The 69,248-nt window shown below is 47.2% G+C and overlaps 1 protein-coding gene across 5 annotated transcripts; it reads right to left on the reverse strand.

The window, feature by feature from the left end:
- Positions 1 to 32,986: 32,986 nt before the first annotated feature.
- Positions 32,987 to 43,595, reverse strand: LOC123079802 (E3 ubiquitin-protein ligase BRE1-like 1). 5 transcript variants are annotated; one of them, XM_044502610.1, is made up of 19 exons: positions 43,341 to 43,595; positions 40,529 to 40,690; positions 40,360 to 40,447; positions 39,921 to 40,124; positions 39,644 to 39,811; positions 38,644 to 38,837; positions 38,478 to 38,561; positions 37,891 to 38,010; positions 37,612 to 37,798; positions 37,357 to 37,517; positions 37,193 to 37,264; positions 36,959 to 37,035; positions 36,551 to 36,745; positions 36,309 to 36,381; positions 36,147 to 36,233; positions 34,005 to 34,142; positions 33,724 to 33,926; positions 33,473 to 33,638; positions 32,987 to 33,394 (listed from the first exon to the last, which is right to left on the reverse strand). In XM_044502610.1, exons 1-19 carry the CDS (start codon positions 43,341 to 43,343, stop codon positions 33,263 to 33,265), a joined length of 2,514 nt encoding a protein of 837 aa, XP_044358545.1. In that variant the 5' UTR covers positions 43,344 to 43,595; the 3' UTR covers positions 32,987 to 33,262. The 5 variants fall into 5 exon arrangements, 4 of the variants coding, with proteins under 4 accessions (XP_044358545.1, XP_044358544.1, XP_044358548.1 ...); XM_044502609.1 differs by lacking the exon at positions 43,341 to 43,595 and adding an exon at positions 42,222 to 43,255; XR_006438112.1 differs by lacking the exons at positions 32,987 to 33,394; positions 33,473 to 33,638; positions 43,341 to 43,595 and adding exons at positions 34,354 to 35,229; positions 42,222 to 43,271 and having other exon boundaries at positions 33,807 to 33,926.
- Between the last annotated feature and the right edge of the window lie 25,653 nt (positions 43,596 to 69,248).

A 69,248-nucleotide genomic window follows, 5' to 3' on the forward strand; every position in this document is an offset into this window, starting at 1 on the left:
TTGCTATCACTACTTCCAATACAACCGTCCGAACCCGAGTCACGCACGGCGGCCGCTTGCGGCCTCGCAAGGTTTCTAGATCAGCCTAGCACCAATATCTACAGTATGGATCGCAGACAGACGTGAAAAAATCAAATGTCTATGGGGCTAATGGATGCCCACGTCTCGTCCACGGGAAGAGCCCCTGTGCAATTACTGTACCTGCATGGATTTCAGGGAAAAGAGTTAAAAAAAGAAGAGAGCCGCGATGTAGAGGGCATGGGCGTGGACTGAGGGTCAACCGGCCCGGTTCATATCCACCACGGGCACCCGCGCTTCGCTGACCCGCCATGGCCGATGCATGAAGAGCCGCCCCGGTCTGCAATGCTACCTCTAAGCCGCCTGCATCACCCCTCGCCTCCCGGCTGAGTCGTCGTCGCGCTTCACCTCCCCCGGGTCGCCGTTGGGCTTAGACGAGCCGCCTGCATCGCTTCTGAGACGACACCGGGGCGCATCTTGGTTTTTTTCATCGTGCGTGCGTTACCTCAAAACGCTGCAGAATCGGCCACGACCCGGATTACTCTGAGCTGCTGCTGAGGTCACCTCCGCCCTTACGCGACGTCGCCTGCAGATTGAGCCGGCGCGTCTCTGCGAAAACTGACGCCCACAAGTTCGCCTCCACCCTCGCGGTAGCGCCAAGCCGCCTCGCGTTGGCATCCTTCAGTCGTCTGGGCCTCGCACAACCTCCGCCGGGAGCCGCCCTCCGGGTTACGGCTGAACCGCACCCGTCTCGTCGCCTCCGCAGGCGCGAGCCAACCGCCCGCAGTATCTTCTACCGCCACCGCGACTTCATCCTGCAGTTTTCCGCCTCCGCCGCCGTGGCCTACCGTATCAAGCCGTCCGGCCTCGTGGCCGTCTCCGTCGAAGCTTCAAGCCGGCCCCGCGGCCACGCGCCTCTGCGTCCGCGCCTCGATCCTGGCTGCCGGTTTATGTGCCTCTTTGACCAAGACTGTGATCCGCTAAGGGCTTTTACGAGAACTGTCACCGCTACGGGGCAAGCCGGTTTTTACCGGCCCGGTTATCATGAATCGCTACTGCCAAAGTCAAATCCCAGGCTGTTCACATCGGCACCACGGCGCCAGTGAACCGGCTTCCCCCTGCGCAAGATCCCGCACCATGAGCCGCCCTTACTTCGCCACGGACTCGCCTCCGCTGAGTCGCCGGCCTTTGACCCGCCGTGGCTAGGGCTTCATCTTGACGTGGTGAGCCGCCCCGGCCGTACGCTGCCTGAGAGCCGCCCCTCTGCTTGGTTTCATCCAAGCCGTTATGAGATGGACCTCGTCGAGCCGCCGCAGCCGCCTGCAAGCCGCCGTCGGGCCCCGAGCTGTTGTGGTCCTTGTCGCTGAAACCGCCATGCTATCTCATGCTGTCTACGAGCTGCTGCGTTCACACCTCTTCCGTTGCGCCTTTGTGTTGCCTCTGCCTTGCTGCCTTGGCCCGTCGCTCCTCTACGCTCTACCTGGTCTTCGCCTCCAGCAGGGGCGTGAGTTGCCAAGTGAGCCGCCTGCTCTGCTCCGCACACGCGCTATCATGACTCGCTCATCCCTACTGAGTTGTCGTCATACTACTTCTAATATTGGTGCACGCGTGAGAAGAATCAAGCGAAGGAGAGTTGCCGGTTCCCTTATTCTTTTCACTGGCTTTGTTGTGGCCATTGCTGCTTCCATATTGATCAAGACAAGTCATGTCAACTACTGGGAGTACTATTCAATCCACGTGAATTCAAGGATGCTGTACCCCTTGGTTACTAGAGCTACTACTGTTGCTACAGAGAGATCAATCTGCGTAAAATGCATGAGGTACCCACACGTGGAGACCAATTACGCGCTAAAGGCCGCATCCGTATTCATCCGATAAAAATACCAGGTGGTATTTATCCTGCTTATTTTTTAAAGCACGTATTAATTCATTCGAGCACAACTACTCTGCTCTACGGTGTTTTTTATATGCAGGGTAACCATTTACTACAAAAGTGGCCTTATACCGTGGATGCGGACCACACCGGCTTAAAACATCATGGCCGTTTCTTGCGACCGCGCCGGTTTACAACGAGGAGGACAATTTGCCCGTTTGCACCGGCTTACAACGCCACGGTAGACTCACCCGTCTGCACCGGTTTACCACGCCGCGGCCGGTTCACCCGTGAGCGACGTCAACTTCACCTAGCAATTGTTAATTTCATGGCGGATTATTTCCGGCCTGGCACATCAGGTGATATCTATCTAAAAAATATTTTATTGGTACATATTATTTTTTATCAAAGAGCAGTTTATCTTTGTCTTGGTCTGCAATAGTGTTGATGCAGGACAATTGTTCACTACATCAAAACGATGTGCTTAACTCGCTCATCCGCACCGGCTTACAACACCACGGCCGGATCATCTGTCTGTGCCGCCTCTGATGCAATGGTCGTCTTTACCACCCGTCTCTCGCGGGTTGGTCTATATAACCACACTGGGCCGCACCTGTATGCATGAGTTGTTTATTGAATATGAGCGAGTCACTGCTTGGGAAGCCCGGTTTTCTTCCGACAAATTGGAGGCAAATTATCATGTGTTATCAGCCGTCGTCTGCACTGGACGGCTCAATGGGCAGGCGCACAAGTCGCCGCCACTACAGTTTGGTTAACTTCAAAAACATCCAGTTGGAAGGAACCATTGGCCGAGTTGCTGACACGGCTCATAGGGGATCAACCCGCCGCAGTCACCTTAACATTCTGTGGATTCACATCGCGCTATCAACACCAATGTGTACACCTTCTGCTATGGTCAAATATGGAGAATCTCAAGACAACTCCTCGAGTCGTCTTAAGACTCGGGGGCTAAAATGGTATGACTCAGCAAGTCTTGCCAATATCCGGTTTAAAATCCGATTCAAGAGAAATCTGTCTCTCTCAAAGTTTTGAAGATCTCCATATCCGGTTTAACATCCAGCTCAAGGTAAATTTATATCTTGTAAAGCTTTGAAGCTCTCAATATCCGGTTTACAAATTTCCGGTTCAAAAAGAGGTTGTCTCTCGCAAAAGTTCGAGTTCTCACGAAAAATTAAAGGGACCAAAAAGAGTCTGTTGCAAAGCACAACCCAAACATAGGTACCCTGCTTTAATGACCATTGGGAGCTGATCGTATTCGAATTTAGCTTAACCCTTTTTGGTGTGACCCTGATCGTATTCGAATTAGAGTCGTTAAATATTCTCATGATCACTAGGGGGCTTCCTGTTCAAACATAGGTTGTATTCGAACCAAAGAGAACATAGCTGTCGATACCCTTTTGATCGGCACACTGCTGAGCTCATTGGGGAGTTTCTTGGTCATATTTGAACCATAGCTCAACCCCCTTTGGGAACCGACGTGGATCGTATTTGAATCAGCGTCGTTAAACAACTCTCAAGGTCATTTGGGGGCTTCCTGTTCAAACATAGGTCGTATTCGAAACAAAGAGAACATAGCTGTCGGTACCCTCTTGATCGGCAACGCCAAAGCCACTGGGGGCTATATGATCGTATTCAAATCTTAGCTTAACCCCTTTGGGACGGTTTTTTGATCGTATTCGAATCAGAAGCCTCAAATTTTTTGAAATCTCTTTTTGCAAACAATTTTTGGATTTTATTTGAAGCTCTTTTGATCATATCTAAAGTGTATATGAGTGGTTGCTATTTAACCCGGTATGACTTTGGATGATAAGTCGCCATCTTATGACAATCATCATCTATGTGGAAGCATTGACTTCTAAGGATTGGGTTATCACCCTTACTGCACAGGTCATATAAACCGGCAGTGAAAATTCAATATCACAGTAAACCGCCAAGGGATCTTGTGATCTAATTATGTGCAGGATAAGATTACATTTGGATGGTTACCCGCCCTGGTTTTTGACGTTAAGTCGCCAGGGCATATGTTGTTTAAACTCTGCAGGATTTACAGAGCTATGACTTACATAAATGATTAAGTTCAAGCCCATCATCAAAGATGGAAATTGGTGTCTCAAAAGGGTTGTCAATTCTTGATTTTCTCAAAGGCTATAAGCCGCCGGGTTGTACAAATTCCGGCTTACAATGGAGGCGTATTAAATCGCCATCGGCCAAGAGCCGCTGGGTATTTAAACTCCAGATTTACTTATCAACAGATGAGGTATTCAAAATCGCTTTGGCGCAATGGCTATTATTTTATCAATGGATATGATTTATTCTACAATGGAAGGAATAGTCCCGAGTCGCTGCAGGCTTACGACCCGGCACTTGGGGGCTACATTATTCAATTTGATATTACATCAAATATGCAAGTCCCATGTCACTGCCAGCATGTACCATGGCACTTGGGGGCTAATGCAAAGTCATTTTTTGCTCAACTTATTGAAGACCCGACTCATCACATTCTAAATGAGCCGGCCCTTGGGGGCTGCCAATTGGTCCTATCAAAAATTCAAGACAATTCTAGGATGACCCGGCTACACTATAGCCGACTCATGGGGGCTACACAACTGGATTTTATTTAAAGCCATGGTGATAAGTTCCGGATTATTCATGTTGATTAAACCGGCTCTTGGGGGCTACAGGTAATATGGATATAAGGGAGAAATATCTTCAAATTCTCAGTTTTGAGTAAATCAGATTGATCTAGTGTCTGCAAAAATCATAAACCGGCGTCGGCGACAATTATGACTTGGCATCATCTATTTATAACCCGGCAATTTTGGTACTCATAAACCGGCAAGTTTTATATCTTTAAGCCGGCTGAATATAAGTTGAATATTTCAAGGCCAATATTTTTGTCAAGTCAGAGCATTGAAAGCCGACTCAAGTGGATTATCTCTTACAATATTTCTCAACAAGAGACAAATGTCAGTAAATTGACTCTGAAGCTGGCCTGTTGACCCGGATTTTTCAAAGGAAGTATCTGGATTTTTTGCATTGACAAAATTTGAACATATCTGCTAAAGAGATTTGCTATGAGATTATGGATATATATCAAGAAGGAAGATGACAAGGACTTAAGGATGATCAAAGTGCCGGCTTACAAAGAATATTTAACCCGGAACACAACCTGTCAAATTTGTTCTTGTGTTTATATTGCAGATTAGTTTAACATGGATAAATCCAAATTAAACTGGGGGCTAATGTCGGGGATATACCCCGCGGTATGACCCGGCCGGACTTGGAGCTTCACCGTGACCCGCCGGAGGACTGGAGACTCACGGGTCTGGCGGCTCACTGTCAGACGACTCACGAGCCTGACGACTCACGGATGACCCCGACGGCGGTCAGATAGAAGACTAGGCCCAAGGCCCAGAAGGCCGGCTCACGTTTATGATGGGCCGGCTTAAGAAGAAAGGGATGACGAATATTTCCTTTACAAGGAAGCAAGACCCGGACTTGTAATTAACTTGTAAGAGAAGATAGATCAGTCCTAGTCCTACTAGGACTCCACATGTAACCCGCCCCTCTAACTTATATAAGGAGGGGCAGGGCACCCCAAAGAGGGACAAGCAAAAGAAATAATCTCTAGGGCTAAACACCGAGAGCCGGACCGGCGACTCTCCCGTGATCAGCATGTAGGGTTGTTACCGAATGATGTTTCCTGGGGCCCGAAGCTGTCTAAATCCCTTGTCTTGTGTTGCGTCTCTCGATCCCAACCAACCCCTCTCAAGCTACTACATAGATGCGCTGGCCTCACGACTAAGTCCTCACGCTAAGGACATCTGTCGTGACAATTCCACGACACTTTGTGTGCTACCAAACGTCACAACGTAACTGGGTGATTATAAAGGTGCTCTACAGGTGTCTCCGAAGGTACTTGTTGGGTTGGCGTATTTCGAGATTAGGATTTGTCACTCCGATTGTCGGAGAGGTATCTCTGGGCCCACTCAGTAATGCACATCACTATAAGCCTTGCAAGCATTGTAACTAATGAGTTAGTTGCGAGATGATGTATTACGGAACGAGTAAAGAGACTTGCCGATAACGAGATTGAACTAGGTATTGAGATACCGATGATCGAATCTTGGGCAAGTAACATACCAATGACAAAGGGAACAACGTATGTTGTTATGCGGTTTGACCGATAAAGATCTTCGTAGAATATGTAGGAGCCAATATGAGCATCCAGGTTCCGCTATTGGTTATTGACCAGAGACGTGTCTCGGTCATGTCTACATTGTACTCGAACCCGTAGGGTCCGCACGCTTAAAGTTTCGGTGACGATTGTATTATGAGTTTTTGTGTTTTGATGTACCGAAGGTTGTTCGGAGTCCCGGATGTGGTCACGGACATGACGAGGAGTCTCGAAATAGTCGAGACGTAAAGATCGATATATTGGACGACTATGTTCGGACACCGGAATGGTTTCGGGGAGTTTTGGACATATACCGGAACCCCCCGGGGAGTTTAATGGGCGAAGATGGGCCTTAGTGGAGAAGAGGAGGGGTGGCTAGGGCTGGCCGCGCGCCCCCTCCCCCTCTAGTCCGAATTGGACAAGGAGGGGAGCGGCGCCCCCTTTCCTTCCCCCTCTCTCCTTCCCTTCCTTCCCCCCTCCTACTCCAACTAGGAAAAGAGGGAGTCCTACTGCCGATGGGAGTAGGACTCCTCCCTGGCACGCCCTCCCCTGGCCGGCGCCTCCTCCCCCTGGTCCTTTATATACGGGGGCAGGGGGCACCTCTAGACACAACAATTGATCTCTTAATCTCTTAGCCGTGTGCGGTGCCCCCTCCACCATATTCCACCTCGATCATATCGTAGCGGTGCTTAGGCGAAGCCCTGCGTCGGTAGCATCATCATCACCGTCACCACGCCGTCGTGCTGACGGAACTCTCCCGTGAAGCTCTGCTGGATCGGAGTTCGCGGGACGTCATCGAGCTGAACGTGTGCTGAACTCGGAGGTGCCTTACGTTCGGTACTGGATCGGTCGGATCGTGAAGACGTACGACTACATCAACCGCGTTGTGCTAACGCTTCCGCTTTCGGTCTATGAGGGTACGTGGACAACACTCTTGTTGGGGATCGTAGCAGAAATTAAAATTTTCTACGCTTCACCAAGATCAATCTATGGAGTTTACTAGCAACGAGAGGGGAGGAGTTGTCACGCCCAAGATGTGACCCTATCCTAAAGGAACACGAAGGTCCCACCAAGGATAGAAGCGCATCTTGAAGACGCTTTGCAAGGTGGATATCATTACATCAACATTTACATAATATTAGGGGATACATACAAGGCATACAAATGCCGCAAGAATACATCAATACATCATTCATAAGATCACCATCCGGCTACGGATGAAACATAAACAGAAACTCAAATGACATCCACCCTGCTAGCCCAGGCTGCCGACCTGGAACCTATCCCCTGATCGAAGAAGAAGCAGAAGAAGAACTCCAAAACCAGACATCGCTCTCGCGTCTTGATCATCGTAAAACCTGTACCTGCAACTGGTGGTGTAGTAAAATCTGTGAGCCACGAGGACTCAGCAATCCCATTACCATGGGTATCAAGACTAGCAAAGCTTAAAGGGTAAGGAAGGGGTAAAGTGGTGAGGTTGCAGCAGCGACTAAGCACGTATGGTGGCTAACTTACGCAAATAAGAGCGAGAAGAGAAGCAATGGAACGGTCGTCAACTAGTAATGATCAAGAAGTGATCCTGAACTCCTACTTACGTCAAACATAACCCAGAAACCGTGTTCACTTCCCGGACTCCGCCGAGAAGAGACCATCATGGCTACACACGCGGTTGATGTATTTTAATTAAGTCAAGTGTCAAGTTCTCTACAACCGGATATTAACAAAATCCCATCTGCCACATAACCGCGGGCAGGCTTTTGAAAGATAAAACCCTGCAGGGGTGTCCCAACTTAGCCCATTATAAGCTCTCACGGTCAACGAAGGATATTCCTTCTCCCGGGAAGACCCGATCAGTCTCGGAATCCCGGTTACAAGACATTTCGACAATGGTAAAATAAGACCAGCAAAGCCGCCCGATGTGCCGACAATCACGATAGGAGCTGCACATATCTCGTTCTCAGGGCAACACCGGATAAGTCAAGCTACGAGTAAAACCAGACCTCGAGTTTCCCCGAGGTGGCCCCGCAGGCTGCTCGGTTCGGACCAACACTTAGAGAAGCACTGGCCCGGGGGGGTGAAATAAGATGACCCTCGAGAGAGCGACTCCCTAGGGAAAAGAAATAGGCTAGGCAAATGGTAAAACCAAGGTTGGGCCTTGCTGGAAGAGTTTTATTCAAAGCGAACTGTCAAGGGGGTCCCATAAATCACCCAACCGCGTGAGGGACGCAAAATCAAGGAACATAACACCGGTATGACAGAAACTAGGGCGGCAAGAGTGGAACAAAACACCAGGCATAAGGCCGAGCCTTCCACCCTTTACCAAGTATATAGATGCATTAATATAAGAGATATTGTGATATCCCAACATAAACATAATCCAACATGGAGCAATCTTCATCTTCACCTGCAACTAGCAATGCTATAAGAGGGGCTGAGCAAAGCGGTAACATAGCCAAACAACGGTTTGCTAGGAAGGGTGACAAAGGTTAGAGGTTCATGGCAATTTGGGAAGCTTGAAGAGCAAGTGAATAGGTAGCGCAGCATAGCGATAGAACGAAGCACCTAGCATAGCAATGATAGTAATGAGACCCAAGGTGATGGCCATCTTGCCTGAAATCCCGCTAGGAAGAAGAACGAATCCATGAAGAAGATGAAGCCACGAAGACGAACGAATCCTCACGATCGCAACGACACGGGAACTATCGAGAAGAAGCACACAACAAGGTAAACACACCACACATGAATAAGGCATGATGCTCAACCAAGAATGATGCATGACAAGGCTCTATGAAGCTACTCATGGCAAGAGATGATGCATACAAGAACAACACATCAAGGCAAATTTAAATGAGGCCGGAAAGAACATATAACAAATCCGGTAAGTCCTCATATGCAAATTTCAAAATTGGTCCAGAACTGAATAACCCTTATGTTCAAGTTGTTAAACAGAAAGTTAAGATGCACCACGATGATCTACACGAAATTCTAGTCAAGTTACATATAAAGTTCATTAGATTCGGAGCTACGGCCTAGAAGATATGAGCAAAACAAGGTAAACATGGCATTGATGCAAAATGCATACAAACATCAAGCAAACACCTCAAAACAAGGATGCAACATGATAATATGAGACTACATGCAAAACTACGCAAGTTTCATATAGAGCATGCTCAAAACGGAGCAACGGTGCAACACACACTCCAAACAAGACATAGCAACAAACTGTCCAAAACAGCAACTATGCATCTAGCAAGCATCAAAACAATATGCTACAGCAACTCAACATGAAAACAAAAGGCATGGACATGATGTACAGGTAAAGCACAACAAAACATGAACACTGAGCTATCTCCAGAAATCACTAGAAAATGCTCAAAAGGACATGACAAGATTGCAAATAATAACAGGTTCACAGACTTAGCAGAAACTACTGGACATGACAGAAACAGCATCAGGTAGCAATGTTCAGAGCACGATATCATCATGCTACAGGAACTTAACATGGTAAAACAAGGCATGACATGAATCTAATCAAAGCATATGACAAAAGTCCCTTACTGACCATAAGCCAAAAAGGACCATAAGATATGATGGCAACCATGTAAACATAGCAAGTTTCGTTATCAGGTTTCAGACTTAGCAGAAAACAGAGCATGACAGAAACTATAATATGAAGGCATGTTGGTGAGCTTGATGCACTCATCCCAAATCAATGCATGACACAACCAGCATACCTACAGCAAGATGGCATGTTTATGAAGCTATCCATGGCAAGAGAAAATACATAGCATGTATGAAACAACTACAACAAGCTTGGCAAAATTGAATATCATGTTAACAATCTGCCAGAAATATTTTATAGCAAAAGTAGAGCAAGATTGAGTCAAGCTATGGCACTCCATAATTGCAAACAAGGGTAGGAATGGATCAATTACAACAATATCTACAAAACATCCTTACTGAACATCTCCAAAATATGCATGGATCTCTCTGTAGCATCAAGTTTACATGGCAACAAAATAACAGCAGACAAAGACTTAGAAATCACCAAGTCCCTGAAATCAGAAACATTACGGAGGCTACTTTGCATGCTTGTGCTAGTCACCACAGAGATCACAAAAATACATGGCATACACCACTGGAAAGATGGCATGGCATACAACAAAACACATGTAGAGCTCATGCCCATAAGATGCACAGATTAAAAGATACAAAAATAACAAATCACCAATTTCTGATAAGAACCAGCAGATAACAGCAACTAGCACTCTTGCAACGATGATTAGGGCATCAAGATGGACTCAAATGAACATGGTGCAATGGAACAAAATGTAGAGCATCACGAGACGAACAATTTGACATATTGCACGCACGAAACGGAGCAGTATGCATGGAGTTACAGCAGGTCAAAGGACGCCACATATAGAGAGTTTTTGGGGACTTGGTAGAAATCAACCTCGAGAGGGGGCGAAGTCAACACGGGCGGCAGTGACTCCGGTGGGTCGGGCAGTCCGGCGAGGCATGGGGGAAGGCGGAGGAGGCCGGGGACGGGCTCTGCAGAGGGAGAGAGATCTGAGAGAGAGAGAGAAGCAAGAGGGAGAGGGACCTCGGGGAGGCGCGGCTCATCGGGACTGCGGCGGCACCGGCGCGGCGCTCGCCGGCGGTGGCGAGGCGGCGGGGCGTAGGCACTGGAGGCGGCGGCGAGGCACTGGAGGCGGCGGCGAGGCGTCGGGCGCAGGAGGCGAGCGCTGGCGGCGGCGGATCTGGGCGCCTCGAGCCCCGATGGGCCTGGCGGGCCAGCCCCGGGCCCGGGCGGGCCGCGGCGGCGGGGAGTGGGCAGGGGGCGCGCTGGGGACGCGTGGCCGCCCCTGGTTGGCTCCAGGCGGCTGGGTGGCGGCGCTGGCCAGTGGGAGCGCGCCACATGGCAGCGGGGAGGTGGCCGGCGCCGGATTTCGAGGAGAGGAGGTGGGAGGCGGCTGGCTGACTGATTGGGGGCGCGGGTTTCGAGGAGGAGGGAGGAGAAGGCCAAAAATGGCATGGGGAGGTGTATATATATGGAAGGGGCTAGGGTTCGGGGGTTTAGCTCCGTTTCGGAGCCGTTCGATCTCGATCGGACGGCACCGGACGCGAGGAGGGGTAGACTGAGTCTAGGTGGCTGGACTTGGACTGTGGGAGAGGAGAGGGAGAGACCCGGCGACGGTTTCGGAGACCGAAACGTCTGACGAAGGTACCGCCAACGATACCGCTATGAGTTCAACGGTTGGGCTATCAAACGGACTCTAAATGCGACGAAATTTGACGGGCGGTCTGTCGGTGCTAAACCAAGGCCACTCGGCAAATACCGCCCCATTCCGGGAACGTTCAACACCCGCACATGAAAAGAGACAAAAGGGGGCGCCGGGTGACATAGGAGTGCCGGATTGCAAAACGGACAACGGGGAAAATGCTCGGATGCATGAGACGAACACGTATGCAAATGCGATGCACATGATGACATGATATGAAATGCAGATGATGACATGGCAAAATGCAACATGCAAGCAGATGACAAGGCAAGGACGGCGAATAACTGGCAGACACCTGGCGCATCGGATCCGGGGCGTTACAGGAGTGCATCTACATACCCTTGTAGATCGCGAGCGGAAGCGTTCAAGAGAACGAGGTTGATGGAGTCATACTCGTCGTGATCCAAATCACCGATGATCCAAGCGCCGAACGGACGGCACCTCCGCGTTCAACACACGTACGGAGCGGTGACGTCTCCCACGCCTTGATCCAGCAAGGAGGAGGGAGAGGTTGAGGAAGAAGGCTCCAACAGCAGCACAACGGCGTGGTGGTGGTGGAGTGACAGTTCTCCGGCAGGGCTTCGCCAAGCACACGCGGAAGAAGAGAGGTGTTGGGGAGGGGAGGGGTTGCGCCTTGGATGTGGTGCTGCAGCCCTCCCCTCACCCCTCTATTTATAGGGAGAAGGGGGAAGGGGGGCGGCCCCTCTAGTTGAGATCTAGAGGGGGCGGCGGCCAAGGGGGGAGGGAGCTTGCCCCCCAAGCAAGGGGGGCGCCCCCCCTTTAGGGTTCCCCCCAAATCCTAGGCGCATGGGCCCTAGGGGGGTTGGCGCCCAACCCACTAAGGGCTGGTTCCCTTCCACCTACAGCCCATAAGGCCCTCCGGGGCAGGTGGACCCTCCCGGTGGACCCCCGGAACCCCTCCGGTGGTCCCGGTACAATACCGGTATACCCCCGAATATTTCCGGTGACCGTATGGTGACTTCCCATATATAAATCTTTACCTCCGGACCATTCCGGAACTCCTCGTGACGTCCGGGATCTCATCCGGGACTCCGAACAACATTCGGTAATCACATACAAACCTTCCTTATAACCCTAGCGTCATCGAACCTTAAGTGTGTAGACCCTACGGGTTCGGGAATCATGCAGACATGACCAAGACACCTCTGTAGCCAATAACCAACAACGGGATCTGGATACCCATGTTGGCTCCCACATGTTCCACGATGATCTCATCGGATGAACCACGATGTCGAGGATTCAAGCAATCCTGTATACAATTCCCTTTGTCAATCGGTACTTTACTTGCCCGAGATTCGATCATCAGTATCCCAATACCTCGTTTAATCTCGTTACCGGCAAGTCACTTTACTCGTTCCATAATTCATGATCCCGTGACTAAATACTTAGTCACATTGAGCTCATTATGATGATGCAATACCGAGTGGGCCCAGAGATACCTCTCCGTCATACGGAGTGACAAATCCCAGTCTCGATCCGAGCCAACCCAACAGACACTTTCGGAGATACCTGTAGTGCACCTTTATAGCCACCCAGTTACGTTGTGACGTTTGGTACACCCAAAGCATTCCTACGGTATCCGGGAGTTGCACGATCTCATGGTCTAAGGAAATGATACTTGACATTAGAAAAGCTTTAGCAAACGAACTACACGATCTAGTGCTATGCTTAGGATTGGGTCTTGACCATCACATCATTCTCCTAATGATGTGATCCCGTTATCAACGACATCCAATGTCCATGGTCAGGAAACCGTAACCATCTGTTGATCAACGAGCTAGTCAACTAGAGGCTTACTAGGGACATGGTGTTGTCTATGTATCCACACATGTATCTGAGTTTCCTATCAATACAATTCTAGCATGGATAATAAACGATTATCATGAACAAGAAAATATAATAATAACCTATTTATTATTGCCTCTAGGGCATATTTCCAACATTTTGCACCTATCTGGTGTTGGAAATATGCCCTAGAGGTAATAATAAATTGGTTATTATCATACTTCCTTGTTCATGACAAATGTTCACTATTCATGCTAGAATTGTATTGGCCAGAAACTTAAATACATGTGTGGATACATAATCAACACTAGGTCCCTAGTGAGCCTCTACTAGTCTAGCTCGTTGATCAAAGATGGTTAAGGTTTCCTAACCATAGACATGAGTTGTCATTTGATAATGGGATCACATCATTAGGAGAATGGCGTGATGGACAGACCCAACTGTTCAATCTCGTTATCGACAAGTCTCTTTACTCGTTCCGTAACTCACATCATCCCGTGATCAACTCCTTGGTCACATTGTGCACATTATGATGATGTCCTACCGAGTGGGCCCAGAGATACCTCTCCGTTTACACGGAGTGACAAATCCCAGTCTTGATTCGTGCCAACCCAACAGACACTTTCGGAGATACCTGTAGTGCACCTTTATAGTCACCCAGTTACGTTGTGACGTTTGGTACACCCAAAGCATTCCTACGGTATCCGGGAGTTGCACGATCTCATGGTCTAAGGAAATGATACTTGACATTAGAAAAGCTTTAGAAAACAAACTACACGATCTAGTGCTATGCTTAGGATTGGGTCTTGTCCATCACATCATTCTCCTAAAGTAATTGCTCTTTTAAAGAAAGCAATATATAATATAAAATATACTGGATGGATTTCACCTGATGCGTCAGGTCAGTAATCATCACCGCGGAGTTGACGATCACCATGGTGAAGCTGAAATCAATTACGGCTGAGTCGGCCGCGGTGTTGTAAGCCGGTGCGGACGAGCAAGTTGTCCTCCTCGTTGGAAGCCAGCGCAGACGCGTGAACCGGCCGCGAGAGCGGACGGGCGAGTCGTCCGTGGCGTTGTAAGGCGGCGCAGACAGACAAGTCGGCCGACGTGTTGATGCAAAACGGACTGCAATACACATGTCCGTGAAGCTGTGCGGCACAGCCAAACGTGCATCCGCGGTATAATGGCATAAACAATTGTCCTGTGTAAAAATGTTACAGGGCAGAGTAATTGTTCTTTGACAAAAAACAATAAGTGTTTCATAAGATAAGTTCAGATAGATATCACCTGATGTTTGTGAATGACAGATGATCTATATGTCGCGTCAGAGGCGGCTCAATATAATTTCGGCGGTTCAAGCAAATCGGTGACTCCCGGCGGCTCAACACAGCAGCGAAACGGAGGCGTCACCATGGCGGCGGCTGAGAAACTGCAGCGGCAACGCGTTTAACACAGCGGAGGCGGCAACTTGAACAGCTTGAAATGGACGCGAGTCGACCCGAGGGCAGGCGGCTCATCGTGTGACGGTTTAACACGGAGAGGCTCTCCGGTGGCAGAGGTAGCTTTACGACGGCAACGGTCTGCTACTTGATTTGCAGCTTTTAGCTTGACTTGAATTCGAACTGGCTCGCAGGTGGCTCCCAGCAGGCGAGGCGGGTCACAGCAGGGCCCAATCCAGGTGGCTTGGGGCAGAAGTGGTCAGCCGATGATGACCCGGCTTGCAAAGCGGCGGCTCTGGGCCAGCCCGATGGAGATCAGTCAACTAAACCGGCTCGATATCAACTGACCCGAAAACGGCCGCCACACAGATGGTGCTGTGCCTGATTTACTTTGATGGTAAAATAGTAGTGGAAGGGGAGACGGAGTTTCACGGGTGATGCTCCACGTGAAGCCACACAAATTTGACCTTGCCTTTTGAACTTGTGCTCAGATCTGACCGGATTAGTTAACAATAGTAATTGATGTACTAGTATTTAGTACGTACTTCTTGATTCCCAAACGAAATTAATTTTCCATCAATCCTCAGGAGCCCCACCATGCGGTAATTGTTTCTTTATTCCTTGGATCTCTGCGGCCGGTTTAAACATCAATCAGCTCCAACCTTTGTCTGTTCTAGTGCAAGTAGCACTTCGTTTCTTTGGATTTAACTAGTCTCCACCACAGGAAAAAATAGCAGCGGCACCGATTCCCTCGGGGCTTGAAGCTGCAGGTGGACAGGGAGGCGTGGCCAATCTTCTGGTAGTGGCGTACGGTGACTGGTTCGGATAGACGATCCCGTGGAGAAAAAACACGAGAACACCTGTCGGTCTTGGCTAAAAAAGGCTGCAGCCTGGGCGATTTGTACGCGTAAGTATAGCAGATCAACTCCTTGTCGGTCTTGGGTAGCGACGTCTTTGATAAATCATCTGTGCGGCAGACCTTGTCTCGGACTCGGTGAAAACGCGCGGGCACGGCGACGTACACAACAGCAACCCTAATCTTTCGCCTCAAATCTGTTAGCTCCAAAATTAACCGTAATTCTGATAAACTTGCCGGCTATGCTTATGGTCGTTCGGCGGCTCATGCGATCGTTGCGTGCCGGTTCTTTCTCATCCGATCAATCGCGAGTTTCTTGATCCCTGAAAAGATCCCTCCAAGAACTCATCATCACCGTGCGCGAGCCCCATGGCGGGCGCCAACTGTCGTGGAATTGTCACGGCAGATGTCCTTAGTGTCAGGACTTAGTCGCGAGGCCAGCGCATCTATGTGGTAGCTTGAGAGGGGTTGGGCGGAATCAAGAGACGCAACACAAGACAAGGATTTAGACAGCTTTGGGCCCCGGGAAACATCATCCGGTAATAGCCCTACATGCTGTTTGTGGCTAGGTCTCATTATGCTCATGAGAGAGTCGCCGGTAAGCCGGCTCTTTGTATCTAGCCCTAGAGATTGTTTCTTGTTGCTTGTCCCTCTTTGGGGAGCCCTGCCCCTCCTTATATAAGTTGAAGGGGCGGCTTACATGTAGAGTCCTAGTAGGATTAGAACTAACTTATTCTCTATTACAAGTCAGATACAAGTACGGGTCTTGCTTCCTCGTAAAGGAAATATTCCTCATGCCTTCCGTCTTAAGCCGGCCCACAATAAGATGAGCCGGCCTACTGGGCCTTGGGCCCTTGTCATCTGTCTGACCCACCGTCGGCGCCATTATTAAGTCGCCAGGCTCGTTGGGTCATACTTTCGACCGGGTCATACCGCGGGGTATATCCCCGACATGACTGCCCCACCATTCAAAATATACACGTATCCAGTTTGTGACTTAGAGTCATCCAGATCTGTGTCGAAGCTAGCATCGACGTAACCCTTTACGACGAGCTCTTCGTCACCTCCATAAACGAGAAACATATCCTTAGTCCTTTTCAGGTACTTCAGGATGTTTTCGACCGCTGTCCAGTGTTCCATGCCGGGATTACTTTGGTACCTTCCTACCAAACTTACGGCAAGGTTTACATCAGGTTTGCTACACAGCATGGCATACATAATAGACCCTATGGCCGAGGCATAGGGGACGACACTCATCTTTTCTCTATCTTCTGCCGTGGTTGGGCATTGAGCCGTGCTCAATCTCACACCTTGCAATACAGGCAAGAACCCCTTCTTGGACTGATCCATATTGAACTTCTTCAATATCTTGTCAAGGTATGTGCTTTGTGAAAGACCTATGAGGCGTCTCGATCTATCTCTATAGATCTTGATGCCTAATATGTAAGCAGCTTCTCCAAGGTCCTTCATTGAAAAACACTTATTCAAGTAGGCCTTTATACTTTCCAAGAATTCTATATCATTTCCCATCAATAGTATGTCATCCACATATAATAAGAGAAATGCTACAGAGCTCCCACTCACTTTCTTGTAAACACAGGCTTCTCCATAAGTCTGCATAAACCCAAACGCTTTGATCATCTCATCAAAGCGAATGTTCCAACTCCGAGATGCCTGCACCAGCCCATAGATTGAGCGCTGGAGCTTGCATACTTTGTCAGCATTCTTAGGATCGACAAAACCTTCCGGCTGCATCATATATAGTTCTTCCTTAAGGAAGCCGTTAAGGAATGCCGTTTTGACATCCATTTGCCATATTTCATAATCATAGAATGCGGCAATTGCTAACATGATTCGGACGGACTTCAGCTTCACTACGGGTGAGAAGGTCTCATCGTAGTCAACTCCTTGAACTTGTCGATAACCCTTAGCGACAAGTCGAGCTTTATAGATGGTAACATTTCCATCCGCGTCCGTCTTCTTCTTAAAGATCCATTTATTTTCTATCGCTCGCCGATCATCGGGCAAGTCTGTCAAAGTCCATACTTTGTTTTCATACATGGATCCTATCTCGGCTTGCATGGCTTCAACCATTTGTTGGAATCTGGACCCGCCATTGCTTCTTCATAGTTCGAAGGTTCACCGTTGTCCAACAACATGATTTCCAGGACAGGGTTGCCGTACCACTCTCGTGCGGAACGTGTCCTTGTGGACCTACGAAGTTCAGTGGTAACTTGATCATGATCGTCATCATTAACTTCCTATCTAGTCGGTGCAGGCACCACAGAAACATTTTCTTGTGCTGCGCTACTTTCTGGTTCGAGAGGGGCCATCTCATCAAGTTCCACTTTCCTCCCACTTACTTCTTTCGAGAGAAAATCTTTCTCCAGAAAGGTCCCGTTCTTGGCAACGAAGATCTTGCCTTCGGATCTGAGGTAGAAGGTATACCCAATGGTTTCCTTAGAGTATCCTATGAAGACGCATTTTTCCGACTTGGGTTCGAGCTTTTCAGGTTGAAGTTTCTTGACATAAGCATCGCATCCCCAAACTTTAAGAAACGACAGCTTAGGTTTCTTTCCAAACCATAATTCATACGGTGTTGTCTCAACGGATTTTGACGGAGCCCTATTTAAAGTGAATGCGACAGTCTCTAAAGCATAACCCCAGAATGATAGCGGTAGATCGGTAAGAGACATCATAGATCGCACCATATCCAATAGAGTGCGATTACGACGTTCGGACACACCATTACGCTGCGGTGTTCCAGGCGGCGTGAGTTGTGAAACAATTCCACATTTCCTTAAGTGTGTGCCAAATTCGTGACTCAAATATTCCCCTCCACGATCTGATCGTAAGAACTTTATTTTCCTGTCACGTTGATTCTCAACCTCACTCTAAAATTCCTTGAACTTTTCAAAGGTCCCAGACTTGTGTTTCATTAAGTAGACATACCCATATCTACTCAAGTCATCAGTGAGGGTGAGAACATAACGATAGCCACCGTGGGCCTCAACGCTCATTGGACCGCACACATCAGTATTTATGATTTCCAATAAGTTGGTTGCTCGCTCCACTGTTTCGGAGAACGGAGTCTTGGTCATTTTGCCCAGGAGGCATGGTTCGCATGTGTCAAATGATTCATAATCAAGAGACTCCAAAATTCCATCTGCATGGAGTTTCTTCATGCGTTTGACACCAATGTGACCAAGGCGGCAGTGCCACAAGTATGTGGGACTATCATTATCAACCTTACATTTCTTGGCATTCACACTATGAATATGTGTAACGTCACGTTCGAGATTCATTAAGAATAAACCATTGACCAGCGGGGCATGACCACAAAACATATCTCTCATATAAATAGAACAACCATTATTCTCGGATTTAAATGAGTAGCCATCTCGCATTAAACGAGATCCAGATACAATGTTCATGCTCAAAGCTGGCACTAAATAACAATTATTGAGGTTTAAAACTAATCCCGTAGGTAAATGTAGAGGTAGCGTGCCGACGACGATCACATCGACCTTGGAACCATTCCCGACGCGCATCGTCACCTCGTCCTTCGCCAGTCTCCGCTTATTCCGCAGCTCCTGCTTTGAGTTACAAATATGAGCAACCGCACCGGTATCAAATACCCAGGAGCTACTACGAACGCTGGTTAGGTACACATCAATAACATGTATATCACATATACCTTTGGTATTGCCGGCCTTCTTATCTGCTAAGTACTTGGGGCAGTTCCGCGTCCAGTGACCGTTTCCCTTGCAATAAAAGCACTCAGTCTCAGGCTTGGGTCCATTCTTTGTCTTCTTCCCGACAGCTTGCTTACCGGGCGCGGCAACTCCCTTGCCGTCTTTCTTGAAGTTCTTCTTACCCTTGCCTTTCTTGAACTTAGTGGTTTTATTCACCATCAACACTTGATGTTCCTTTTTGATCTCCACCTCCGCTGATTTCAGCATTGAATATACCTCAGGAATGGTCTTTTCCATCCCCTGCATATTGAAGTTCATCACAAAGCTCTTGTAGCTAGGTGGGAGCGACTGAAGGATTCTGTCAACGACCGCGTCATCCGGGAGATTAACTCCCAGCTGAGACAAGCGGTTGTGCAACCCAGACATTTTGAGTATGTGTTCACTGACGGAATTATTCTCCTCCATCTTACAACTGTAGAACTTGTCGGAGACTTCATATCTCTCGACCCGGGCATGAGCTTGGAAAATCATTTTCAGCTCTTGGAACATCTCATATGCTCCGTGCTGCTCAAAATGCTATTGGAGCCCCGGTTCTAAGCTGTAAAGCATGCCGCACTGAACCAGGGAGTAATCATCACTACGTGACTGCCAGGCGTTCAGAACGTCTTGAGTTGCTGGGAAAATAGGTGCATCACCTAGCGGTGCTTCAAGGACATATGCTTTCTTGGCAGCTATTAGGATAATCCTCAGGTTATGGACCCAGTCCGTGTAGTTGCTACCATCGTCTTTCAGCTTGGTTCTCTCTAGGAACGCGTTGAAGTTGAGGGCAACATTAGCGTGGGCCATTTGATCTACAAGACATATTGTAAAGGTTTTTTTTAGACTAAGTTCATGATAATTAAGTTCATCTAATCAAATTATTAACAAACTCCCACTCAGACAGACATCCCTCTAGTCATCTAAGTGATACATGATCCGAGTCAACTAGGCCGTGTCCGATCATCACGTGAGACGGACTAGTCATCATCGGTGAACATCTTCATGTTGATCGTATCTGCTATACGACTCATGTTCGACCTTTCGGTCTCTTGTGTTCCGAGGCCATGTCTGTACATGCTAGGCTCGTCAAGTCAACCTAAGTGTATTGCGTGTGTAAATCTGGCTTACACCCATTGTATGCGAACGTTAGAACCTATCACACCCGATCATCACGTGGTGCTTCGGAACAATGAACCTTCGCAACGGTGCACAGTTAGGGGAAACACTTTCTTGAAATTTTAGCGAGGGATCATCTTATTTATGCTACCGTCGGTCTAAGCAAATAAGATGTAAAACATGATAAACATCACATGCAATCAAATAGTGACATGATATGGCCAATATCATTTTGCTCCTTTTGATCTCCATCTTCGGGGCGCCATGTTCATCATCGTCACCGGCATGACACCATGATCTCCATCATCATGATCTCCATCATCGTGTCTTCATGAAGTTGTCTCGCCAACTATTACTTCTACTACTATGGCTAACGGTTAGCAATAAAGTAAAGTAATTGCATGACGTCCCAGTTGACACGCAGGTCATAAATAAATTAAGACAACTCCTATGGCTCCTGCCGGTTGTCATACTCATCGACATGCAAGTCGTGATTCCTATTACAAGAACATGATCAATCTCATACATCACATATATCATTCATCACATCCTTCTGGCCATATCACATCACATGACACTTGCTGCAAAAACAAGTTAGACGTCCTCTAATTGTTGTTGCAAACTTTTACGTGGCTGCTATAGGTTTCTAGCAAGAACGATTCTTACCTACGCCAAAACCACAACGTGATATGCCAATTTCTATTTACCCTTCATAAGGATCCTTTTCATCGAATCCGATCCGACTAAGGTGGGAGAGACAGACACCCGGTAGCCACCTTATGCAACTAGTGCATGTCAGTCGGTGGAACCTGTCTCACGTAAGCGTACGTGTAAGGTCGGTCCGGGCCGCTTCATCCCACGATGCCGCCGAATCAAGATAAGACTAGTAACGGCAAGTAAATTGACAAAATCGACGCCCACAAAAACTTGTGTTCTACTCGTGCATAGAAACTACGCATAGACCTAGCTCATGATGCCACTGTTGGGGATCGTAGCAGAAATTAAAATTTTCTACGCTTCACCAAGATCAATCTATGGAGTTTACTAGCAACAAGAGGGGAGGAGTGCATCTACATACCCTTGTAGATCGCGAGCGGAAGCGTTCAAGAGAACGAGGTTGATGGAGTCGTACTCGTCGTGATCCAAATCACCGATGATCCAAGCGCCGAACGGACGGCACCTCCGCGTTCAACACACGTACGGAGCGGTGACGTCTCCCACGCCTTGATCCAGCAAGGAGGAGGGAGAAGTTGAGGAAGAAGGCTCCAACAGCAGCACGACGGCGTGGTGGTGGTGGTGGAGTGACAGTTCTCCGGCAGGGCTTCGCCAAGCACACGCGGAAGAGGAGAGGTGTTGGGGAGGGGAGGGGTTGCGCCTTGGATGTGGTGCTGCAGCCCTCCCCTCACCCCTCTATTTATAGGGGGAAGGGGGAAGGGGCCGGCCCCTCTAGATGAGATCTAGAGGGGGGGCGGCGGCCAAGGGGGGAGGGAGCTTGCCCCCCAAGCAAGGGCCCCCCCCTTTAGGGTTCCCCCCAAACCCTAGGCGCATGGGCCCTAGGGGGGTTGGCGCCCAGCCCACTAAGGGCTGGTTCCCTTCCACCTACAGCCCATAAGGCCCTCCGGGGCAGGTGGACCCTCCCGGTGGACCCTCGGAACCCCTCCGGTGGTCCCGGTACAATACCGGTATACCCCCGAATATTTCCGGTGACCGTATGGTGACTTCCCATATATAAATCTTTACCTCCGGACCATTCCGGAACTCCTCGTGACGTCCGGGATCTCATCCGGGACTCCGAACAACATTCGGTAATCACATACAAACCTTCCTTATAACCCTAGCGTCATCGAACCTTAAGTGTGTTCGGGAATCATGCAGACATGACCGAGACACCTCTCTAGCCAATAACCAACAGCGGGATCTGGATACCCATGTTGGCTCCCACATGTTCCATGATGATCTCATCGGATGAACCACGATGTCGAGGATTCAAGCAATCCCGTATACAATTCCCTTTGTCAATCGGTACTTTACTTGCCCGAGATTCGATCGTCGGTATCCCAATACCTCGTTCAATCTCGTTACCGGCAAGTCACTTTACTCGTTCCGTAATGCATGATCCCGTGACTAACTACTTAGTCACATTGAGCTCATTATGATGATGCAATACCGAGTGGGCCCAGAGATACCTCTCCGTCATACGGAGTGACAAATCCCAGTCTCGATCCGAGCCAACCCAACAGACACTTTCGGAGATACCTGTAGTGCACCTTTATAGCCACCCAGTTACGTTGTGACGTTTGGTACACCCAAAGCATTCCTACGGTATCCGGGAGTTGCACGATCTCATGGTCTAAGGAAATGATACTTGACATTAGAAAAGCTTTAGAAAACAAACTACACGATCTAGGGCTATGCTTAGGATTGGGTCTTGTCCATCACATCATTCTCCTAATGATGTGATCCCGTTATCAATGACATCCAATGTCCATGGTCAGGAAACCGTAACCATCTATTGATCAACGAGCTAGTCAACTAGAGGCTCACTAGGGACATGTTATGGTCTATGTATTCACACATGTATTACGATTTCTGGATAACACAATTAAAGCATGAACAATAGACAATTATCATGAACAAGGAAATATAATAATAACCATTTTATTATTGCCTCTAGGGCATATTTCCAACAACTCTCCCCTCTCGTTGCTATGCATCACCATGATCCTGTGTGTGCGTAGGAATTTTTTTGAAATTACTACGTTCCCCAACAGTGGCATCCGAGCCAGGTTTTATGCGTAGATGTTATATGCACGAGTAGAACACAAGTGAGTTGTGGGCGATACAAGTCATACTGCTTACCAGCATGTCATACTTTGGTTCGGTGGTATTGTTGGATGAAGCGGTCCGGACCGACATTACGCGTACGCTTACGCGAGACTGGTTCTACCGGCGTGCTTTGCACACAGGTGGCTGGCGGGTGTCAGTTTCTCCAACTTTAGTTGAACCGAGTATGGCTATGCCCGGTCCTTGAGAAGGTTAAAACATCACCAACTTGACAAACTATCGTTGTGGTTTTGATGCGTAGGTAAGAACGGTTCTTGCTCAGCCCGTAGCAGCCACGTAAAACTTGCAACAACAAAGTAGAGGACGTCTAACTTATTTTTGCAGGGCATGTTGTGATGTGATATGGTCAAGACATGATGCTATATTTTATTGTATGAGAAGATCATGTTTTGTAACCGAGTTATCGGCAACTGGCAGGAGCCATATGGTTGTCGCTTTATTGTATGCAATGCAATCGCCCTGTAATGCTTTACTTTATCACTAAGAGGTAGCGATAGTCGTAGAAGCAATAGTTGGCGAGACGACAACGATGCTACGATGGAGATCAAGGTGTCACGCCGGTGACGATGGTGACCATGACGATGCTTCGGAGATGGAGATCACAAGCACAAGATGATGATGGCCATATCATATCACTTATATTGATTGCATGCGATGTTTATCCTTTATGCATCTTATTCTGCTTTGATTGACGGTAGCATTATAAGATGATCTCTCACTAAATTTCAAGATAAAAGTGTTCTCCCTGAGTATGCACCGTTGCCAAAGTTCGTCGTGCCGAGATACCACGTGATGATCGGGTGTGATAAGCTGTACGTTCATCTACAATGGGTGCAAGCCAGTTTTGCACACGCAGAATACTCGGGTTAAACTTGACGAGCCTAGCATATGCACATATGGCCTCGGAACACTGAGACCGAAAGGTCGAGCGTGAATCATATAGTAGATATGATCAACATAGTGATGTTCACCATTGAAAACTACTCCATTTCATGTGATGATCGGACATGGTTTAGTTGATTTGGATCACGTGATCACTTAGATGATCAAAGAGATATCTATCTAAGTGGGAGTTCTTAAATAATATGATTAATTGAACTTAAATTTATCATGAACTTAGTACCTGATAGTATTTTGCGTGTCTATGTTGTTTGTAGATAGATGGCCCGTGTTGTTGTTCCGTTAAATTTTAATGCGTTCCTTGAGAAAGCAAAGTTGAGAGATGATGGTAGCAATTACACGGACTGGGTCCGTAACTTGAGGATTATCATCATTGCTGCACAGAAGAATTACGTCCTGAAAGCACCGCTGGGTGCCAGGCCTGCTGCAGATGCAACTGACGACGTTAAGAACGTCTGGCAGAGCAAAGCTGATGACTACTCGATAGTTCAGTGTGCCATGCTTTACGGCTTAGAACCGGGACTTTAACGACGTTTTGAACGTCATGGAGCATATGAGATGTTCCAGAAGTTGAAGTTAATATTTCAAGCAAATGCCTGGATTGAGAGATATGAAGTCTCCAATAAGTTCTACAGCTGCAAGATGAAGGAGAATAGTTCTGTCAGTGAACATATACTCAAAATGTCTGGGTATAACAATCACCTGATTCAACTGGGAGTTAATCTTCCGGATGATAGTGTCATTGACAGAATTCTTCAATCACTGCCACCAAGCTACAAGAGCTTCGTGGTGAACTATAATATGCAAGGGATGGATAAGACAATTCCCGAGCTCTTCGCAATGCTAAATGCTACGGAGGTAGAAATCAAGAAGGAGCATCAAGTGTTGATGGTCAATAAGACCACCAGTTTCAAGAAAAAGGGTAAAGGGAAGAAGAAGGGGAACTTCAAGAAGAACAGCAAACAAGTTGCTGCTCAAGAGAAGAAACCCAATTCTGGACCTAAGCCTGAGACTGAGTGCTTCTACTGCAAGCAGACTGGTCACTGGAAGCGGAAGTGCCCCAAGTATTTGGCGGATAAGAAGGATGGCAAGGTGAACAAAGGTATATGTGATATACATGTTATTGATGTGTACCTTACCAGAGCTCGCAGTAGCACCTGGGTATTTGATACTGGTTCTGTTGCTAATATTTGCAACTCGAAACAGGGACTACGGATTAAGCGAAGACTGGCTAAGGATGAGGTGACGATGCGTGTGGGAAGTGGTTCCAAAGTCAATGTGATCACCGTCGGCACGCTACCTCTACATCTGCCTTCGGGATTAGTTTTAGACCTGAATAATTGCTATTTGGTGCCAGCGTTGAGCATGAACATTACATCTGGATCTTGTTTGATGCGAGACGGTTATTCATTTAAATATGAGAATAATGGTTGTTCTATTTATATGAGTAATATCTTTTATGGTCATGCACCCTTGAAGAGTGGTCTATTTTTGTTGAATCTCGAAAGTAGTGATACACATATTCATAATGTTGAAGCCAAAAGATGCAGAGTTGATAATGATAGTGCAACTTATTTGTGGCACTGCCGTTTGGGTCATATTGGTGTAAAGCGCATGAAGAAACTCCATACTGATGGACTTTTGGAATCACTTGATTATGAATCACTTGGTACTTGCGAACCGTGCCTCATGGGCAAGATGACTAAAACGCCGTTCTCCGTAACTATGGAGCGAGCAACTGATTTGTTGGAGATCATACATACTGATGTATGTGGTCCAATGAATGTTGAGGCTCGCGGCGGGTATCGTTATTTTCTCACCTTCACAGATGATTTAAGCAGATATGGGTATATCTACTTAATGAAACATAAGTCTGAAACATTTGAAAAGTTCAAAGAATTTCAGAGTGAAGTTGAAAATCATCATAACAAGAAAATAAAGTTTCTACGATCTGATCGTGGAGGAGAATATTTGAGTTACGAGTTTGGTCTACATTTGAAACAATGCGGAATAGTTTCGCAACTCACGCCACCCGGAACACCACAGCGTAATGGTGTGTCTGAACATCGTAATCATACTTTACTAGATATGGTGCGATCTATGATGTCTCTTACTAATTTACCGCTATTGTTTTGGGGTTATGCTCTAGAGACAGCTGCATTCACGTTAAATAGGGCACCATCAAAATCCGTTGAGACGACACCTTATGAACTGTGGTTTGGCAAGAAACCAAAGTTGTCGTTTCTTAAAGTTTGGGGCTGCGATGCTTATGTGAAAAAGCTTCAACCTGATAAGCTCGAACCCAAATCGAAGAAATGTATCTTCATAAGATACCCAAAGGAAACTGTTGGGTACACCTTCTATCACAGATCCGAAGGCAAAACATTCATTGCTAAAAATGGATCCTTTCTAGAGAAGGAGTTTCTCTCGAAAGAAGTGAGTGGGAGGAAAGTAGAACTTGATGAGGTAACTGTACCTGCTCCTTATTGGAAAGTAGTTCATCACAGAAATCGGTTCCTGTGACACCTACACCTATTAGTGAGGAAGCTAATGATGATGATCATCAAGCTTCAGATCAAGTTACTACCGAACTTCGCAGGTCAACCAGAGTGAGATCCGCACCAGAGTGGTACGGTAATCCTGTTCTGGAGATCATGTTACTAGACCATGATGAACCTACGAACTATGAAGAAGCAATGGTGAGCCCAGATTCCGCAAAATGGCTTGAGGCCATGAAATCTGAGATGGGATCCATGTATGAGAACAAAGTGTGGACTTTGGTTGACTTGCCCGATGATTGGCAAGCAATTGAGAATAAATGGATCTTCAAGAAGAAGACAGACGCTGACGGTAATGTTACTGTCTATAAAGCTCGACTTGTTGCGAAAGGTTTTCGACAAGTTCAAGGGATTGACTACGATGAGACCTTCTCACCCGTAGCGATGCCTAAGTCCGTCTGAATCATGTTAGCAATTGCCGCATTTTATGATTATGAAATTTGGCAAATGGATGTAAAGACTGCATTCCTGAATGGATTTCTGGAAGAAGAGTTGTATATGATGCAACCTGAAGGTTTTATCGATCCAAAGGGAGCTAACAAAGTGTGCAAGCTCCAGCGATCCATTTATGGACTGGTGCAAGCCTCTTGGAGTTGGAATAAACGCTTTGATAGTGTGATCAAAGCATATGGTTTTATACAGACTTTTGGAGAAGCCTGTATTTACAAGAAAGTGAGTGGGAGCTCTGTAGCATTTCTAATCTTATATGTGGATGACATATTGTTGATTGGAAATGATATAGAATTTCTGGATAGCATAAAAGGATACTTGAATAAGAGTTTTTCAATGAAGGACCTCGGTGAAGCTGCTTACATATTGGGCATCAAGATGTATAGACATAGATCAAGGCGCTTAATTGGACTTTCACAAAGCACATACCTTGACAAAGTTTTGAAGAAGTTCAAAATGGATCAACCAAAGAAAGGGTTCTTGCCTGTGTTACAAGGTGTGAAGTTGAGTAAGACTCATTGCCCGACCACTTCAGAAGATAGAGAGAAAATGAAAGATGTTCCCTATGCTTCAGCCATAGGCTCTATCATGTATGCAATGCTGTGTACCAGACCTGATGTGTGCCTTGCTATAAGTTTAGGAGGGAGGTACCAAAGTAATCCAGGAGTGGATCACTGGACATCGGTCAAGAACATCCTGAAATACCTGAAAAGTGAAGGAAATATGCCCTAGAGGCAATAATAAAGTTATTATTTATTTCCTTATATCATGATAAATGTTTATTATTCATGCTAGAATTGTATTAACCGGAAACGTAATACTTGTGTGAATACATAGACAAACAGAGTGTCACTAGTATGCCTCTACTTGACTAGCTCATTAATCAAAGATGGTTATGTTTCCTAGCCATTGACATGGGTTGTCATTTGATTAACGGGGTCACATCATTAGGAGAATGATGTGATTGACTTGACCCATTCCGTTAGCTTAGCACTCGATCGTTTAGTATGTTGCTATTGCTTTCTTCATGACTTATACATGTTCCTATGACTATGAGATTATGCAACTCCCGTTTACCGGAGGAACACTTTGTGTGCTACCAAACGTCACAACGTAACTGGGTGATTATAAAGGTGCTCTACAGGTGTCTCCGAAGGTACTTGTTGGGTTGGCGTATTTCGAGATTAGGATTTGTCACTCCGATTGTCGGAGAGGTATCTCTGGGCCCACTCGGTAATGCACATCACTTAAGCCTTGCAAGCATTGCAACTAATGAGTTAGTTGCGGGATGATGTATTACGGAACGAGTAAAGAGACTTGCCGGTAACGAGATTGAACTAGGTATTGAGATACCGACGATCGAATCTCGGGCAAGTAACATACCGATGACAAAGGGAACAATGTATGTTGTTATGCGGTCTGACCGATAAAGATCTTCGTAGAATATGTGGGAGCCAATATGAGCATCCAGGTTCCGCTATTGGTTATTGACCGGAGACATGTCTCGGTCATGTCTACATAGTTCTCGAACCCGTAGGGTCCGCACGCTTAACGTTTCGATGACAATTATATTATGAGTTTATATGTTTTGACGTACCGAAGGTTGTTCGGAGTCCCGGATGTGATCACGGACATGACGAGGAGTCTCGAAATGGTCGAGACATGAAGATTGATATATTGGAAGCCTATATTTGGATATCGGAAGTGTTTCGGGTGAAATCGGGATTTTACCGGAGTACCGAGGGGTTACCGGAACCCCCTGGGGGCTTAATGGGCCATAGTGGGCTTTTGTGGAGAAGAGGAGAGGCGGCCAGGGCAGGGCCGCGCGCCCCTTCCCCCTAGTCCGAATAGGACAAGGAGAGGGGGGCGCCGCCCCCCCTTTCCTTCCTCTCTCCCTCCTCTTTCCCCCTCCACTCCTAATCCAACTAGGAAAAGGGAGGGAGTCCTACTCCCGGTGGGAGTAGGACTCCACCTGGCGCGCCCCTCCTGGCCGGCCGCACCTCCCCCCTTGCTCCTTTATATACGGGGGCAGGAGGCACCCTATAGACAGAACAATTGATCGTTTGATCTTTTAGCTGTGTGCGGTGCCCCCCTCCACCATAGTCCACCTCGATAATACTGTAGCGGTGCTTAGGCGAAGCCCTGCATTGGTAAAACATCATCATCGTCACCTCGCCGTCGCGCTGACGAAACTCTCCCTCAACACTCGGCTGGATCGGAGTTCGAGGGACGTCATCGGGCTGAACGTGTGCTAAACTCGGAGGTGCCGTGCGTTCGGTACTTGATCGGTCGGATCGTGAAGACGTACGACTACATCAACCGCGTTTTGCTAACGTTTCCGCTTTCGGTCTATGAGGGTACGTGGACAACACTCTCCCCTCTCGTTGCTATGCATCACCATGATCCTGTGTGTGCGTAGGAAATTGTTTGAAATTACTACGTTCCCCAACAGTGGCATCCGAGCCAGGTTTTATGCGTTGATGTTATATGCACGAGTAGAACACAAGTGAGTTGTGGGCGATATAAGTCATACTGCTTACCAGCATGTTATACTTTGGTTCGGCGGTATTGTTGGATGAAGCGGCCCGGACCGACATTACGCGTACGCTTACGCGAGACTGGTTCTACCGACGTGCTTTGCACACAGGTGGTTGAACTAGGTAACGAGATTGAACTAGGTATTGAGATACCGACGATCAAATCTCGGGCAAGTAACATACCGATGACAAAGGGAACAACGTATGTTGTTATGCGGTTTGACCGATAAAGATCTTCGTAGAATATGTAGGAGCCAATATGAGCATCCAGGTTCCGCTATTGGTTATTGACCGGAGACGTGTCTCGGTCATGTCTACATTGTTCTCGAACCCGTAGGGTCCGCACGCTTAAAGTTTCGGTGACGATTGTATTATGAGTTTTTTGTGTTTTGATGCACCAAAGGTTGTTTGGAGTCCCGGATGTGATCACGGACATGACGAGGAGTCTCGAAATGGTCGAGACGTAAAGATCGATATATTGGACGACTATGTTCGGACACCGGAATGGTTTCAGGGAGTTTCAGACATATACCGGAGTACCGGGGGGTTACCGGAACCCCCCGGGGAGTTTAATGGGCCAAGATGGGCCTTAGTGGAGAAGAGGAGGGGCGGCTAGGGCTGGCCGCGCGCCCCCTCCCCCTCTAGTCTGAATTGGACAAGGAGGGGGGGCGCCCCCTTTCCTTCCCCCTCTCTCCTTCCCTTCCTTTCCCCCTCCTACTCCAACTAGGAAAAGAGGGAGTCCTACTCCCGGTGGGAGTAGGACTCCTCCCTGGCGCGCCCTCCCCTGGTCGGCCGCCTCCTCCCTCCTGGTCCTTTATATACGGGGGCAGGGGGGCACCTCTAGACACAACAATTCATCTCTTGATCTCTTAGCCATGTGCGGTGCCACCTCCACCATATTCCGCCTCGATCATATCATAGCGGTGCTTAGGCGAAGCCCTGCGTCCATAGCATCATCATCACCGTCACCACGCCGTCGTGCTGACGGAACTCTCCCGTGAAGCTCTGCTGGATCGGAGTTCGCAGGACGTCATCGAGCTGAACGTGTGCTGAACTCGGAGGTGCCGTACGTTCGGTACTTGGATCGGTCGGATCGTGAAGACGTACGACTACATCAACCGCGTTGTGCTAACGCTTCCGCTTTCGGTCTACGAGGGTACGTGGACAACACTCCCCCTCTCGTTGCTATGCATCACCATGATCCTGTGTGTGCGTAGGATTTTTTTTAAATTACTACGTTCCCCAACATGTTGACCTTCTTCGAGCTTGCTAACTCTCAATCCCTCCATGGATTCTTGCTAGTTTTTGGGGGAAAAGAGAGGGGAGATCTAGATCCACATTTTCACCAGTCACTTTCTCCTCTATGTGAGGGGAACCCTTTGGATCTAGATCTTGGAGTTCTTTGTGTTCTCTTCTTGTTCTTCCGCTCATCTTCCTCCCTAGCATTAGTTGCTTCGGTGGGATTTGAGAGAGAAGGACTTGGGCACTCCGTGTGCCCTTGCAATTGTATTTGGTGCATCGGTTTGAGTTCTCCACGTGATACGTGGAAGTTACAAGTTGAGAAGCTTATTACTCTTGGGTGCTTGGTACCCTTGAGCTTGTTCCTCTTGGGTGCTTGGGCGCCCTAGACGGTTGGTGGTGTTCGGAGCTCAATCATTGTGGTGTAAAGCTCCGGACAAGCGTCGGGGTCTCCAATTAGGTTGTGGAGATCGCCCCGAGCAATTTGACGGGTACCGGTGACCGCCCTCAAGGGTTGCCAAAGTGTACGGGTTCGGTGACCGCCCCCAAGGGTTGCCATTTGTACGGGTTCGGTGACCGCCCTCAAGGGTCCCTTAGTGGAATCACGACATCTTGCATTGTGCGAGGGCGTGAGGAGATTACGGTGGCCCTAGTGGCTTCTTGGGGAGCATTGTGCCTCCACACCGCTCCAAACGGACATTAGCATCCGCAAGGGTGTGAACTTCGGGATACATCGTCGTCTCCGCGTGCCTCGGTTATCTCTTACCCGAGCCCTTTTACTTATGCACTTTACTTTGTGATAGCAATAGTGTTTCATGTTATATATCTTGCTATCACATAGTTGTTTATCTTGCTTAGCGTAAGTTGTTGGTGCACATAGGTGAGCCTAGTTGTTTTAGTTTTTGTGCTTGTCAAATTAACCGTTAGGTTTATTCTGCATTTGTTCAAGCCTAAACCGTAATTATTTTAAAGCGCCTATTCACACCCCCTCTAGGCGACATCCACGATCTTTCACACTAACCAGTTCCAGACCAATTTTATTTTTGTTCTTCCAAGTTGGAAGGGCATCCGTCGCCAGACGCCAAGCAAAATAGCGGAGTATCCGGCCTAGTATCAAGCAGAGACCCTCCGCGATAAGCCAACTCACAATGTGTCTCATACAGTCATACTAGAGGAAATTAATACAGTTTTATGTTAAACGTGATGTGGGTGTAACATTAATGTGAAATATTAGAAGTTACATAAATGAACAAAATCCAGGTAGTTAAGTTCACACAAAATAAACATTAGAAGAATCAGCATCATGGTACATCACTATGTACGAAATAGTGTGCATAGTAGGATCAATTACCTACAACAGGTGGTAATTGCTCCTACTATGATTTAGTTTTCTTTCAAATGCATTTTGGAGCTCTGATTTTGTCTAGGGCAACTTGCAAGTAGCAATGGGCAATGAAACATATTTAGTCCATTTCTAACCGCCAAACCTGTAGCAATTTCTTTGTTTTTGGCCGAGGCCCAGAACAACAACACATCTCCAACACAGCTAAGCAAAGCTTAGGCTGACTGGTACACTATAATTCAGACAAGAGTCAAACTGCTATCTGCAGCAACAAATTAAATCTTTGCCCTCTGTGCAAAAATTAATCTCTGCTTAGGTGTTGATATCTGCATCAAAAACCATAGAAATTCCCGACCATGTACACATCCGAGGAAGCGACAAGCCGCCATCTTCTCCGAACCGTTGTGCTGCCTCCGTCTCTCCCACCGGAGCCACCATAGCCTCATATTTGCAAGTACGAGGGTCAGGAGAAGTGACTCGGTTTTTCTTTTGGTGTAACAATTCTGTCTGTCGCACGGGTAGAATTCACAAGATGGGGGAGAGGATTTTACCCAGGTAGAACCCGGCGGCTTGAGACGGGATATGCCAGGGAGTAAAACCAGCCAGGTTTGTAAAGCTGACAAGGATTGAAGGGATTATTCAACCGAGTTTCGACCCCAATCCCAGACGAGGCAGTGCTAACCAAACAAGGCCAAGGGGGAAATCCCATTGGGATGCCGAGGTATGGCGAGAGAAAGGTGCATATGTATATGCACCTTAGTTTTTCCAAGCATACAATATATGCAATGTTTTTGCAATCCCCAACTCCTCTTCCTTGACATGTCAAATAGAATAATAAAATGTATATGCAAACTAAGACTACCAGCTATTTCAACAAGAAAATTACAAACTTTACAACGGAGCGGCAAGCCACACTGGCATAGCACAAGCCACGGGCATTGTGCCTGCAACCTAAAGTATGCTATGGGTCCTCTTTGCAGAGATTTGGCAAGATAAGCTACATTTTCGACTGAACCAAGCGGGCGGCACTTCAGTCACTTGTCCAAGATGACCCCACTACAGCATCATATATAAATCGGCTTCACATCATTGGCCCCAAAGCTTAATCCACAGGAAGGACATCTTCGCTGGCGGTTTCGAAGTAACTTCTGTATACAGTCATTGCAGAAAAGATGGTAGCACTTGGTGATCACGACCTAAACGGCACCGAAGAACGGGTTGTCAGACTTGATATGGTGACCAAGGTTATAGGAAATGAAGGCAGCACTATTCACCTCTTTCTGTCGGTCGCTGCAGACACCACACTTCAATATTCCCCTGTACTCATTGACCTCCTGACGAACCTTTTCCAACAACGACGAGGCTTCTGTCTTCACTCTAAGAGAACTAGCTTTCCTTGACATCGATTCCAAGTCATCCTCAATTCTCCTCTTACTAAACCTGGAAAACATCATTCAACTTGTGACACGAAGAACTCTGGAAGTCATATGGAGTATGGAGAGAATAAATCTCTGTAAACAATTACCTATCCTTCTCTAGTTCTACAAGCAACCCAGCAACTTCTAGTCGATTCCTCCCGACCTTGGCTTGTACTTCGTCCATTGACTGTCTCAATTGTTGAGCCTCTCCCTGTACATCCACCAGCTTTCGTTGAGAATTGCCTGAAGATACAGAATGTCGCCGTCCATCCTCTGAAAGTCTCCCTATCTGCTCTGACCAAACTTTTAACTGCAAATGGGCAAGGAAAAACATGTGTTCAGCACTCCCTAAAATATGATGTTCTCCCTTTTATGCGTTAAAATTTACCTTGTCGTCTAACTGGGCAACTTTATCTTTGTAGAGATCCATCAAGCTCTTTGCCTGCCGTAAATTCCTGCTCAGGTTGAATACCTCTAAATGCAAATTATCCTGTGCATGTTTCACCTTAACACCTTCCATAAAGATCTGTAGTAACATGTAAACATAAGATGGTGCAATACAGGTCACTGTTCAAAAAGATTCTTATACTTCTATCTCTGACAAATAAAGATAAACATGACTCTAGAATGACCATGGTTGATTTTTCTTATGAAAGCTATGTTGATTAATCAGCCAAATATGCGCACACATTACTAATTTGAAGTTTTCTACACAGCTTCAGTATGTAGCACCACACCTTCTCTCTGCTGTATAACCGTAGCTGTCATTTGTTGCTGAACAGAAGATGGGAATGTAGGCAGACTGACCACAACAAAAACATTATACTTATTTTAAAGATATTGCTCCATCCAACTTGAGCATGTGTTCACCATTTAGACAGACCATCATGCCAGTAGGTGTTAAGAACGATGCTTGGACCAGTCAGTAGAAATAAAATGATAAAATATTATGTTGCAGAATAGTACAACTGACTAGCTGGCAACAAAATGACATGGAAGATAATGTTGCCAAAGAAAATGGAACAGATTCTTGTGCTTTTGCGCAAAGTATGCCAGTTTCTGCTCCCTGCACGACCAAATCAAGAGTCATCATTGACCTTTGCTTGTGTTATCCATCTATTACCATACCAGTTTGTCACATCAACAAGAGATCAGCACTAATCCCACAGTGGCAGCATTGGCATGTTACTTCCATAAAAGACGATTGGCACAGGAAGGATCAGTTCCATAGAAGTAGATATAGAAAATAGCAAATTGTATTGGACTCACGGCCTTGTCTCAGACTCTCAGTCAACCCCCTCATATTGCCTTCTATTTCTCCAGCCACCTAGATTTATCTCAGTCTGGATCAAAACCCACTTCCGAAGTGGTCTGGAACTGTCTGGGTGCCACTGGTTATTGGCTCAAAGTATATATATCGTTTGCATCTCCTCTTTTCTCCCATCTTCCTCCCTCCTCTATCCCCTTCTCTTTCTTGTCTGTCTTCCTCTCCAAGCAGTATGGGAATGCTTTGGATGCCATCTTAGCGCGTCTTCTCCCTTACAGCTGCTGCAGATCAGAAGGAAGCGGCATGGAGAAGGGTAGGCTACACAGATGGAGAGGCAGGCAATGTCCTAAATTTTCAAGCAGAAGAAAGGTGAGCATGGTGATTCACGGCAAGGCCATCAACTCAAGTAGTGATGCTGATAGCTTTGGTTAGGGCGGGGTCAATGGCCTTCAGGCATTGACAAGGATACAAGATGTTTATTGTGTTGTCCTGGTTCAAAAAGCAGAGAGGAAGGATGCCACACTAATTCTGCCACACACACACACAGGGTCCACATGGTTGGCATTAGGGCGGTGCATATCTATACCAAACGGAAAAACCAAACCAGAAAAAACCATGCTGAACCAAAACAAAAGGTTTGGTTAGTCCAGTTTTGTAAACACAAAGGAGTTAGTGGACTAGGCCAGAGAGCTTGTATTCAGCTTGTAAGTGGTCGTGTGTGCTCATGAAATCAAGCCTAAGTTGATACTCGCAGAAGGGAACTTGAAGCCTGCTATTTGGTTATGTGTCTTGAAAGTCTGCTAATTTGTGTTACAAATCATCTGGCATGTAGAGCACAACTTGAGTAATTATCCATGCTCAAAACAGAATTCTGTTGAAGTCTAGTACCAATATGTCTTTGGTTTCAACAAAAAAACCAGGGGGTTAATCTGCCATGCTCGAAAGAAAAATATGATGCTCCAGCTCTACGTTTTTTGTTAATCTGATGTCAGGAGATTATAATGCTCTGGTGGGTATCACGACAAAATTACCATTACCGACATGAAAACCTGGATAAGATCATGGTGGCAATCTAAACCTTCTAGTTGCATATTTAAGTTACTGTTGGCATGTAGTTATGGGAACTGAAGTAAAAAACAAGCTTTAAGTGAAACCGAAGTCATCGTGAACATAAGTAGGTGGTTTTAAGATTACACTAATTAATGTTGAAGACAAGGATACATCAACATGAACACAGAACAGCAACTGAGTCCATAAAATTACCTTTGTATTGTGGTCATCTCTCTCGATAATTTGCTGTAGCAATTGTTGATTTTGTGTTTGTATATCTTCATATGCTTGCCCAATACTCTGAAATGTCAAAAATAAGCATTTCTAGAATGCTGATTTTCTGTATTTTTACGAAGATGTAGAGATGAAACATACCTCAATCTCTGACAGGTACGCTTCACCTTCTTCATGTTTTGATTTCAATAATTCAGATAAACTACCAATATCCCTGTAACGCACAGGAAATTCACCAGTAAGCACCTTTTTCACCAGTAAAAATAGATGACGTATCCAGCTTCTGCCTACTTCAACACATGTGATGGCATATCACAGCGAAGTGTAGAGATTCCAAATATCCAGTAGAGAAACTACATCGGAAAAGTATAAATAAAATGTACCTTCTGGCACTCTCCATCTTCCCCCTTAATTCAGCAATCTCAGATTCACCACTTGCTAGTCTCTGCTGAGACATTGCTTCAGCTTCAATGGCTGCCTTAACACGCTGTTCTAGCCTACTCTCATCAAGAGAAGATTTGAGGCTATGGACATGAGCCCATTCACAATATTCTCTATCTTTGGACTCCAGCAAATCTCTGTCACAAAACAATAAGGGGTGGACATCAGAACAGTAGAAGTTTGTTTTAGTAGGACTACTGAATTTGGTACGTACGTACTAAACAACGTTTAAAAGCTCAATACATTATTTTCGGATGATCTGATCTCTAGACTAATGGAGAACAAACATAGTGGAATACGATAAATTTTAGAAGTAGTTTCATGAAAGATTTCTGCTGTAATAAAACCACCTTGAATCAGTAGAATCGCGTTTATACATTTCCACAAAGAGCTTCAACTCGCAATTCATTTGCCTTAGTTCACAAACCTACACAGCATGTGAATTCAATGGTTTAAGAATTCATAAAAACAACATGAATGGAAATTAAAGAAACTACCTAAACAAGCCATCGCCTGATGGCTGGTGAAGACAATGGAATCCAAAAAAAATTCTAGTTAAATCAGCAATTTTTTAATATCGGTACCCTGGATCGTAGATCCCTTGTCTCAGATCCAGCATCAGCAGACCTACATAATGATTCGTTGATAGTGTGCTCCTGTAAAGCACAAAATGAATAGCTTAAATTGAACTGAAACAGTCACAAAACACTCATAAACTTCTTCAACAAGACCGTATAAAGAAATTTACCTTTCTAGCCAGAATATCAGAAACAGAGTGAACTTCGGCTCGCAAAGAATGCAATTCTGAAGCATCATCCTTGCACTTGGATAATTCAGTTTGCATAGCACCCATTTCTCCTGGCAGTGATGACACCAGCGCTTTAAATTCTGATATGATTTGGTTCCGACCTGAACATTGAAAGTGTTTACTTATTTATATTTGGACATGGCCAGAAGAGAATAACTCAATGTTGTTAGCAAAGTCAAATCAGAATCATCATACCAGGTTCTCTCGAAGATTTTTCAAGTTTCAGCGCAAGCATATTCTTTTCATCAACTACTTTCTCCCGATTCTGTTTTAAAACTGCAATGCTTGACTCACAATTCAGAGATACCCTATGAGGAATTCCAGACAGATCAACTTTTACATTAACTTCCCTTTCTTGCCATATCAATTTATCCTTATTAACCTGAAAAGGCAAGCAGAAGCTTAGCCAAACATAACATACATAGCTGAGGCTCTTTGCTACATGACATGTAAATTATGCTGAGCAGTAACCACCTGTAATTTCTCTAATAGCGTTCGGCAGTGGTCCAACTCTGCTTGTGACTTTTGGAGTTGATCCTTCAGAACTTGGAAAGCTTTTGAAGAAGAAATGCTCTTAAAATCCATCAAAGTGTTCTGGTCATAAATAATAAATTACAAAGGTGAGGCATGCAAGAATATTTTATGAAACACATCTTTCTTTACTCTAAGATTGACTCCAACGTGGAATCTCAATTAAGCCATGTTATCATTGAAATAGTAGCCAATAGATCAAACTCAAATAAAATATTAACCTCAGATAAAGTAATTAAACGATGCTTGATTAGGCATCTTTTAGTTGAGAGGATGGAAAATCAAAAATATAGATTTCACGAAAAAATATCTCTTTTCGAACATCTGTATGTCACCCCCTGGAGACTACAGATAATCTAGGGTTACATTCGTTAGTGTTGGTACTTGGTAGGAAAGCAAATCCAAAAAAGCTGCAGCAAAGCACGGGTGGAAAAACTAGTACTACATATCAACCCTGGAACAACACTAAAAAATGTGGAACAGCGTTACTTCACTTGGTATTGGCACACCTAAACAAGCCGCGTGCAAACCTGGAAGGTAGACAACTTGTTCAAAATTTCAATTCTATCTTCATGAAGTCTCCTTATTTCCACCAAACGTTGTGAAATCAGATCCTGATCCAAATAACAGAGCAAGCTACATTAGGTTCAGGCAAACATAGGCAACACTGGAAGTTAAAAAAAACTTAATATTTACCGTAAACTCCTTGTGACATGCCTCTAGATCCTGCAATTCCTTTTGTTTGTCTCTGACATTATCCTCAGGCAAGCTTTTATTTCCTAAAGTTGGAAATAAGATTGGAGTTCCATGTGTAGGGTCTCCCTGTGCTTTGAGGACTGCCAATTTGTGGTTGCTTTCTTCCAACTCAGCAACAGCACTTGCCAGCTCCTCTTGAAAAGTTAAAAACATCTCAGTAAAGTCGATTTGACGATCCTTAACATTAGTTGCAAATAGCATCATAGGAACATATATAGTGTGCAAACATTGTCTGAATAGTTCCTCACGTCTAATCAGTCTGATGGGCCACTGTGTGACCAGGTTGGTCTAGATGCAATGCAATACGGTTGAAGTGATCCGATTAATCCTCAAAAACAAGGATCAGCGTTTATTGTTGCGTAAGTACAGAAATCTTAGCAGAACAAAATAAACATTCCTACCTAGCCAGTATATCTCATCCTGGCTCAGTCCAGCATGCAGTGTGCTTTCATTGAGGGAACCCCCGGCTCTGCCTCTCTCGCATATCCACATCTCTTTTCCAGTCGCCTCTTTGTCCCAATCCAGCTGAGATCTCTCCATTCCTTCTGATCTCTCTCCAACTCTCTCCTGTCTATTATATATCCTCTCTCGACCCCTCTCTTCCCTCTCATCTCCATTCATCCTCTCTAAACCTTCCTATTGTCAATGTCTGACCAGAGGTAGGAAGCGGTAGCAACTTACGTGAGGCAAGAACAGCAGACAAGTGAAGAAGGTTGTGGTGGTAGGAACACGTCGAGGGATTGTTGGTGGGAAGGGATTTAAGGAGAGTGGGTGGTTAGATATTGATAGATTTGATGGAAAGGCATGGTGCGGCGGCATATCAGAAGGGTATTGGCAGGTATGAAAGATGTCAAAATAATATATATAATAAGACATTAACAATCTGTCGTATGTAGCCACATCTACGTATGTAAAGCATCTCGTGTTTAAGCAAAGATACCTTTAAGGCGTTTCTGTTCGGCTTTGCTTCGAGTGTTTAAATATCTCTCTTCGTGGTGCTTCTCTGTTAACCGCCTGTGCTTCAAGTGGAGATCACTAAGTTCTTGTATGGCATCATTAAGCTGTAGTGACAACTCAGTACCAGTAGTTCGCAGTTCCCTACTACGCTCTGCAGTGAAGAAACAAAGTAAGGTAACTTTACCAAAGGGGTATGGAATTTTCAGTCCTTTAGCTGTAATTAATAAAAAAATATTACCAAGGAAATGTGAAGAACAAACCATTTTCAGGTAATGCAGCAAAGAGATCTAACAGCGACTTCTTATTTGCATGCCATGAAGCATTTGATGAGAACAATATATTCTGCAGCACATCAGTACTTGACGAGTGTACATGGTTTTCCAAATGGCAACCTGAACTTTCTGTGGCACCTGTCTCGACAAGTCTGCTAAGGAAGTCCTTGTCTTTTGGGATGCATGCGCCATCTGAATAGGAAATTGGAAACTAAATCTTGTAATATTTGGCACAATATCTAAGTTTAGAATATTTCACAACCACCAAAATAAATCAAATACAATAAAGTGCAAGCTTCATAGATTGCAAAAAAGAAAAAAACCTTCATGCAGATCCTAACAAGAGTGGAGAAGACACATATACTGCTTCCATTACAACTTTTTATACATGACAATCAAATCAATTCAGGTAAGAAGAAAGTCATACCTGTAGACACATTGCTAGGACCTGCACTGCAGGAAGGATTTTGAAATCCACTTTTGCAAGCAGAAATAGCCTTCAAATCTCTCACAAGCTGTTCAAGTATAGCATTTACCGTAAAGAAAAGGAAGACTTGTGGTATTTTGCAGTAACAACAAGGTTGGTTTTAGCTTACATGCTCCCAAGACTTGTTAGCTAGATCTTGGGTCTCGTGGTGAGCCTTCTGTTTCTGCTTGAGATCATCAAATTTACCCTCAAGGGCATGGTACTCAAACTTATGGACTGCTAGCTGTTCTGAAAGCTTTTGGTTTCTGTATTTAAGTACAGCGAAATCAAGCTGCCAACCAGGAAGAAAGTTACAAGTTAACACCAAATATAAAAATATAGAGAAGAATTAATGAAAATTGCAGTGTAGAAAAAGCACAAAAAGGAAATCCGGTTTATGAGCATGGCTTGGCAATACTGCTGTAATGAACGATGCAAGAACAAAATCTGCAGAAGAAAGTATGGCAAATAATAGAAGTGCATTAATGATCGTATATCTGTTTTGTGCATCCTTATGCAACATGACAACATACACCAAATAGAGCTATATTTAAAATGCAAGCAGCAATTTATATCCAATTTTTTGCAAAGGTACATGTTATTGTATCCTCAATCATCTCTCTAAATGCATGCTAGATTTGCTTCCATGGCGACACGGCTTTTACCATATATATATAACACCAACCATGTCTTGAACAATTTCAGCAAGACTTTTTAGGTCTAACTAAGGGAGGCAACATGTAAAGTTGTACAGTACACTTTGCAGCGAGATAAAGTTACGATTGACAAATGCAGATTTGACAACTGTTCATGCATATATCAGTAGGCTGCCCATGCAACGCTCCAAGGTAAACCCTGAATGCAAGCAGGCTGGCTAATCCAGTAAAACCGGATATGCCCAAGGTAAAATAACTTATATTGCGATCTGAGAAGCTCCTGAACTAACCTGGCAATGTCGCCGACCCCAGCTACCTAATGTCCTGGCGACATGGCTTTTACTATATAACACCAATCATGCCCTGAACAATTTCAGCAACACTTTTTAGGTCTAACTAAGGGAGACAACATGTAAAGTTGTACAGTACACTTTGCAGTTAGATAAAGTTACAATTGGACAAATGCAGATTTGACAACCATTCATGCGTATGTCAGTACACTGCACATGCAACGCTCCAAGGTAAATCCTGCACGCAAGCAGGCTGGCCAATCCGGTAAAACCGGATATGCCAAAGGTAAAAGAACTTATATTGTGATCTGATAAGCTCCTGAACTAATCTGGCAATGTCGCTGAACTCAGCTACCTAATAAAGGATACAAATAAAATTAAAGTAGCAAGCCTTTACAAACCAGCCTATGGCAAGCAAGCGTGAACTACTTGACAACTTGAAATGAGGAGTGTACCTTCTTGTTGTGAACAATAGCGGATTGCCTAAAGACTCTAAATGAGGTGTATATCTAACAACAAGACAATTAGGTCTAACTAAGGCAAAAGGAGAAGTTGTGCATCAAACTTTACAGTGAGCTAAAATTCGGCTGAAAAAGTATGGACATGCAAAATGTTATAGTGGGACACGCATGCAAGGCGCAACTGGATTGCCAAAACCGGCTTAAACAGACATGTAGCTCTAGATAAAATGACTCTTTTTGTGAGGTAATAACTGTTATTGAGATTTCAGAAGCTCCTATAGATTCATGAACTACCCTGGCAAGGTCGTTGACCTGGATTACCTGATGCACGATCAAAACAGTTGAAGTAAAAGTCATCACACAGTTGCCTACCTTAACATAGTGAACTACTTAGAGACTTCGAATGAGGCGTATACCTTCTTGTCGCCGGAGGAAGGCGGAAGCGCTGGGCGCTTGGCGGGAGATACAAAGGAGTCAGAGAGACGCCGCTTCCGATAGGGCTCACCGGTGCTGCCCATAGGTCCAAGCCTGACCAGCCGTCCCGCCTCGTCCAGTCCGCCGCATGCGGAGTACACCAAACTCAGAAAAACCCGAACCAATCCTCACGACAACACCAGCCCAACCCGACGCCACAACCCAAACCCTACCCGACCACGCGATCAATCAGAAGCAGCAAATTTGTGAGGGTTTGCTCGCGGAACGGAGCCGAAGGGAATTGGTAACTGTACTGTGCGGCTTAATTTGGGATTACAGGGGGTCAGATTGAATCGAAGAGATGAGAGGCTGAGAATTAGAGGTAGTTTTGGTGTGCAGTGCATATGCGTGTACTGTGTGAAGAGTCTACTAGAGATTGGAGAGGAAGAGGGAGGGGAGGAGGAAGAGACGGAGGAGAGCGAAAAAAAGTCATTTTACCTAGGGCTATAAGTCTGTTTAAGTCAGTTTTGGCAATCCAGTTGCGCCTTGCATGCGTGTCCCACTATAATGGTTGGCATGCCCATACTTGTTCAGCTGCAATTTTATCTCACTGCAAAGTTTAGTGCACAACTTCTCTTCTTGCCTTAGTTAGGCCTAAAGGGTGAAATTGCATACAACTCAGCAATGTGTGAAAGTGCATACACGTCAGCAATGCTGGTCAATAGTACAAACACCACCAGGTTTCCAAAAAGATTAAAATCTATCATGAACAAAAAGGGACATCTTCTAAAAGCAGTGCAGTAGCCAGTTAGTTCTAATTGCAGATGACTCCTGACTACTAATTCTTGACTGCAATCATGTCATTTTCTACAGCATCTTTTTTCTTTCTTCATAGTAACAAATACTCTAATTAAGAATAGTGCAAAATAACAGGCAGTATTGAGCATGTAGTGGCATAAGCTTCACAATGTACCTTTCACCATGAGAATCTATCTACCTAACTATATATGCTGGATATCATTTCCAGAGGAAAAAAAATGAGATGTTGCACATTATTTAGCGGCTCTGGCATCAGTCGGAAGATAATTCAAGCAATCTTGTAAAAAACTTGTTTCACTCACCATGGGAAAAGCAAAACTTCAGGAGGGGATGCAGAGGTGAGCTTCAGGTGGACAGGGAGCACCGAGGCGGATGCAGGGCATTAGGGGAGCGGCGAGATGAAGAGCGCCGTGAGATGGACGGTGCGGAGAGATGCAGGGCGCGACGAGGCGGCGACGGGTGGCAGTAGCTGCAGGGGGTGAGGAGAGGCGTGATGAGATGGTGGAGGGGTTGCTGAAGAGGCGGAGGAGAGGCGGGATGAGCTGGTGGGGGGGGGGGGGGGGTTGCTGGAGAGGGGGAGGCCGGCGATGGGCGGCGGCGCTGGGTGAGGAGAGGCGGGTCGCGGTGCCGGGGTTGCTGCGGGGGGGGGGACCGGCGACGGGCGGCGGCGCTAGGTGAAGAGAGGTCGGTGGCGGGTGGCGCCGGCGGCGGAGCTGGGTGAGGAGAAGCAGGCCGCGCTCGGGGCGAGAAAAGCAGGCTGGTGGATTAGGTTTTTTTTTAGTGTCTATATTCATCAGCTAGCCCATTTGATTCGGGCATCAGTCAGATTCTCATTTTACAACCCAGCAGCGTGTACCGCTGTGAATTCTCTTACTTGGAAGAGCCAAGTAGGAGACGCTAGACAACCAACAATCCCTCCTTCTCTCGAAGCGCCAGAATCTAAGCGGTTTTGTTTTCGTCTCTTGCGTGGCGGTTGGTTTTGTAGCGATTTCTTGGACGACTCCATCCGCGCCCTAGGGTTTCTTCACCGGAGATCCAACTGCCGCTGGAGATTGATGTTTCTAGACGCGCCAACTGCGGTCCTCGGGATCGTGTGAGTTATGAGAGTTGGCGATCCATTCGCTAGTTCCGCTAGTTTTAGACTCCACATCCACAAACCCTAGTCACCATAAATTCTTTTGTACGATCTAGGGCGTACAGTCGTAATACACATATTCTTTCCTAGACAGGTGATTGGGGGTAACAAGGAAGATGGCGTGCATGGACAGGGTGGAGGGGCTGATGAAGAAACTCAAATTGTCGAAGGCGAAGAAGAAAAGAGTCAAGATTGGATGGACCGGAGGAGGAAATGGAGGAGCGGTGGAACCGCAAGCACTCAGCAAACTACTCTCCGAGAAGCCAACATTTGCGGACGGAATTGTTGCGGCGTTGGGACAAGCTTGGTGCCCGGTGCGCGGGTGGACTTTAAGGGTCTCAGTGATAACATATTTCTGTTCACATTCCATAGTTCGGGGAAGAGGGAGGCCTTGGAGGAGGGATCGTGTTTGTTCAATAATGATGCATTGGTGATGGAAGATTTTGACGTCCGCAAACGGATCGAGGGATATGAATTCGACACCATTCCTATATGTCATGAGGTTGTTTAATATACCCCTAGGACTAATGAGTAGACAGACCGCGGAGGCCATTGGGAATGAGATTGGAGAGGTGATGGAAGTGGACGTAGGAGAAGATGGGATGGTAGTTGGTCAGTTAATGAGAATTAAGGTGCGGATAAGAATGGATGAACCATTAATGAGAGGACTAAAGCTGGATCTCAAGAAAGATGATAAGCAGAATAGGGAAAGTAAGGGAGGAAAGAAGGAGGGGGAGAGGATTAGTGACGCTTTGAGTATGAATTTTTGCCAACCTTTTGTTACAAATGTGGTATTATTGGGCACACTAGTGGAAGCTATGGGTTCAAATTGAAGAAAGGGGCGAAGGCTCAATACATCAGGTAGCTAAAATGCCCAATGGTGGGGAGAGGGAGTGGGGGTATGGAAAGGGATTCATGGAGCAGCAATAGTGGGCCATAGCAAGACGATCTGGAAGTTTCGGCATTAAGGACAATGCATGGTGGAGGCGGTGATAGTCAGAGCTGGCATTCTGGATCAATTCGCAAAAGGAACAAGAGGGAGCGGGAAAGAAGGGAGAGGAAAAGGAAGTGACGAGCCCCCTTAAGCTATCTGCAGGTGGATGACAAAATGTCTCGGAGAGTGCTAAGTAGAAAAAAATAGATTTTAACAAGGGAGCAGACGGGAACTCATGTATGGAAGGGAGACAAGAGGCAATAAATTTACAAAATAGAAGGGAGGCATGGGGAAGGAGGAGGGGAGTGGAAAAGTTGTAGTGGGGCTGATAGGTGGTGACCCAAATGCAGGACGCGGCTCAGCTCTCGAGGCCGTGCATTATGAACCCGTTCACATAGGGGGGAAGAAGGGAGGAGACGGTGGAGGGAATAAGGGAGTGGAAATTCACGGGGGGGATAGAGTGAACCCGGGCGATCATACAAAGCTGGATGTGCAGGTGGGCGTGAAAAGAGGAGGAGACTGGTATGTCTCCATCGTATATACTTTTCCAAACATGTTTGCTCTTGTTTTGCCCCCCAATTTGCATGATTTGAGTGAAACTAACTTGGACTGACGTTGTTTTCAGCAGAACTACCATGTTGTTGTTTTTTGTGCAGAAATAAAAAATTCTCGAAGTTGGATGAAAAATTACGGAGAATTATTTTGGAATAAATGAAAATTACTAGAACTATAATCCGTCGGAGAAACGCCAGGGGGTGGCCACATGGGTTGGTGGCGCGGCCACCCCCAGGCCTCATGGCCAAGTGGGGCCCATGGACCTTCGTCTGACCTAATTCCAGTGCTATATAATCCCTTCTTCCAAGAAAAAAATTCATCACATTTTAAGATACGGAACCGCCACTACCTCCTATTCTTCGTTGGGAGCTCTGATCTGGAGTCCGTTCATGGCTCCGAAGAGAGGGATTGGTCGCCGTCGTCAACACCAACCCTTCTCCGTCAACAATTTCATGATGCGCACAATCATGTGTGAGTAATCCCCTTGTAGGCATACTGGAGATAGATGGCGCTGGATGAGATATCATATGTAATCGAGTCCATTTGTTAGGGATTGCCCCTACTATCCACTATGTTATGAGATTTATGTTGATATGACTTTGCTATGCTTAATGCTTGTCACTAGGGCTCGAGTGTCATGATTTCAGATCTGAACATGTTATGTTTTCATGAATATATTTGTGTTCTTGATCTTACCTGCAAGTTGTATGCATATGTTATCGTTCTGAACCTTAGACCCCCAAGGTGACCATGAATTCGGAAATCGACAACGATCACTTTAGCTTGAGGAGTTCATGTATTCACTACATGTTAATGCTTTGTTCCGGTTCTCTATTAAAAGGAGCACCTTACTCGTAGTAGTGTTCGCGCCAAAGCTCGCGTTGGTACTCCACAGCTGATTCCTCGATGAACGGGCGCTTCTCTGCCTCCTCCTTAGTCACGCGCGACTCCTCCTCCCAGCGCTCTTCGCCGCCTCCTGCATCTCCAACTCCCCTCACAACGATCTTAGAGGAAGCAGGGGCTCCATGGCCTCCGCCGCTGCATCGTTGACAAGCATATCCGCTGCCTCTTCGGACGTGCGGTGCATTCTGGATTCTAAGCAGGCCTGGATTATCTTGGCATGTGCATCCTTGATCTAGGCTTGGATGGCCCCGACCCGGGCTAGGGCGACCTTCACAACACGGACCACTGCTCGAGCGGTCTCGGTGTTTGCACCTGCCGCGGCAGCCGTCTCGGCTACTACACCTGTCCCGTCTGCTGCAGTAGACGCCCTCTCGACAGATGCGAATGCGCTTTCGGTGTAGGCGGAGCCGCTCGGGGTGGACACGACGACTGTGCGGGCCCTCATGAGGCGTCTCCATGGCATCATTCTCTACAAGAAGTGGTTGGGGAATGGGAATGGGGGATTCGGGGATTCGAGGGTGAATGACGCTTGAGCAGATGAAGCCTGCGAGCTTATGGAGGAAGACATAAATAGAACCACGAATTTTCATCGCAAACGGTTCCTATAACAAACTGTGTGTGATGTAGTTGATTTTTTGTATTAACTTTGGAAGACTAATTTGGAGTACATTAGCAACGGTGGTGTTTTAATTGTACAAAAAATGTATTGTTAACATGCACTAATACAACTGTTATTAGGGCATATTTCTCCCTTAGTGGTTTTGGTGATTGATGACAATGCTTTTGCGGACTAATCATGTGCGTTGAGCATTTCAGATAAGCTACCTTGTTGCACAAGATGATTTGAACCTCTCTGAAGACTTATAAAGACAATGTTTTCTTGTGTTTCTTTTTCGATGGACTTGAGTTGTAGGAACACCGTACTATTAAGAGGGGGTCCGCTTCAGAAAGGTTTGCGTGAAATCTTCACGTACACTTTTATCTTTGCACCACCGTTCCTTTCTCGGCAATTGAGCTTGCTCATCCTTATGTTTGAACCTTGGCAGTACAGGCTAGGCGGTAGTACCGCTTCTCACAATGGTAACGTTCCTGTTGTACTACCGTTGTGTAGTACGGCTCCTACTTCCGCTTATTTCAGGAGTTCTGTAAATGGGCGGTAGTAGAGCGGCAGTTCGCCACGGTAGTACCACTCCTGCGGTACTACGGGGCTAAATGCATATCTACTACCATGGATTCACGAGGCTTCTACGAGCTAAGCGGAAGTACCGCTGATCTCCGCGGTAGTACCGCTTAAGCGGAACTACCACCGGAGAGTACCGTGGGAAGTACCGCTTATTTGCCTCGTTCTATTGCGGTCTTGTCCACGAGTGGTAGTAGGGCGGCAGTTCCCAACGGTAGTACTGCCTAGGGCGGCACTACCGCCCTGCCCTCCTTTACTACCGCGGGTATCGACTACTATTCATCTCCATGCGGTAGTACCGCTCAGGCGACACTACCGTTCCTCTGATCTTCTCAGAATGAAGTAGGTAGCCGGCACTTCCGTGCCAACGGAAGTACCGCTCATCAGAGCGGTACTACCACTTATGCGCGGGCTGTGGGAGCATAACGGTTGGATCCTTCTTCCCACTATCAAAGGGAGTCACCTTTCTTCTAGTTGACGACCTCTTCCTCCACCAAGCTCCATTGTTGCTCACAAGCTCATTCTTGCCCGATCTCTCTCCCTAGCCAATCAAACTTGTTTATTCTTTAGGGATTGCTTGAGAAGGCCTAGATCTACACTTCCACCAAGGGAAATTTGATTCCCCACACTAATCCCTTGTGGATCTTGTTACTCTTGGGTGTTTGAGCACCCTAGACGGTTGAGGTCACCTCAGAGCCACATTCCATTATGGTGAAGCTTCGTGGTGTCGTTGGGAGCCTGCAATTTGGTTATGGAGAGGCCCCAACCTTGTTTGCAAAGGTCCGGTTGCCGCCTTCAAGGGCACCATTAGTGGAATCACGGCATCTCGCATTATGTGAGGGCGTGAGGAGAATACGGTGGCCCTAGTGGCTTCTTGGGGAGAATTGTGCCTCCGTACCGCTCCAACGGAGATGTACTTCCTCTTAAAGGGAAGGAACTTCGGTAACACATCCTCGTCTTCACTGTCTCCACTTGTGGTTATCTCTTACCTTTACTTTGTGCAAGCTATTATTGTGTTGTATCCTTTGCTTCCTCTTCTTGTTGTTGTTGTTAGCATCATATAGGTTGCTCACGTAGTTGCACATCTAGATAACCTATTTGTTGCTAACCCTAATTTGTTAAGAATAGTTAAAATTTGGTAGTTGCCTATTCACCCCCCTCTAGTCAACCATATCGATCCTTTCAATTGGTATCAGAGCCTGATACGTCTCTAGTGTATCTATAATTTTTTATTGTTCCATGTTGTTATATTATCATTCTTAGATGTTTTACAATCATTTTATAGCAACTTTATATCATTTTTTGGGACTAACCTATTGACATAGTGCCCAGTGCCAGTTGTTGTTTTTTACTTCACAAAATATCTCTACCAGACGGAGTCTGAACGCAGCAAACTTTTTGGACATTTTTTTGGACCAGAAGACAACTTGGGAGCCAAGGAAGTGTATGAGGGAAGTCCCGCGGGGCTTACGATACACCAAGGCACGCCAGAGAGCCCAGGCGCGCCCTGATGTATCGTGGGGCCCACGAAGCTCCGTTCCACCGCCTCTCAGCTCTATACATACCCAAATATTCCAGAAACCCTAGGGGAGTCAACGAAACCCAATTCCAGCCGCCGCAAGTTCCAGAACCACGAGATCCAATCTAAGACCATCACGGAGGGGTTCATCATCCTCATTGGCGCCTCTCCGATGATGCATGAGTAGTCCACCATAGACCTACGGGTCCGTAGGCAGTAGCTAGATGGCTTCTTCTCTCTTTTTGATTCTCAATACAATGGTCTCTTGGAGATCTATTTGATGTAATGACTTTTTGGGGTGTGTTTGTTGGGATCCGATGAAGTTCGTGTTTATGATCAGATCTATATCCATGAATATTATTTGAGTTTTCTTTGATCTCTTATATGCATGATTATTTATAGCCTCATATTTCTTCTTCGAATCTTTGGTTTAGTTAGGCCAACTAGATCGATTTTTCTTGCCATGGGAAGAGGTGCTTTGCGATGGGTTCGATCTTACAGTGTCCTCACACAGTGACAGAAGGGGTAGCGAGGCATGTATGTATCGTTGCTATTAAGGATAACAAGATGGGATTTATTCCTACATGAATAGATCTTGTCTACATCATGTCATCGTTCTTATTGCATTACTCTGTTTCTCCATGAACTTAATACACTAGATGCATGCTGGATAGCGGCTGATGTGTGGAGTAACAGTAGTAGATGCAGAATCGTTTCGGTATACTAATCTTGCACGTGATGCCTATATATTGATCATTGCCTTGGATATCGTCATAATTATTTGTTCTTCTATCAATTTCCCAACAGTAATTTGTTTACCCGCCGTGTGCTATCTTCTCGAGAGAAGCCACTAGTGAAATCTACGACCCCGGGGTCTATCTTTTATCATATTTGCTTTCCGATCTATCTTTTGCCGTATTTGTTTTCAGATCTATTATTCCAAAAACTCAAAAATACCTTGCTGCACTTTTTCTTTATTTATTTTATTTCGTGTTTTTGCAAGATCTATTTATCCAAACTCAAACAAATTAATCTATCTTTTTACCAAGGTGGGATTGACAACCCCTCTTACGCGTTGGGTTGCAAGCATTTGTTCTTTGTGTGTAGGTACCGTTTCCATAGTGTTGCTTGGTTATCCTACTAGATTGGTACCTTGGTTTCATAACTGAGGGAAATACCTACCGTAGTTGTACTGCATCATCCCTTCCTCTTTGGGGAAATACCGACGTAGTTTGAAGCTGCATCAAATGGAATTCTGGCATCGTTGCCAGGGAGACATCATCAACATCTATCAGGTTCCTAATTACGAATCTCATATCCTTGCAATTTACATTATTTTCCATTGTCTCTCGTTTTCATCTCCTCCACTTCACAAAAATTTGCCTTTTATTCGCCCTCTTTTTCGTTCGCCTTTTTCTCGTCAGATTTCTTGTTTGCTTGAACTCATCATCATGAGTGACTTTGGTATGGCAGAAATAGATGATGGACGAACTCCTAAAATTGGACGATCTGGCAATCTGGATGTTAAAACTTTGGGTTTTTTATTTCTGTGCCCCTGGTTCCTTAGCTCTACTCATTCATCCCCACTTTGTTAACTTTTGCTCACTTTTCCCCACTCCCTTGCCAGAAACCCTCAGAACAGGTTACAACGGACGTTGCCGTCGGGTCAATGCCTTTGACCATTAACTCTGAGGAGTGGGGCCGCGTAGGGCCGAGTACACCTTTGACCGTTACCCGTATAGTTGTTTCGTATGCTGACTGTACAGGTATTCATATACGTGGGCACATGCAACTGACCGCGGTCGTGGGGTAGCACGTGTCCATGGGACATGCCCAAAATGTCCCATCGTATAAATGAGGGGGAACCACCTCGTGGCGCATCGCCCCTACCATTTCCCCCCAGGGTTTTCCCCCAAATCCACTCGCTGCCGCATCGTCTTTCTCTCCCCCATCGGCGTCGTCTCGCTCTCCTCAACTGCCTCCACCGCACCATCTCGCTCTCCCCCACCGCATCCTCTTCTGCCCGGAGATGGCCGAAGCTCGTGGCGATGCCGGCGCAGCGGCCGGAGATGTGGTCGAGCTACAGGGCACGGTGACCGCGGATGTCGGCGGCGTCCACGGCGGTGCGGGGAAACCCGCAATCGCTACGGATGTGGAGAAGGAGGTGGCGGGCTCCACCTCAGCGCTGCAGAAGGTGACGGCGTCGAGCGGCGCAGTCCATCCCGATACCCCTGATGCGCAGCCTGGCAAGGAGCAGGAGGTATTTGCACTTGCTTTGCTTTAGGATATTAGCTTGTAGAGTTAGTTGGATTGGTTAGATTGTGGATTCATACAGTAGTTCCGATGGTTAGAGTAGTTGGTTTGATGGATGGGCCAGGTTTTTCTGTATTGGGGGGATGGGGGTTTTTGTACTAGGGTTTGTTGGATAAATTCATTGCAAAAATGCTAGATAGATCTTTTTATTAGATGTGCTTCAATGCTACACAGATGTATGCTTATTAGATTTGTTTCTAATGCTCACAGATTAGGGTTTTTAATGCTACATACATGTATGCTTATTAGATTGGGTCCCTATTAGATTTGTTTTTTAATGCAACTTAGATTGGGGTTTTGAATATCATATGCCCAAATGGAATCCATTGATTAAGAAGTTATTTGATTCATTAGTATATAAATTTGTCCACAATATGTAGTTATATTAGCTCCGTTGTTCAATGTGTGTGCATAACCAATGATCAATGTGTTATTTGAATGTCATATTGGGGTTTTGAATGTCATATGTAGTTATATTAGATTTGTTTTTGAATGCTACTCAGGTTGGGGTTTTGAATGTCATATTGGGAGTATATTAGCCCTATGATCAATGTGTCATGTGTGCATATCTAAATTTTAAATTGGCTACTAGTGATGGATGTAATTGTATATTCAGGAGGATGATGGTTGGGGGGGGGGAGAGGAAGCTGGCCCACTACGACCCGTATGATCCAGAGTTTAGTGACGACGAAGAATATGAGGTAAGCCTATCCCTTGTTCATTTAGTTCATTTGACATGGTGTATATGAATCTATAATGTATTAATGCAATTCATTCATGTGTGCAGTATGATTCTGGAGATGATGTGTACAAGGGCAACGTCGCTTCCTTCACAGCCAAGGAGGTGGAGAAGATCAAGGCCAAGGGAGTTGCTTCCTTCTACAACCGCAAGATCAAGAAGTGGCACTGCCCCTACTGCACCACCAAACCAAAGCCAGAGGATGGCCGCTTCGATCACCTTCTGTCTCATGTAGAGGATGTAGCGATCCGCGGGGAGGACTACATGATCAGGGGGCAGCAAGCTGCGCTCGCGAAGGCCCTGACTCCAGCATGATGTGATGATGTGATGAACTGAATCTTTATCTTTTGGGTTACTTTGGGTCCGGTTACTTTTGGTAAACTGAATGTGGCTGTTTATGGTGTGAACAGAATCTATGGTGATGCTAGTAATGTATTATTCTATCTATATTTGTCTGTCCTTATATTTGCCTGTGGTGTATGGTTAGTTCTGTTTAGATGTTGTGAACTATGAGTTTAGGTGCTGCAGTGATCACACATGTTGTTTCAGTGTTGCTTCACTGATCAGACATGTTGTTTCAGTGTTGCTTCACTGATCAGACATGTTGTTTCAGTGTTGCTTCACTGATCGCACATGTTGTTTCAGTGTTGCTTCACTGATCACACATGTTATTGGTCTCATGTTTATTAATCAAATCAAATTCATGCTTTTTCCCACCAGCATGTTTCATTATCCGATGTTTTGAACTGACATTCGTCAGTACAATATAAATTCAAGAAAATTCAAAAAAATAAAACCTTGGCAAACTATCTATGTTTGTGTAGGAGATCATGTGTGCAAAATTTGAGGTGATGTAGAGGAGGTCAAAGAAATTTGAATTTGAGAAATGTGCTCCAAATGAGCTCCTAGGCTAGGGTAAACAACCCATTTGTAATCAAGTTTTTTTGACCTACTCTAAATGAGCCAAATGTTTTTTATTAACACCTATTCAATCTATATAGTGTAGATTCGAAGTCTCACTATTTTTTGAATTAATCTTCATATTTTTACATTTTCTTTCGAAAAATATGCTTTAATATAAAAAACTATTAAAAAACACGTTTAAAATACGAAAATGGAAAACTAAGTTCAGATCCTTCTTATTCACTTTGAAATAAAGCTTTGGTGATTTTTTTGATTTTCCTAATTTTTTCAAAAACAGAAGGTAACCCTACCTCATCTCCTTGAACTCTATGAAATCTTGTAGGTGATAGCTCATATGTGTGAAGGTTTTCTCATGAAAATGACCATATACCAAGTTTATGATTTTCGGTTGGTAACATGTCACATAAGACAAGATTGTGCGCAGGCTTTATATTTTTTGATTTTTTTAAATTAATGGTGCTCATTTGACCTCGATCGTGCCAGCTAAGGTTTTTTCATGAAAATGACCATAGACCAAGTTTAGTATTTTTCCTCGTTAGTGTGTCTTATAAAACGACGAACAGCGAATGTTTCATATTTTTCGATTTTTTTAAAATTAGTTATGCTAAGTCAAAGCTTTCGTAACCCCGTTGACCAGCTCAAAACCCCACGGGGTTTTGCCTAACCCTAGCTCCGATCGTCAGCCGTCCGATCATACCCTGGCGCCAAGCGATAGCCCTCAGATGTGGTCTTCTAGAAGGAATTTGGTGGGCAGGCTGCTGAGGGAGTCCTGGATTAGGGGGTCCTCGGACAGCCGGACACTAGGGGATCACATCTTAAAGGCTTTATGGTTCCTTCGATCATCGACAACGATGCGATCCGGGGCGAGATTTTCCTCCCCAGACAGATCTTCATATTCGGCGGCTTCATACTGCGGGCCAACTCGCTTGGCCATCTGGAGAAGATCGAGAGCTACGCCCCTGTCCATCAGGTCAGGTTTGGAAACTTGAACTATACTGCCGACATCCGCAGAGACTTGATCTTCGACAGATTCGAGCCCATGTCAGGTGCACCGCACAGTCACGACGAGCATGACTTAGCTCTGCCGTCGTACAGTGTTCGGGAGATCACACCTGCAACTACTCCGGCCCTCAATCCGGAACAGATTGCGCCGTCCGAGGACGGGTGGATGGACCCCGCCACGAAGGCCGCGCACTCAGCGGCGATAGAGCCGAATGCGGACTTCACTTCCTATGAGACCCGTGTTGCCGGACATTTGGATTCGTCCCCGGCCACGGGCTCCGAGCCGCCTGCGTCCGTGCCTATCGAATTCGATCGGGCACCGATTATGGAGTTTTCCTCCACGGATATCTTTCAGCACTCACCACTGGGCGACGTGCTAAACTCATTGAGGTCTCTCTCCTTGTCAGGAGACCCTTGGCCGAACTATGTCCGGCTAGAGTGGGATGCGGACGACGAAGAAATTCGCTCCCCACCCACCACCCAATTAGTAGCCACTGTCGATGACTTAACCGACATGTTCAATTTTGACTCCGAAGACATCGACGGTAGGGACGACGATGCAGGAGAAGAACAAGAACCACCGCCCGCAAGGCGCTGGACATCCACTTCATCACACGACATATATGGTGGATACACCCAAAGAAAACAATGATGAGGAACAGAAGGATGCAGTGAGGGATAGTTCCCTCGAGAAGCAACCAAAGCGACGGCGTAGGTGCTGCTCCAAATCCCGCCTCGGCAAAAACAGCGATAACAGCGCAAGAAAAAATAATACCCCGGTCGACTCCAGAGGAAACAACGACCACACGGACCCAGTGACAGAGCAGGATGAACCAGCGGACGACGAACATAGTACGGAGCCGTTGTCCGATCACGGCGACGCCAAGGATAAAGCTCATCAACCTCTCTCCGGAGAAGAAAACAGTCCGAACGACGATGCACACATCATCCCGGAAAGGCACTTGGAACAATAGAACCTCCATAGAAGGCTTATTGCCACCGCGAGGAGTCTGAAGAAGCAGAAGCAAAGGCTCAAGGCCGCGCAGAATACACTCAATAGTAGATGGAACAAAGTGCTCGACACTGAAGAAAAGTATGGTGGCAGTCGCCACACAAAGAGCTATCCAAAGCGCAAGCTGTTGCCTGAATTCGATGATGAGGCCTTAGAGCCTACACAGCCGAAAAATAAAACGGCCGACCGGTCGGATCGACCACCTCGTGGCCGCGATAGGGCGGCTAACGAGGCCGCACATAAGTCAGCACACGATTCACGTGAGGACTTGCATCAAAAAGCCGGCATGACCAGATCCATCTACGGATCTAGGAAGCGCGCTCCAGCGCAGAATCAAAACCGAACACTACAACCGTCAGAACGCCATGACACATCCAAATATAGGGGTGCCGCGCACCCCCTATGCTTCACCGATGAGGTGCTAGATCACGAATTTCCAGAGGGATTCAAACCCGTGAACGTAGAGGTGTATGACGGAACAACAGACCCTGGGGTCTGGATTGAGGACTTCATCCTCCATATCCATATGGCTCGCGGAGACGATCTCCACGCCATCAAATACTTGCCCCTCAAGTTGAAAGGACCAGCTCGGCATTGTCTGAAGAGCCTCCCCAAAAATTCAATTGGAAGTTGGGAGGAACTTGAGGATGCTTTTAGGGCTAACTTTCAAGGGACCTATGTCCGACCTCCGGATGCAGACGATTTAAGTCATATAATTCAACAGCCCGGAGAGTCAGCCCAAAAGCTTTGGAACAGATTTCTCACTAAGAAGAATCAAACCGTTGACTGCCCGGACGCCGAAGCCTTAGCAGCTTTCAAACACAGCGTCCGAGACGAATGGCTTGCCAGACACCTCGGCCAAGAAAAACCGAGGACAATGGCAGCCCTAACAAGCCTTATGACCCGCTTTTGCGCGGGCGGAGATAGCTGGCTGGTCCGTAGTAGCACCAGCGACCCAGGCACATCTGAAGTCAGGGATGGCAATGGAAAACCACGACGCAGTAAAAGCAAGCGTCGAAATAACGAAGACAACCCAGACAACACGGCGGTAAACGCCGGATTTAGGGGTTCTCGACCCGGTCAATGGAAAAGGCCTTTCAAAGGCAACAGAGATGGACCGTCCAGCCTAAACAAGATTCTAGACAAATTATGTCAGATTGATGGCACCTCTGATAAACCTGCAAATCACACCCACAGAGAATGCTGGGTCTTCAAGCAGGCCGGCAAGCTAAACACCGAACACAAGGGGAGGGAGACACCAAGTGAAGACAAGGATGAGCCTCGCGAGCAAAACACTAGGGGAGAGAAAAAATTCCCACCAGAGGTCAAAACAGTGAACATGATTCACGTAACAAAAAGGAGGAGCAAACATGCACTCCGAGACATATGCGCCGTAGAGCCCGTCACCCCCAAGTTCAACCCTTGGTCGGCCTGCCCGATCACTTTTGATCGCAGGGATCACCCGACTAGTACCCGGCACGGAGGATCGGCTGCCTTGGTGTTAGACCCAATAATTGACGGATACCATCTCACCCGAGTCCTTATGGATGATGGCAGTAGTCTTAATCTGATATATCAGGACACCATCCGCAAAATGGGGATAGACCCGACAAGAATCAGCCAAAGCAATACTACCTTTAAAGGAGTAATACCAGGCTCAGAGGCCTGCTGCACGGGCTCTATAGTACTAGAGGTTGTATTCGGTTCTCCCGACAACTTCCGAAGCGAAGAATTAACCTTCGACATCGCTCCATTCCGAAGCGGCTATCATGCACTACTCGGAAGAGCGGCCTTCGCTCGTTTTAATGCAGTACCGCATTACGCTTATCTTAAGCTTAAGATGCCCAGTCCACGTGGCATCATCATAGCTAGCAGAAACACAGAGCGTTCCTTACACGTGGAAGAATGTGTGGCGGCTCTAGCAGCCGAACATTGAACGGCCCCCAACCAGAATAAATGATCGGTCGCGGACACGGTTAAACGAGTCCGACGCACCACTAGCTGTAACAGCTCAGATAAAACATGAAATTGGGTCGAGGGATATACCCCCATAGGTGGTGCTAGGGGCTCCCCACACGTAAAAAGGGCTACAGTTCGGCTCGACCTTATTTAGATTGAATTTTAATGGTTCATTAAGAATACCAATTTTTTGCACGAAGACTTTTACATGGGTTTTCTCTCTTTTACAGATGATAATCGTGCTACACCCTTCCAGGATACGGCACAACGGAGACACAGGCGCAGACGTGCAGTAGGGCCCCGCTCAAATGTTTCTTTTTAGATTAAGACCCTGCGTAAACCTTTTTTACTGTCTCTTGTTGATTCACACCCTCCGGATACTCAACACAACCGAGAGGGATGATGGCGTTATTGACATTTTCATCACGTCAGACCAATGAGAGTACCTAGAAATTCAGGGTTTATTATTGGGGGTGTTACTCAGCCCAGCATATGTTTCAAAGTCCGAATACCTTAGGGAGTGTTCGGCGTCGCGAGTTTGGCCTTATATGCACCAGCTCCGAATCATGTCTTTGGTCAATAGTTGGGTTTGCCCGGCTCCCGTGTTTTGCTACCTTATGTTCCGCTCTATCGGCTAAGGTGGCACCGGGAGAACTGCTACGATTGTGCCCTGGTTCATCCGGGTGAGCACCTTAGTAGAGAAAGCCAAAACTGACTGTCATGATGAAGCGCGAGACTGGTCAACCACTCGATGACTCATTGGAATCTTCGCGATTCCTCCGCATTAACGAAGGACCGGTTTCCCGGTCATGTATCTACATGCACCGTATTCGGATGAGCGCGGGGGTACCAGGGGCTATATAGTAGCCCCGCTGTCAAACTCCTATGGCTAAGTGAAAGTGTTAAAGCTATATAGTCCAATTGCCTTGTTCGCCGCGCTATCACCTCCTTAATGGACCAAGACGTTGGATCAAGTGTGAATACGCGCTTTTTTTCCGAACACCCCGCATTCTGTGCGTGGGGGCTGAAGCCGACGACTGCAAACTTTCAGGTTATTTACATACATAAACGGCCGCATAGGAGGCATCATAATACTTTCAGGCAAAAGTATAAACACAGCCTTTATAATACAAATAGCATTGTTTTTACAAATTGGGATACATGTCACTCGAACATGATACTCTTCGAGCACTGAGCCTCTATTAAACGAGCGCCTTCTAGGACTTCTTCAAAATAATGCTCAGCCGGGACCTGGCCTACGGCCGGACCTTGGGTCGCAATAGCGGTGGCCTCCATCCCTGTCCAGCATGTCTTAACACGGGCAAGAGCCATCCGCGCACCCTCTATGCACGCCGACCTCTTTATAGCGTCGATGCATGGCACAACACCAAGGAATCATTGCACTAAACCAAAATAACTATTCGGCCTCGGTCCCTCCGGCCAAAGATGATCTACAACAGATCTCATGGCAAGTCCGGACAACCTATGGAGCTCGGCCCACTCGGCCATTTGTTCATTTAACAGCAGCAGACGTGTTGGAGCACTGAACTGCGACCAGAACAATCTTTCCACTTCATGATCTTTCTGATCTTTGAAAAACTCAGTCGCATCAGCAGCACTCATTGCCAAGTCCGAGTACGCGTCTGCAGCACTCCATAATTGATCTAGAGGGGCATACTTCGGGTCTCCGAACCTCGTCCACAACAAAAAGGGCTTCCCAGCTGTGATATCTCCAGCTTGACGGAGCTCCTCCTTCGCCGCTCTGATTTTAGAGCGGGTTTCCTTGGATGCTTCCATGGCTTTCTTCAGGTCCGCCGCTTGCGCTTGGCTTTCCTTTTCAAGAAGCTCATACCAGTCGGCGGCATCCTTCAGTTCAACAGCCATCTTGGCTATTTTTTCTTCGTTGTGGCGATGAGCAGCCTGTTCGGCTCTTAACTCTTCGGCCACCTTTAGCGCGGCCGCATCACTTCTCCTGGCTTGTTCCTTGGCTCGGGCAAGCTCCGCCCGAAGGGTCTCCACTGCAGCAGCTCCATCTGCAGTCACAGCATATTATAGAAACTAGCATAATGCTCCTCTTCAAAACCTGTTGACCGCCGGAAAAATACATACCCTGTGCCTCGTCAAGCCGCTTGTTTACAAGCACGATGTCGGCATCTGCCGCAATAAGCTGCCGCCTCAGTTCGGCAAACTCACCAGTTCGGCCAGCCTCCGGACTCTCAGCCGCCTGCACATGACCGCAGCATGATTATTACTTGGGACTATGATTCTCCGTTTGCCGTCTTTGGACAGCAACCAGAGTCTCAGGGGCTAGTATCTGTATAGGGCACACCTAGCGTGTGCGGTACTGTCAAAAAATATATATTATACTTTGCGTACCTCAAATCCTCTTAGCAGGCTCATAAAAGCTTCATGCAACCCATTTTTGGCGAAGGAAATCCTCTCAACCACCGTACCCATTAAGGTACGATGCGCCTCTGAGATAGCCGCTTGCTCCAGAAAACACATCAGTGCGTCCGGTCGTGCACCGGACAGTTTCAGACTCTTTCTGTTGCTCTCCTTACGAGCTGAATACTCCGGACTTCGGGTGGCCGAAGGGTTACCTTCTGGCCTTGGCGGATCAAGAGAGATCCTCCATGACGACACCTCAGGGTCGTCTGCCCCATGAGGCGGGGAAACAAGGGGAGGCGTTTCACTTTCCATCATCTCCGGAAGAAGATCCCCCGAAGACGAACTCTGTCGAGAAGGGCTACGAGCCGGACTGCAAGATATATGTCTCGGTTATTGTCCTCGGAGATAAAACAGAATATATTTACAAAAAGTACTCTTGTTCACTTACATCTCGGTGGAGGGCTGATTCCCTTGCGGGTACTGTATGGAAAGGATGCCCTCCGGGGCAGGGCCCCCTGACGAAGGTTTCTTCCCTCGTTTGGAAGCCCTCATTTCCAAATCTTCAGAGCGGTGCTTTTCTTTCCTTGGGGAGAGGGAATTTTAGGTTCTCCTCCCCGATTATCCTCCTTCGCGGAGACACTAATTCCCCCGGTTTGGATGAGTAATGCTTGAGGCCCGCTTTCGGTTTCTTCATTCTTCCCTCTATCTTCCTCTGATGGCACTTGATAAGGTGCATGCTCAAGCATCCTGGCTAGTACAGGATCCAGTGAGCCTTTGGGAAGAGGGGCCAAACACCTGATCATCTTCGCCTTTTTTATCCAGTCCTGGTCAAAGAGCGACTTTTTCATAATGATGTTGTGACCAAAAAATATACAGCATGTTCGGCCGCGAAATTACTTACGTCGGTATCTGGACGATTGCAGTTCAGACCCGCATCCTCGGTGGTGTTCGGACACTTTATTCGTGATCCGAAGAATAATCCATACATCTCTTCGAGCTTCACGCAGAAGAATTGCTGAATAGTCCTTCCGGGTTGAACTCCCACATACGGAGAGGTCGATGTTTGTAAGGCAGGACTCGACGAACTAGCATGACTTGCATTACCTTGACAAGGCTGATATCTCTCTGGAGGAGATCTCGGATGCGACTCTGCAATGTTGGCATGTCATTTGCCGGCCCCCAGTCCAGCTCCTTGTTGACCCATGACGCCAGTTGTGGCGGGGGGCCCGAACGGAAGGCGGGGGCGGCTACCCACTTAGTACCTCAGGGAGCTGTGATGTAAAACCACTCCCGCTGCCATAAGTTGGACGTCTCCGGGAAGGAACCCTCTGGCCATGGAGCATCGGCGCCTTTGCTTATTATGGCACCTCCGCATTCTCCGTGGAGCCCATTAATCATCTTTGGCTTCACATTAAAGGTCTTGAGCCATAAGCCGAAGTGTGGGGTAACGCGGAGGAAGGCCTCACACACGATGATAAACGACGAGATGTGAAGAATGGAATCCGGAGCTAGATCATGGAAATTGAGCCCGTAATAAAACATAAGCCCTCTAACAAAGGGATCAAGACTAAAGCCTAGCCCTCGGAGGAAGTGGGAAACAAATACGACACTCTCGTTAGGTTCGGGAGTAGGGATGACCTGCCCTTGAGCAGGCAGCCTATGCGAGATTTCGCCAGTCAGATACCTGGCTTCTCTTAACTTCTTGATGTCGTCCTCTGTGACAGAGGAGGCCATCCACCAGCCTTGGAGGTTGGATCCGGACATGATTGAAGGTCCGAAGCAGTTAGCCTGAGCCTTGGGTGTTGGAATTCGAGGTGGGGGAAGAAAAGGATCAAGCGCGAGAAGAAAAGGACAGGCCTTGGCCCCATTATAAAGGGGGTGAATATCGAGCGTCCCCCGCGTGGCCGTTTGGAACTTTCCTAAAATCGAGGAGTCATACCAACAAGCATGGTTGGGTTACCCACACCCGTATTGATGAGAATCCCGTGATAAGGGGACACGATCTCTGCTTCGACAAGACGTGCCAAGAAAACCGCCTCGCAATATGTGCAGTCGCTGGTTGGGAAAAACGGTTCGAATAATGACCGGGCCGTGGTGTGATGTCACGCTATGAAACTTGTCAGCAGATTAGATTTGTGGAATATTATACTCTCTACGGTGGTATGTGGAATTTATTTTGCAGAGCCGGACACTATCCTTGTGTTCAAAATCTTCTATGGAGTATTCGGAGGAGGAACCCGCCTTGCAATGCCGAAGACAATCTGCGCGCCGGACTCATCGTCATTGAAGCCTAGTTTAGGGGCTACTGAGGGAGTCCTGGATTAGGGGGTCCTCGGACAGCCGGACTATATACTTTGGCCGGACTGTTGGACTATGAAGATACAAGATTGAAGACTTCGTCCCGTGTCCGGATGGGACTCTCCTTAGCGTGGAAGGCAAGCTTGGCGATCTGGATATGTAGATCTCCTCCCTCGTAACCGACTCTGTGTAACCCTAGCCCCCTCCGATGTCTATATAAACCGGAGGGTTTAGTCCGTAGGACAAGAACAACAATCAACCATAGGCTAGCTTCTAGGGTTTAGCCTCTACGATCTCGTGGTAGATCAACTCTTGTAATACTCATATCATCAAGATCAATCAAGCAGGAAGTAGGGTATTACCTCCATCAAGAAGGCCCGAACCTGGGTAAACATCGTGTCCCCCGCCTCCTGTTACCATCCGCCTTAGACACACAGTTCGGGACCCCCTACCCGAGATCCGCCGGTTTTGACACCGACAGCTGCGTGCAGGCTCCGGGCCGTTGGATCACAAGGACGGCTCCGCATCGTTGGATCGTGGGGCGATCCGCGAGAGGCGATCCTATTGGTTGTGCTCGACTGCTCGCCTACCACTGACTCCGCGAAAAAAATGTTGTTATTGGGCCCAAAAGGAAACCAAGCTCTGGTTGGGCCGTCGAATTGCGTCGTTTTTTTGTGAACGTGCTGGCTCTGTTTTTTGTGAACGTGTTGGCTCTGTTTTTTTTGCGTCGTTTGAAATTACACAACAATTGACATTGCGTAGAAAATTTAGTTCTTTTTGTTCTATACAAATGCAAAATGACCAAATTTATAAGGGTTGAATTTATTTTTATCATGCAAAATGGCCACAAACTATTCAAAAATGGGTCATTTGCATTTGTATAATGGCCACAAGCCCTCTATCTTTTTTTTATCATGCAAAATGAGCAAATTTATAAGGGCCAAATTTATTTTTATCATGCAAAATGGCCACAAACCCTTCAAAAATTGTCTCTTTTTGTTCATATAATATATATGACCACGGATTCCCACACGTGCAATTAGCTTCTTTTTATTCTTCTTTTCAAACCACCGTTTCCCACGCGTGTACACTCCCGATGCTGCGGTGGGTTTGAAAACGGGCTACTTCACATTTGACCCTGTTATTGCCACGACCAAATAACACGTAGCACTACGGCTATTTAAGCCACCCTCTGCCTCTGCCTCTGCCATCCCTCATCCATCTGCCCTTCTTTCTCTTTGACCCCTTCTCCTTCTTCTGCACATACCTCAGCCATGCAGTACACCGGACCAACCTACCGCTTCCCAAATACCGTGCCGGAGAGGCTCTACCCTACCGGCGTGTACGTTGATCGCACACTACGTGTGTGGGCGATATCAAGGCTGAGGACCGCAAGGAACTTCACCGAGTTCTTCGTCGCGTCCGGCTACCACCACCTCCCGCGGGTGTCGGCGTTCTGGGAACGGGGGTCCCCAGACTTGCCTGCCTGCGGCCCACGGCGTGGCTGAGCCAGCAGGCCGTGCGGCCCATCTTCATCTACAAGGCATCCAAGACCCTCGCGAGGGTCCAAGCCTCGCGAGGCGGACGACGCAAGACCTCCTATGGAGTGGCCTAGCCAGGCAGGCTCGCGAGGAGCAGAGATATCAAGGCGGGGCGAAACCTCACGAGACCCTCTTGACGTGAGCCATGACGCACGGCACCAGGCGGGCGCTAGCGCGCGCAACGTCCTTGTTTCCTCTTTGGTGCTAAGGAGGCAAGCGCAGGCCAAGAGTACCGAGGCATCAGGCAAAGGTTGCTATATTGGTGCAACGAGACCAAGACCAGGAGGACGGCAAGACGGAGGTCATCGTGGAGCCCAAGACGGCGTCACCACCAAGGCTTTTTGCAGGCGAAGACCACTTTTGTCAGGATAGCTTGTACTAGCTGTCCCCCTTCAAATTTGCCCGCCGTTGTTGGCTCCCTTCCCGCTCATTATTTGGGAATAGGACTAGGGCCTCTATAAATAGGTTTAGCCACCATAAAGGCGGGGCATCGAGCAATTCACCCAGCTCTCACCCGCAAAGACACCAAGCACAAGAACACCTCAACCTCAGGAGGTGGTTCTTCCCTTGTAACTGTTCATCATCAGCCCAAGAGGCAATCCACCACCACCACACTGGAGTAGGGTATTACACCACAACGGTGGCCCGAACCAGTATAAATCTCGTGTCTTTCTGTGTTGCGAGTTCGTCGAGTTCGTCCGCGAGATCTTAGCGAGCTAGGGCGTAGATCGGTAGGAGAGAAAGACTTCGCACGCACCCCAGTGTTCGAACCTTAAGGGTTTGCTAGAACCCCACATCCGACATTTGGCGCGCCAGGTAGGGGCACGCCGTAGCTTCCTTTCCATCCGATTCGCCGCCCCGTCGCTCCGTCGTCTCCATGGCGGACGCTCGCCGTGCTCGAGCTGAGCGTCGGGCTGCCCTCACCGCCCGTGTCGCTCAGACGGCTCCCGTTGGCGGGCCATCTCGTTGTTCTCCATCTCCCGCAGCTAACGCTGCCACCGGCCCGGCGGGGAACGAGCAGCAGGCTTCTTCGCTGCATCCTTCGGTGCGGCAGGATGGCCGCACCGCTACTCCATCGCTGACCCCGGCCGGTTCTTCGTCTCACGCGCACCGCGCTCCCATGGAGGCACGGGCGCGCTCCTCGCGGCGAATGAGCTCCTGCGCTACCGCCCGGTTGACGACCTCTACGAGCAGTGGCTCGACCGCGTCGCCGAGCTCGTCCGCGCCGCGGGGGGCTCTCCGGCGCCGTCCCTTTCTCTGCCTCCCCCTCAGCCAGCCATGGGCGGCGAGGCTCGTGGCGTGCCCCCACCACTTCAGCCCCAAGACGGTGCCTTGGTACCAAGGCGCGCGGCTCCGCAGCGTGATCCGCCGCGCCCGGCGCCCACGCGCGAGGGAAGCTACCAAGAAATCCCGCGGCCGCGAGAAGCTGCATCCGGGCTCCCCGCGCCACCTCTTCAGGACCGCGCGCCGCCTGCAGCGGCGCAGCGCGGACCTCATCAAGATCAAGCTCCGCCTCCGAAGCGGGCCCTGGCAACCACGGCCGGCTGCCGCGCCTTCACCCCCGAGCTGCGTAGCGTCGCCTGGCTAGACAAGTTCAAGCCGGATCTGCCTCCTCGCTATGACGGCACCGCCGACCCCGCAGAGTTCCTGCAGCTCTATGAGCTGAGCATCGAAGCGGCCAACGGGGATGAAAAAGTCATGGCGAACTGGTTTCCCATGGCTCTCAAGGATGGAGCACGCTCCTGGCTCCTGAACCTGCAGCACGGCTCGATCTCCTCCTGGGACGAGATGCGCGACCGCTTCGTCGCCAACTTTCAAGGCACACGCGACCGCCCACCGGCCGCGGGTGATCTGCGCCGCATTAAGCAGCAACCGGGAGAGACCCTCCAGAAGTACATCCAGTGCTTCAACAACACCCGCCTCAAGATCCCCAAGGTCACGGACGAAGCCATCATCTCCGCGTTTTCTGACGGTGTTCGTGACATCAAGATGAAGGAAGAGCTCGCTATCCACGAGGAGCTCTGCACATCTCAAGAGCTGTTCAACCTGGCAACCAAGTGCGCAAGAGCCGAGGAAGGATGCCTTTCCCTCCTCGAGCTGCCAGCTGCAGGAGCGCAGGAAAAGAAGTCCAAGGCCAAGGACGTGAAGCGCAAGGAGGCGGTGGTACTAGCAGCAGAGCCCGACACTAAGCGGGGCAGAGATCAGCCCGAGTCGTCCAAGAATGGCCGACCGTTCTGCGCCTTCCACAACCTGAACACCCATAACACCAGCGACTGCCAAGAGCTCAGAGCCATACGGGAGGGACGCTATGGTCGACGCCCCGAGCGCAACGACCGGGGCTGCGGCCGCGGAGGAGGACGTGGAGGCGGACGCTGGGACGACCGTGGCCCGCGCCAAGAGTGGCGCGACCGACCTCGTGAGGACCACTGGCAGGACCAACCTCGCGAGGGCGCCTGGAGGGATCTGCCTCGTGAGGATCGCCCCCAGGGCAACACCTGTAACGCCCACGATGCGGCTATATCTCCCACGTGTCGAGGCACGACTTAGAGGCATAACCGCATAGTGGTTTTATCGCAAGAAGGGTCATCTTCACACAATCCCATGTAATGAACAAGAATGGGATAAAGAGTTGGCTTACAATCGCCACTTCACACAATACATAATAAATATCATCATTCATCATTCAAAATACAATCATATAGACCGACTACGGTCAAAATCCAGATGAAAATAAGACAACCCCAAATGCTAGATCCCCGATCGTCCCAACTGGGCTCCACTACTGATCATCAGGAAAAGACACATAGTATCGACCACGTTCCTCGTCGAACTCCCACTTGAGATCGACGCCATCGACTGCATTGGCATCGTCGACACCTGCAACTGTTTGGAAGTATCTGTGAGTCACGAGGACTCAGCAATCTCACGCCCGCGAGATCAAGACTATTTAAGCTTGTAGGACAAAGAGGTGCAAAGAGGTGGAGCTGCAGCGGCAAAAGCATGTATGGTGGCTAACTTACGCAAATGAGAGCGAGAAGAGAAGCAATGGAACGGACGTCATCTAGCAATGACCAAGAAGAGGTCCTGAACACCTACTTACGTCATACATAACACAGACCGTGTTCACTTCCCGGACTCCGCCGAGAAGAGACCATCACGGCTACACACGCACTTGGTGTATTTTAATTGGGTCAAGTGACAAGTTATCTACAACTGGACATTAACAAATTCCCATCTGCCTCATAACCGCGGGCACGGCTTTCGAAAGATATTACCCTGCAGGGGTGTCCCAACTTAGCCCATCATAAGCTCTCACGGTCAACGAAGGATAAACCTTCTCCCGGAAAGACCCGATCAGTCTCGAAATCCCGGTTTACAAGACATCTCGACAATGGTAAAACAAGACCAGCAAAGCCACCCGAATGTGCCGACAAATCCCGATAGGAGCTGCACATATCTCGTTCTCAGGGCACACCGGATGAGACATTCTACGAGTAAAACCAGATCTCGAGTTTCCAGGAGGTGGCCCCGCAGTCTGCTCAGTTTGGACCAACACTCGAAGGAGCACTGGCCCGGGGGGTTAAAATAAGATGACCCTCGGGCTCGCGAAAACCCGGGGGAAAAGGCTTAGGTAGCAACTGGTAAAACCAAGGTTGGGCCATGCTGGAGGAGTTTTATTCAAGGCGAACTGTCAAGGGGGTCCCATAAATCACCCGACCGTGTAAGGAACGCAAACTCAAGGAACATAATCCCGGTATAACAGTAACTAGGGCGGCAAGAGTGGAACAAAACACCAGGCATAAGGCCGAGCCTTCCACCCTTTACCAAAATATATAGATGCATTAATTAAATAAGAGATATTGTGATATCCCAACATATCCATGTTCCGACATGGAACAAACTTCAACTTCACCTGCAACTAGCAACGCTATAAGAGGGGCTGAGCAAAAGCGGTAACATAGCCACACAACGGTTTGCTAGGAAAGGATGGTTAGGGCTGACATGGCTAAAATGGGAGACATGATATAGCAAGTGATAGGTAGTGAGCATGGCAATAGAGCGAACAACTAGCATAACAAAGATAGAAGTGATTTCGAGGGGTGGTCATCTTGCCTGCAAGGTTCTCAGAGTTGTCGAAAGCTTGATCCTCGTAAGCGTACTCGACAGGTTCCTCGTTCACGAACTCGTCTCCTGGCTCTACCCAAGACAAGAACACAAGCAAACGGAACCACAATCAATCACGAGAAATGCACAAGCAACATGATGCAAAACATGTATGATATGCAAGATGTGATATGCGATGCGTATGCGTGCTCCGGAAGGAAAATGATGAACATGGCAGTAACTTGGCAAACCAAGCATGCCACTGGAAAGATGAGGTGATTTTGGTCGAAATCGATATAAAGATCACCGGAATCGGATGCACGGTTTGCAAATGGCAAGCAAAACAAGAATGACACTAATCTGCGATAAACAGCAAGATAGCACTTAAAATGCAACAAGTAGCAATGCTACAGCACCCCAACATAGCAACAAAGCACATGTCAGTAATCTACAGGAGATGCTTGACAAAAGATGAACACTGAGCTATGGCTAGTTCACAACATATCAAGCTCAAACAAGCATGGCAAAAGTGCAAAAGATTACAGGTTCACAGACTTAGTGAAAAACTGGACATGGCAGAAATCAGCATCAGGTAGCAATGTTCAGAGCACGAAATCAATATGCTACAGAAACTTAACATAGCAGAACAAGGCATGGTAGTGTTCTACTAAATGCACATGGCAAAAGTCCATTACTGACCATAAGCCAAAAAGGACCAGAAGATATGATGGCAAGCATGTAAACATAGCAAGTTTCGTTATCAGGTTTCAGACTTAGCAGAAAAACAGAGCATGGCAGAAATGTTAATATGTAGGCCTCTTTGTGAGCTTGATGCACTCACTACAGAGCAATGCATGACAAACCAAGCATACCTACAGCAAGATGGCATGTTCATGAAGCTATCCATGGCAAGAACAATTGCATAGCATGTATGGATCAACTACAATAAGCTTGGCAAGATTGCAAATCATGTTAAGAATCTGCCAGAAATATTTTATAGCAAAAGTAGAGCAAGATTGAGTCATGCTATGGTACTCTAAAATTGCAAACAATTACAGGAATGGGTCAATTACAACTATAGCTACAAAACATCCTTAATGAACATCTCCAAAATATGCATGGATCTCTCTCTAGAATCAAGTTTACATGGCAACAAAATTACAGCAGACAAAGACTTAGAGAAATCACTAAGTCCCTGAAATCAGAAATATTACGGGGCCTACTTTGCATGCTTGTGCTAGTCACCACAAAGACCACAAAAATACATGGACTATACCACTGGAAATATGGCATGGCATACTTCAAAACACATGTAGAGCTCATGCCCAAAAGATGCACAGAATAAATGATACAAAAATGACAAATCTCCAAGTTCTGATAAGAACCAGAGATCAACAGCAACTAGCCCTCTTCCAACGAAGATTTGGGTATCAAGATGACCTCTAATGAAAATGGTGCAATTGAACAAAATGAAGAGCATCACGAGACGAACAAGTTGACATATTATACGCACAAATCGGAGCTACATGCACAAAGTTATCGCATCTCGAACAGGAGCACATGCTGATGAAAATCCAGACTTAGAGAAAAAGGGGGGGTTCGAGGAAAGTCAACGGGCTCACGGGGCGAGATCCAGATCGGGGCCGGGTCGCTCGCCGGCGACGGTGAAGGAAGGAGAGGAGGCGCGGCGGCCCGGGGGAGGCG

This window comes from Triticum aestivum, chromosome 3D, assembly GCF_018294505.1.
Source record: "Triticum aestivum cultivar Chinese Spring chromosome 3D, IWGSC CS RefSeq v2.1, whole genome shotgun sequence".
NCBI classification, from domain to species: domain Eukaryota; kingdom Viridiplantae; phylum Streptophyta; class Magnoliopsida; order Poales; family Poaceae; genus Triticum; species Triticum aestivum.

What these genes read in the sequence shown, in the direction of transcription:
- LOC123079802 (XM_044502609.1), bottom strand. Translation starts at nt 42,323, where the DNA reads ATGGGCAGCACCGGTGAGCCCTATCGGAAGCGGCGTCTCTCTGACTCC. An exon ending in CATGTCACAAGGAGTTTACG is followed by an intron (nt 38,562 to 38,643) that starts GTAAATATTAAG and finishes TATTTGGATCAG; the next exon opens with GATCTGATTTCACAACGTTT. An exon ending in GTAGAACTAGAGAAGGATAG is followed by an intron (nt 33,639 to 33,723) that starts GTAATTGTTTAC and finishes GATGTTTTCCAG; the next exon opens with GTTTAGTAAGAGGAGAATTG.